At 53.2% G+C, this 69,053-nt stretch overlaps 2 protein-coding genes across 4 annotated transcripts in view; both read left to right on the plus strand.

Annotated features, from left to right (window-relative positions):
• Window positions 1-11,819: 11,819 nt before the first annotated feature.
• On the plus strand, window positions 11,820-33,019 carry HDAC11 (histone deacetylase 11). Of its 3 annotated transcripts, none has more exons than XM_021695077.2 (9): window positions 11,820-11,968; window positions 14,281-14,381; window positions 25,875-25,991; window positions 27,003-27,045; window positions 28,777-28,853; window positions 29,893-29,955; window positions 30,999-31,095; window positions 32,008-32,186; window positions 32,322-33,019. In XM_021695077.2, exons 1-9 carry the CDS (start codon window positions 11,902-11,904, stop codon window positions 32,535-32,537), a joined length of 960 nt encoding a protein of 319 aa, XP_021550752.2. In that variant the 5' UTR covers window positions 11,820-11,901; the 3' UTR covers window positions 32,538-33,019. The 3 variants fall into 3 exon arrangements, with proteins under 3 accessions (XP_021550752.2, XP_044772197.1, XP_044772185.1); XM_044916250.1 differs by having other exon boundaries at window positions 11,902-11,968; window positions 25,944-25,991; XM_044916262.1 differs by lacking the exons at window positions 25,875-25,991; window positions 27,003-27,045; window positions 28,777-28,853.
• A 35,754-nt stretch (window positions 33,020-68,773) lies between these two features.
• FBLN2 (fibulin 2) overlaps window positions 68,774-69,053 on the plus strand; it is an 85,596-nt gene continuing 85,316 nt past the window's right edge. Inside the window, exon 1 of the mRNA XM_021694927.1 lies at window positions 68,774-68,873. The gene's annotated coding sequence lies outside the window, so the exon portion shown is untranslated. The remainder of the gene's footprint in view (window positions 68,874-69,053) is intronic.

Here is a 69,053-nt window from a genome sequence, read left to right on the forward strand (position 1 = left end):
GGGGCGCCTGGGTGGCTCAGTCGTTAAGCGTCTGCCTTCGGCTCAGGTCATGGTCCCAGGGTCCTGGGATCGAGCCCCGCATCGGGCTCCCTGCTCCACGGGAAGCCTGCTTCTCCCTCTCCCACTCCCCCTGCTTGTGTTCCCTCTCTCGCTCTGTCTCTCTCTGTCAAATAAATAAATAAAATCTTTACCAAAAAAAAAAAAAAAAGATTTGGCAGTTGTTGAATGAATGTTCCTAAGATGAGGACCAATGGGCATCATCACTGGTACTGGGGAAGGGCCATTTCCCACCAAAGATTTCCCAGCCCTGTGACCCAATGTGCGAACCTCAATTTTCCTGAAGCCCACATACTTCATGGCCATGCAGAGCATGTTTTAATGACAAAAACTCAGACACTAAAATGGATGAAAGACCTAGGTGTAAGACCTAAAACCATAAAACTCCTAGAATAAAAGATAGGGGGAATTCTTCATGACACTGGATTTGGCAATGATTTTTTGGATATGACACCAAAAGCACCAGCAGCATAAGCAAAAATAGATAAACGGGACCACAGCAAACTTAAAAACTTCTGCACATCAAAGGACACAATCAACAGAGTAAAAAGGCAGCCTACAGAATGGGAAAAAATATTTTCAAATTGTATAGCCGATAAGGGGCTAATATCCAGAATATATAAAGAACTCCTACAGCTCAACAACAACCAATTAAAAAAATGGGCAAAGGACATGATTGACATTTCTCCAAAGACATATACAGATGGCCAACAAGCACATGACAAGATGCTTAACATCACTCATCATTAGAGAAATGTAAATCGAAACCACAATGAGATACCACTTTGTGTCCATTAGGATGGCCACTATTAAAAACACACAAACTGGCAAATAACAAGTGTTAGCGAGGATGTAGAGAAATTAGAACAATTGTGCACTCTTTTGGGGAATGTAAAATGCTGCAGCCCTTATGGAACTTCCTCAAAATATTAAGCATAGAATTACCATATGACCCAGCAAATTTCACTTCTGGGTATATATCCAAAAGAACTGAAAGCAGGATGTAAAAGAGGTATTTTCTTTTTCTTTTTTTTTTTTTTAAAGATTTTACTTATTTATTTGAAAGAGAGAGAATGAGAGAGAGAGAGAGAGCACATGAGAGGGGGGAGGGTCAGAGGGAGAAGCAGACTCCCCGCCGAGCAGGGAGCCTGATGCGGGACTCGATCCCGGGACTCCAGGATCATGACCTGAGCCGAAGGCAGTCGCTTAACCAACTGAGCCACCCAGGCGCCCCAAAAGAGGTATTTTCATAACAGCATTATTTGCAATACCCAAGAGGTGAGCACAACCCAAATGTCCATCAGTGGAAGAATGAATAAAGAAAATAGGGCATATACATAGAATGGAATATTATTGGACTTTTAAAAAGAAGGAAATCCTGGGGTGCCTGGGTGGCTCAGTCGGTTGGGCGGCTGCCTTCGGCTGGGGTCATGATCCCGGAGTCCCAGGATTGAGCCCCCCATCAGGCTCCCTGCTCGGTGGGGAGCCGGCTTCTCCCTCTGCTCCTCACCTTGCTCACTCTCTCTCACTTGCTCTCTCGCACTCTCTCAAATAAATAAATAAATCTTTAAAAAAAAGAAAAAGGAAATCCTATCACATGTTACAACATGGATGAGCCTTGAAGACATTATGCTCAATGAAATAAGCCAGTCACCAAAGGACAAATACCATATTATTCCATTTCCGTCAGTGATCAAATTCATACACACAGAAAGTAGAATGGTGGTTTATCAGGGATATGGGGAGAGGGGGATGGGAAGTTGTTTTTATCTTACAAATCCAAAACTCTCTACCCATCAAAAAAGTTCTGGAGTTCTGTCGTATGACAATGTGAATATATTTAACACTACTGAACTGTAAACTTCAAAATAGTAATGATTAATTTTGTTATTTTTTTAACCACAATTAAAAGAAAAACTGAGCTGCTGGTGGCCAAACCTTGTTAAATTTTAGAATGCTTCCCCTCCCCTCCTCTGTTGCCAAGTCATTCCTACGTTTTTATTGAATTTGCCATGTCAAGGCATGGACACGGATGGGTTATTTCACCAAGTCTCTGGTGTAGGTTGTATCAGTTAAGAATGCTTTTCAGGCAGAAATAACAAAAAGTCCACTTCTTGATGGCTTAAAGACAAGGGTTTATTTTCTTCCTGCTACTAGAGATAAGCAGTTGCTGGCAATGAGTCAGCTCTTCTTATCTTTGAATGCCACTTAATCCTCAGTAATCCTGCAGACTTCAGCGTAGGCCTCCTTGGCCAGAACTGTGTGCAGTAGAGCCTGGGGAAAGGAAGGGGTCACCTAGGCAAGGCTCATTGCTTCCCTAAACAAAGCTCCCCGGGGTGTTGTCAGCAAGGGGCAAGAGAAGGGAATGTTGAGTAGACCACTGCGAGGTCTGCCTCATAGGACCAGAGATATCATATAGGCTAGAGATGACATTTGACCCCACTCACATATTTATTGTCAGTCCCTCCCAATAGTGGTTTAGGTCTTGGAAGGCAGATTCTTATCTGTCTTGTTCACTCCTGTGTCCCCCAGTGCCTGGCATGTAGTAGATGCTCAATAAATATTTGTTGGCTGAAAATAAGATCAGTGTGGCCTAAATTTGAATAACAGGCTTTCTCTCTCTCTCTCTTTTTTTTTTTGGAAATGACAAAATGATAATAAAGTTCATCTGGAAAAATATGTATGTGAAAAATAGCCAAGATCATTCTGAAAAAGAAGAGTAATGATGGGGTGAGCTATGTTAAACCAGGATTTGGGAGAAAATAAGAAATAGCTGGAGAAGTCAGTGGAGAGCTGTAGAGTGGTAGTTCCTGGGCCTGGCTCCACATTAGGACCCTCTAAAGTGCTTCTTAAAAAAAGCAGATGAATAAAACAGAGCAATACTTGGGCCCTACTTCCCTAGAGATTCTGATCCGATGGTTGGGATCTGGATATTGGTGTTTTCTTAAATGCCTCCCGATGATTCCAGTGTGCAAGGAGGATTGAGAACCACAGTGCTGGAGGGTCCCGAAGCAGGTTCGAAGACATTAGAACATGAAAGTTATGGTAAAGTGGTAAGAGGTGAATTTATGGTAAAGAAATTTCAAATGGGTGGTGTCAAGACAGGTTCTTCAATTAAAGATGTTGAGATGATTACTTGACCATCTAGAAAGAACACTGGATCTTTATTCCTGGCACCAGAATAAGCCCCACAAGGATCCAAGTTTCAAACGTTACAAAACAAGAGGGAGGAAGAGCGAAAACCATGAAGTTATGGATAACTTTACAATTGTGGCGGGAAAGCTGGTTATAAGCTTAAAAAGAAAAGGTTAGTAACTTTGAAAACAAAGAAATTTGATGTCTGAATGTCATAAAATACCATAAATGAAGTCAAAAGACAAGTGACAAACTGGAAAAAATGTTTACAACACGCATGCCAGACAATGGACTACATTTTCCTAACAAATCAATAGTATGATTCTGACACCAGTTCTAATTCTGTTCATCAATTACAGCATGTGGGTGTTTTCCCCACACCACTTAGCAATTCTGAGACACCAGCTGCGGGTCCTACAATTCAACTCAATTCTGACACTCTTTACCCAGAGAGAGCCTCAGATCCCACAGATGAAAGGCTCAGTCCCACAAGACTGCCCCCTCTTCAGATGCCAATTCCAAGTCCAGGCTGTCATCTGTCTTCTGATAGACTGGCTAGAAATCAGAGGTTCCCATGACCCCTCCTTGTGTTTGATTGATTTGCTAGAGCAGCTCACAGAACTCAGGAAAAGTTTCCTTACTGGGTTACTCGGTTATTCTAAGAGGACATAACTCAGGAACAACCAGATGGAAGAGATGCACGGGGCAAGGGATGGGGAAGGGGTGAGGAGCTTCCATATCCTCCTCCCCAGGTGCCACTCTCCCCAGATTTCCATGTGTTCACGTGCCCAGAAACCCTACAAACCTCATCCTTTTGGGCTTTTATGGAGGCTTCATTACCTAGGCATGACTGATTAAATCTGTCCATCGGTGACTGAACACAATCTCTGGCCCCTTTTTCCTCCTTAGAGGTCAGGGGTGGGCCTAAAAGTTCCAACCCTCTAATCACCTGGATCCCTTGGCAACCAGCTCCCACTCATAGGTGCTTTCCAAAAGTACCCTCATTAACATAACAAAAGACATCTTTTATGGTTCTCATTGCTTAGAAATTCCAAGGGTTTCAGGAGCTTGGTGCCAGGAAAGGGATGAAGACCAAATATATATTTTGTATTATAAATCACAACATCACAAATAGAAAACATTCAAACAACCTAACAGTAAAATAGGCGATGGATTTGAACAGGCAACTCTTGGAAGATGTTCAACCTCACTTGAAATGAAAAGAAACTCCTGTTAAAACAGCAGAGTCCTAGGTACGTGTCCAAGAGAAGTGAAATCGTACATGCTCACAGAAACGTGTACACTCATGTTCACAGCAGCGTTTTTCCCAAGAGCTAAAAACTGGAAATGACCCCAGTGTCCATCCTCTGATGACGAATGGATAAACAAAATGGGGTCTATCCCAATGGTAGAATATTCTGCCATAAAAAGGAATGAAGTGCTCACAGAGGCTACAACATGGAAAACCCTTGCAAACATTATGCTAAGTGAAGTCAGTCAGACACAGAAGACCATATAGGATATGATTTCATTTTTATGAAATGTATAGGTAAAGCTATTGACACAGAGAGTGGATTGGTGGTTGCTAGGGGCTGGGGGAGGGAGGAAATGGGACAGTGACTGTTAATGGGGTTTCTTTCTGGAATGATGAAAATGCTCTCAAATTGATTATGCTGATAGTTGCTTAACCCTAAATACACTAAAAACTATTCAAGTGTACACTTTCAGTGGGTGAATTGTAGAGCATGGGAATATTTCAATAAAGCTGTTGAAAAACACTGAGATAGGACTTTTCACTCCTCCGTTTGACAAAATTAGTAACAGTGTAGGTGGACAGAACTTTCATATATTGTTGATACACGTGTAAATTGATGCCATCCTTTTGAAGAGCATTTTGGCAATTTCTACCAGAATTAAAAATGCATATATCCTTTGACCACATGCTTCCATGTTAACTGGTCCTACGGAGATATTTATAGTGCATCCAGGTACACCAAGGAGCTGCTGGGGCACTGTAGGAACAAAGAAACTAGAAATTGATATACATCAACAGAGAACACACTCAGACAATGCAAAGAAGCACGGCCATTAAAAAGAAGGCAGTAGCTTAGGCCCTGTTGATGTGGAAAGATCTGCAGAGATGTGTTTTAGGTGGGAAACTGGCAAGGCATGAAAACAGTGGGCAGAGTGATTCTCTTTTTATCAGTCAAAGCCAGTCTACCAAAGTATTCAGGAAAGAAATGCAAAGCATGATCATGTCCAGGGAGAGGGACTGAGATAGAAAAGGAGGTTTTAGTTTTCATTTTGTAATCTTTTGGGACTGTTTGAATTTTCTAAATGTGGGCCTGCATTAACTTTATTTTTGAAACGCCACCGGGATTATCTGTGTGGCCGTATTTTGAGTCATTTTCATTTTCTTTATGCTTTACTGTGTTGAAAATCTTTTATAATCTTCGGCATTCCAGAAATGTGTGTGATGGGTGTGTGCGTGTGTGTGTGTGTGTGTGTGACACACTGCTGTTCCCCCAAGAGGACCCGTACAGAGCTCACAACCTCCCTCTCCAGGCCTCGGGTTCCCATCCTCAGGGAAAGGCAGTAGGACAGGCTGGGGAGGCATGGCGGGGAGGGGGCACTTCACTGAGCACTGGCCAAGCCTCTCTCCAGAGACAGCTCCCACCTCCTCTTCATCCTGCCCCTGTGGTATGAAGCCAGCTCACAGTGGGTGGGGAGGCTCAGGTGAGGAAGCAGGGACAGAGAATAGAGTCCACTCCTCTGAAACAGCAAAGTGCACGCAGGGGAATGGGTCCAACAGGATGCTCAGTTGATGTGGAAGGAGCCGGGCCAGAGCCTAAATTCTAAATGAGGGCAGCAGGGGCCTTGAAGGCTGGTGTCCAGAGGGCCCAGCCCCTGAGAGCCACTGAGGCCTAGAGCTGCACTTGCGCGTGTAGACATGTGCCTACGTGTCTGGGAGGGACGGGTTCTGGGGTCTGTGCTCCTATATGCGTTAGTGGGCTTACCCATCTGCGTTTCATGCATGTGGCAGAAGCAGCCTTACTGTGCAGCTCCGGGGCCCTTGCTTACACAGGCCCCCTCCAAGGCTCTGTCTCGAATTTGTATTTAGAGTTTTGGTCTTCCTTTTTTGAAAACCAGTTCCCCTCCCGCACTGTATAAACATCGGGCCCAACAAAACGTGGATCTGCCCTGGCATATTTATATCGTACTGTCCCATGTTTATCATGACTATGTCTCTGTCTCCCTTCCTTTGTCCCCCCTCCTTCCTGCTTTCCCTCTCTCCTTTCTTCCTTCAATATTTGTGTTCTAGGAACTTGCCCTTTTGGGACAGAGGGACAGCGATGAAGGAGCCCATCCATTCCAGAGTGGTTCAGGGGTCCGTGGGAGCATATTGTGGGCCATCTTCCTTCCTCCTGGGACCATCAGGAAAATGGAGAGTGGAAGAATGGAAGAAATAGCAGGGTGGCCAGACGTGGGCTGGGGCGTGGTGGAAGGCACTGTGAGTCCATGTCTTTCTGTGATCAACTGTGTCTGGACCTGTGTGTGCATTTGTGTGTGATGCCATGGGTGTGTGCCTGTGGCTGTGGGCGGTGTGTCCCTCCATGTGTGCAGCTGAGGGAGAACCTGGGTGCCTGCGTGCTGTTTGTTGTTGGCCTCACATGCCTTCGAGGGACAGAATCCAGGCGGCACTACGGGCTAATGAGTTTTCACGGCTATGGAACTCCCTCAGGGCCAGTCCTCCCTGGCAGAGCAAACCACTCTTAGAAGCCCAGAGATGGGAGTAATGACTTTGTCCTTCCCCGGGGTGTCCAAACATCCCTGCCGGTCTCGAGTGGCCCCGCCAACCTGACCTGGCTGAGCCCGAGGCCAGGGGCTCTAACAGATGCAATGATTTTTCAACCTTTGGGCATCACCTGGTCACCTGGTTGGACCAGCTCCTTGACTTGTGGTTTGAATGGCAGGCACAGGTGGCCAAGCCTGAGTATCAGGTTTCCATGGTGACAGTCCCTATAAAGTGCTCAAGATCAACAAGATGCTTGGGGGCAGTACTGGCAAGAAGGGCACTTTTTAAGCCCAGCCCATTTCTGTTTCAGAGTTGGCTCAGAGAGGGCTGGAGAAATCTTTAAGGTCACCTAGAACACCTGTGGTTATTCTCTGTCTAGCCTCCACCTCCCAGATCTGTTAGCTGCGGTTTTCACCTGCTCTCTGTCCCCCCAACAATGCTGATCCCCGTGGATGCCATCACGTGAGCTTCCTTGGTCTTTGGCTCCCAGTTGGGTTCGGCCAATGGGAGGCACTGATGGGCATCAGAGGGTGGGAGGAGAGAAAAGTTGGGGTATTTCCCCAACCTACTCCCAGTTTTGGCGGTGACTGTGTCTCTCTAGCCACAGCTTTTCTCAGGGGACCCCCTCACCCATCACTGAGGCTCTTGCTGCTTCCAGGAAACCACTCCTCTCTAGTCACTTCATGTAGGGGGTAACCAGCCCAGGTACTGCACCATCCCATTGATTTCCTTACAATACCGCCCCGGCCCCCACCACACACCTGGGGTAAACTACCCCTTTGCTAAACTCTTTTCATTAAACCCTATTGAATGGGTCCTCTCTTTCCTGTTGGGACCCTGACTGGTACACAGTTTCCCATTGTGGTAGGAATAAAACATATACTACCTTCTCCTGCTCCATGTGGCCTCCAGTCTTTGCACTTGCTGTTTCCTCTGCTCATTTAAGAATCACCTCTTCATCAATAAAACAAAAAAATAACAAAACGCATTGCATATGTTTAGCACGCTTGGCACTCTTAAGGGTTTAAAAAAACACTAACCAGTATCATTTTTATTGTTGCCAGGTACTGGAATGCAAATAGAGGTGCTGACTTGTTAAAGGGCCTGGTTTTAATACTGTTGTCAATTTCATATGAACTAATATTGAAATATTGGATCTGTGCCATTTATTATTCATCTTTGGTGCATTTCTGCAGTTAATGTAGTCATTGTATGCCTGTATTTTTTTTTTTTTTAAAGATTTTATTTATTGACAGAGACAGACAGCGAGAGAGGGAACACAAGCAGGGGGAGTGGGAGAGGGAGAAGCAGGCTTCCCAAGGAGCATGGAGCCCGATGCGGGGCTCGATCCCAGGACCCCGGGATCATGACCTGAGCTGAAGGCAGACGCTTAACGACTGAGCCACCCAGGTGCCCCTGTATGCCTGTATTTTTAAAAAGGAGTGTTAATGTTTTGAGGGTTTCTCATTCATTTGAAGATGAAACATATCCTAAGATTGCACAAAAGGGGGAAATCATAAGTATATAATGTTCAATAAATCAGTGTCTTGTTATATCACAATGACATTTTAAAATAAGATTTACAGGGGGCACCTGGGTGGCTCAGTCGTTAAGCGTCTGCCTTCGGCTCAGGTCATGATCCCAGGCTCCTGGGATCGAGCCCCACATCGGGGTCCCTCCTCAGTGGGGGGCCTGCTTCTCCCTCTCCCACTTCCCCAGCTGAGTTCCCTCTCTCGCTGTATCTCTCTCTGTCAATAAATAAAATCTTTAAAAAAAAGATTTACAGGATTGAAAAGTGGAAAACAACAATCTCTTCCAAGGTGCCTTCATGACCACTGTCTAAATCAGGGGGCACCATCACTCTCTCCCACCTCTCAGCCTGTGCCTTTCACAACACTTATATTTTGCAATTTATGATTGCTTCCTACTTTGAGATTTGTCTCTCTCACTTCACTGTGAGCTTGACCAAGTCTCTCAGATCTTGCCTGCTGGGTTCACTCCTGTGTCCCAGTGCAGTGTCTTGGTGAGTGGACATGCTAGGATGCTTTAACAGAGGCCTCCAAACAGTATGAATAACCTAGTTTATTTCTCCCACAGGTGATGGTGGGGGTCAGCGGCCCAGGCTGGCACGGTGGTTTGAAGGTGTTCCCAAGCTCCTGGGGCTCCTCAGACCACCTCGCTCCTCAGCCACACAGGGGACAACTTAAAAAACCCTCTTACCCAGAGCAATCCTACTGTCTTTGGTTGTGGCTTCCCCAGTCCAGCCTGCCCAAGAACCTTGTTCTCCCAACAACAGGCTTATCTTCGTGGCTTTCCAAACCACAGAGCAAGTTCCCTGAGATGAACTTCTCACAATGAAACAGGGTTACTGCACACACGTTCTTGCCTGTTTTATTAAATATTACTTTTTTCCTTCTGTGGCTGTCCACATCCTTGACCTTTGGGCGAGTTATTTCACCATTCTGTGCCTCAGTTTCTTCATCTATAAAATGGGGATAACCATTGTTCACTTCCTAGGGTTGTTACAAGGATTAAATGATCATAAAGCTCTTAGAATTGAACCCAACAGACAGGAGGTGCTCTTTAAATAATAATCAGCATTACTAACTCTTTTGAAGATCTTAACCTCCCCATGAAGTAGGTGAGAAGGCATCACCTCATTTTCAGATGCATAAATGACGGACTAAAGAGCTAAAGCAACTTGCCCAAGGCCATGGTGCTGACAGGTGGCCTAGTCTAGGTTTAATCCAGACCTGCACCTCAGCTCACCTCATGAAAAAACTGGGGTGATGACAGCAACCCCTCCTAGGATTTGGTTGCGAGAATCCAATGCCATCATGCAATCAAGTGACAGGCACTTGGAGGGCACTGTTCAAACGTCTGTGCCCTTCCCCTTCACGGTGGCCCACTCTGTCACGCGCACGGGCGCTCTCACGGAGCCACCAGGGATCCCAGCTACCCTGCTCCTGGCAGCCCTCGGGTCAGCTGCTTGTTTGGCTGCAGGGGACAGCTGGGCCAACAGAGGGGCCCATTGTCTCTGTATTCTGGGGCTCTATTGTTGGAGCTTAGTCCCAGGGTCCAACCCCAAGGCACTCCCAGCTGTCGCTAGGGCGTGTCTTGATCGGGGTGGGAGGGACAGGGAGCAAGCACGGATACCCGGCTGTACCCCTAAGATTGGATCTCCAGCGCGGCTCCACTGACGAGGAAACTGAGGCTCAGAGAGCCCAAATGACGTGTGGGGAGTTTGTCTCACCTTGGGGTCGCCAAAGATGGGGCGGGGAGGGCACGCGTGTGGCCTCAAGTCGGAGAGGTCATGGATTTCTTTAGGTCACAGATTGCAGGGCCAGAGCACCCCCATCCCATTTTACTCGTGGAAACGGAGGCCCCAGAGCGGGGACGCTTGCCCAAGGTCACACAGCGCGTCTGCCGCAGAGTCCGCCGGGAACCCAGGCATCCCTAAGTCCCAGCCTTGGGAGAGAGCAGGAGCGCGGGTCGACTGGGGGCGGGGCGATTCCGCACGTTCCAAACCTCTGTGGCGCGCCTTGATAAAAACTCGCGCGGCCCTCCCCTTAGGGGGCGTGGCTTTCCGAGCCAGGGGATTCCACTGGGCATTTGTCTGCGGAAGGCGGGACTTCGTGCTTGATGGCAGTTGGAGGCGTGGCCTCCTAACCGCGGGCGCGCTCACTGCGGGACTTCATCCCTCTGTGACGCAGGCGCGGGCGCGGGCGGGGCGGAGTCGAGACTGCCGGAGCTCCGCCCCCAGCGGAGGCGGCCGAGGCCGGGGGCGTGTCCTGGGCGGGGCCGTGCCCCGCCCCGCCCCGTCGCGGAGCAGTGGCCAGCGCAGGGAGGGCCCGGCCCCGGGATGTGAGTGAGGCAGGGGTGGGGGCGCGGGGTGGGGCGCCAATCCAAGCCCCCGGGGTTCCCAGGGGTCCCCGTGGGCGGGAGCACTAGTGCGCGGGCTACCCGGCGGGCTCGTCAGGTGCGTGCCCAGGTACCGCGGGCAGGGGCCGCTCAGGCCGAGTGAGCCCAGGCCGGCCCCGCGCCACTTCTCTGCGGTCCGAGGTGCGGTCCACGGGGCTCCGACCTGGGCGAGGGCCGGCGACGTGCGCGGGTCTGACGTCTGTCTTATCCCGGGCTCCCCCAGCTGTGCGGAGGCCCCTCACAGTGGCAGCCGCTGAAGCCAGGTTTCTGGTCCCGATGCGGCGGCGGCTGCAGAGGTGTAATGGGGTGGGGAGGGGGCTCAGCTGCGCGGCAAGGCTGAGGTGATCTCCATCCCTGGCTGCGGGTTGGGCCACAGCCTGCGTGAACCCCGACCTGCTGTTTCTGGGAACCGTCACCCCCACCCCCAGCTCTCAGGGATAGGGAGCTTTCTGTGCTCAGCTGTTTGGACGCATTATCTCAAGATAGCCACATATTTTACAGTTAAGGAAACATACAGCTGTTTAGCGTGATTGTTATAATGTGGAAGTGAGATGCTGAGGCCTTGCAGCCAGATGCACCTTGGTGAACATCGGGTGCTGCACAGATCTGCAGTGTGACCTTGGGCAGGCCTGGTTCCCTCTCCAAGCCTCTGTTGGGATGGTGGTGCCTACTTCCAGGGCTCCGGTGAGGTTTGGGTTGGATAGTGTAGGGAAAGGGCCGATGCTCAGTAAGGAGCTGCTTTCACGACTGTTGTTACTGATATTAAGTGGCCCTTTTCCTGCGGCTGAGGGAGCTAGTGGTACTGTGTCGGGGTTGTGTGGTCAGTCCAAGCGGGGTGGTAGGGAGGAGGAGGCTGCTTTCCACACTGAGACTGCCCCTCCCTGTGTGTCTGTCCCTGGGCACACGGAAGGCCACACGCAACTCAACTGTACCAGCATGTGCCGGAGACACGCTGGCCCATCGTGTATTCACCACGCTACAATATAACCTTCATGGGCCTGGAGAAACTGCACCCCTTTGACGCGGGAAAATGGGGCAAAGTGATCAGCTTCCTAAAAGGTATGGAAGGCCCTATGAGACCCTACATCTGTTTCTTCCAACCCACCTCCCCGACCCCAGCCCCCGGCCCCTGCCTGTGTCTTCCCTGACACAAGCCACAGTCTCCTACCTCCAGGCTCAGCCCTCAGACTGCCTTCCACCATGCTGGCAAAGGGGCTTTGCAACACAGATTTCTGAGCCTGCTATGTCCCAGTCTCAAACCTTCAGTGCTCCCCTTCGCTGTGGGCTTAAGTCCTGTCTCTGTCCATGGAGGCCAGTAGAAGGGGAGCTGATTAAGGATGGACACAGGGAAGCTGAAGTTTAGAGGAATCCAGTGTCCGTCCCCCACAAACTCGGAGAGTCCAAGAGGTAGAGAGCCTTTGCTCCAACCCTACTGATTACAGATGGAGGAAATTGGAGCCCAGAAAGGTTAGGGAATATGCTCAAAGTCACACAGCTACTAAGGGGCAGAGTGGGGTCTGGAACTCAGAGCTCTAGGCTCCCACCTTTCACAGCTGTTCCGCTGAGAACGGTGGTGCTCTGGAGTGTGGTTTCAACTTTGGCTTGTGATCCAGGGGTCTGGTTTAGGTGGGAAATTCAGGCATCACAGTAGGCTAGTGGGAGAATATTCTCCCTTTCCCCTGCATTAGGGGTTCTTTAATTGACAGAAGTAGGGAATATTACCTGGCATAGGATGAGGCATGGTGTATCTTTAAATCACACAATCCTGATGACGCCATGGAGAAAGTTTCACTATGGGGCTAGCCTGTCTTTAATACCGAAGCCCATCTCCCCTTTTAACAAATCTAGAGCAAGCCGCAGGCTCTGCATGTTGCAGAAAATAGAATCAAATTACAGATTAATAACAGTTTGTTTCTATCATATATGTTTTCTATTTTTGGTTAACTTCTATTTGTGGCAACCAATACTGATTTTCCATTTACAATTGTGACCAGAGTGAGTATTGAAAACTATTAAGTAGAAAAGAGTCCAAGCGGGGTGCCAGGACGGTGAGAAACCCAGCGAGGTGGGTGGGGCCAGCCTGCTGGTCACCTTGCAGGTCTCTTGCCTTCTTGACTATGGTCCTTCATGCTCTGTTTCCAGCAGACCTGGCCTGAGTCACTCCCCCCCTTGCCCTTTCTTGGGATCCTGTGTTACCCAGCAGCTCAACATAGGGTTCCTTGTCTCCCTCATCTCTGAGCTGACAGTCTTCCTGAGTTCTCTCCTTTCTCCTCTGAGGATGTGGGTGGAAAGGAGGCAGGGACCACTTGGTGAAGGGCCTTGGGTGCTGCCAAGAAAAGAGCTGGCCCTTTGCCCGAAGGCAGTGGGGAGCCATGGAATGTTATTAGGGGGACAGGGGAGAGTAGAGAGTGCCTTCTGTATGTGGAGCTGTATGTGGGAAATGTATGGGACTTATTGGCTTCTATGGGTTACACATTAACAGTTTTCCTTAGATTCTGACCTTGTCCGTTTGATTTCCCTAGAGCCCAGAGCAGGATGGTCCTGTTCTCACTGTGCCCTAGAGCACTTCCTGCTCTTGGCTTCAGTGTCTTTTTTTGCAAAACAGAGCAAATCTTGTCTGGTGGATGTGAGGGCTGATAAAATACTGCAGTGTTTCCCAAACATCAATTATTTGCAAACTGCTCTTGGGACCTTGCCATACCACCTGCTCCGTTATTTACTTCATATATATATTTTTAATTGACTTAGCCTCTGCTTTAAAAAAAAAACTTAAATAAACTTGTTTTAAAAGGAAACATTATATCATCTAAATGGGAAAAGCCAGTTTCACTTGCCACAAATAGAAGGTCATGGTTAAAAAAATAAATGCAGGAAAACTTAATTCACTTCAGGCTGCTTACTGTTGCCTGGAAGTCTGCGAGACTGCTACTTTTTGGGTTAAAAAAGGGAGATGAGCAAGGGTTTAGGCAGGCCTTAAAGAGAGGCCACACCGTACTGAGCCTCCCATGGTGTCACCAGAAGGTGCAGGGAGAACCCAGAAGAGCTTTTCTCACTTGAGTCAACATTATTGATCTGTGTGCCACCTGCCTCTGAAAGCCATCCCGTCACACCTGAGCTCACCTCTCGGCTGTCAGTGGTTTGGGAAACACAAGGATCACTGCGTGCCCAATGTCTGACGCCCTCGGGCCCTGGGGCCCGGCATTGTCCACCCTGGCCCAGGAGGCGACCTGTTCTCAGAAGCCAGCGGTTGCCCGCCTCCTACTGGGGCAGGGTTAGCAGAGGCTAAGTCTGCAGCCTACTGGAGGATTGGTCTGGAGCTGGGTCTGCCTTTGGGTCATCAGGGAAGCAGGGTGCCCACTTTGTGGTTTCAGAAGAGAAGCTTCTATCAGATGGCATGCTGGTGGAGGCGCGGGAAGCTTCGGATGAGGACCTGCTGGTGGTGCACACAAGACGCTATCTCAACGAGCTGAAGGTACAGGGCTTGGGGCCTGGGGGGCTGCTGACCAGGAGGGGTGCCCAGAGCAGGGGCAGCTCAGCCTGAGGAAACACAGCCTAAAGGGGCTCCATTCCTGCCCCTCGTGCGGCTGGGGGGGGGGCATGAGAGTCTGTGGTCCCCAACAGAAGGAGACAGGTGTCATAAAAAGGCAGATACCAGGGATAGGCTAGGCTGCTCCAGGGGCTAGTGAGCTCCCTGTCCCTGGGTGTATGGAAGCAGGGATGTCCATTTGGTGGGGCTTGAACCTTTCTAGGTGTTTTGGGCCTCTACCTTAGTGCCTTTCAATCTGTGTTCTTTATTTTTATTTTTTTTTAAAAAGATTTTATTTATTCATTTGACAGAGAGGAAGAGAGAGAGAGAGGCAGGCAGAGGGAGAGGGAGAAGAAGACTCCCCACTGAGCAGGGAGCCTGATGCAGGACTCGATCCCAGGACCCCGGGATCATGACCCGAGCCAAAGGCAGACACTTAACCGACTAAGCCACCCAGGTGCCCCTCAATATGTGTTCTATGAACAAGCCTCAGAGACCCTTGCTGACATGCTGGGTGAGGGCCCCCCAGCCCCTTGTCCTATCCAACCAAAGCTATCCCATTTAGGTCTATTTTTATATTTGGCTGAAGTTTAAGATTCTGTATTAAGAACTTCTACTGCTAAAGACGTGTTGAAACTGTTGGGCCAAAACTAGTTTGAAACTCCCCAGGGCCAAGCAAAGAATATAAACAAGTTGTCAGACAGATGTATGGGGGCCAACTGGGGAGCTTCTGCCCCTTCCCAAGTGGGTGGCTTGCTACTCAGCTCCACCGTGGGCCCAGTTTGGCCAGGGGCCTGGCTTTCAAAGAGCAGTTTGAAATTCAGATTAGTAAGTGGCAGTCCCTGGTTTCTTAAAGTGGCAACTCATTTCAAGATTTTCAATCCCACCTGCAGACCAAAGCAGGCCTATAGGCCGCCTGCTTGTGACTTCTTTCTGGAAGAGCTCACAAACACTCATCTGTGCTTGAGGGTCCGAGGCCCCTCTGTGGGGTGCTCCCCTAGAGGGGAAGCTAGGCTGGGGGGGTTGCATCAGAACCTGGTGCTGCCAGCCCACCCTGGTGGGGGCATGGTCATGGATGCCATAGGTTCTCTGCCAACAGTGTGGGAGCCCAGACCGCTGACCCCCAGCTCATCTTAGACTTAGCGCCATGGCAGATGCCAGAGGTCACCAAACCCTCCCCCACCCACTCACCTGTATAGCTGGCAAAGCCTAGGCCCAGAAAGAGGCTGCACCTGCTCAAGGTCACCCAGGAAATCCAACAGCCCTCAGGGAGACCCCAGGCTGGGCATCCAGTCAGTCTTCCCGGTTCCTGGTCACAGCTACCCACCCTCCTCCCGACTCTGGCCCGAGCTGTGAGAATTCTAGATGGAGTTGTGGCATTGTCAGCTCATGAAAGATTACCAGGAAGAGGTTGAAACCTGGTTCCTGGGAGAGAGAGGTGTGCGAGGCCTTGGCAGGAAGCCCAGTCCTTGGCTGCCCTGGTTTCCTGGGGCAGACATGCGTGGTCACAGTCCACAGCCCAGGAGCTGGGCCAGGAAGACATGCCTGCCAGAGTCCAGAGGGTGAGGGTGGGGAGCAGGGACAGATGGCAGAGGGGCAGGGCAGGGAGAGACCAGAACAGAGGGAGGCCAGGGTGGATTGCATGTGAATGTGCCAGGATAAGGCTGGGGGTAGGGTGGAATAGGCTCCAGGACCCCACCTATTTGAGGAGCCTTCAGGAGAACCATGCAGGGCTCACTCTGTGCTTGGCCTTGGGCACTCAAAAGCCTAAAGGCAGCTTACTGTGTGATAAATAATAATAATAAAAAGTGTTAACAGGTAGAGACCCAAGTAGAAAATTGAGGTCAAGGGCAGGAGGAGAATTCAGATATGCCAACTGAGAGGATTAACCAAGATCCTATGATTGAGCTCATGTATTTGGCTTGGAGCTCCCTGGCAGCAAGAGCAAAAGGAGAAACATGATGATTTCCATAGCACCTACTAAGGTGAAGTACTCAGTCATTCAACACATCTATATCAAATACTGACTGTGTACTGGGTACAAAATGAAAAATAAGCAAGTTTCCCTGCTCGCATGGATTTGCATTTTGTTGTGGAAGACTGACAGTAAAGAAGTAACCACACAAGAGCATTTCACAGAGCACAAAGGGCTGTGAAGGAAAGAAAACAGAGGGTAGCTGAGTGAAGGGTGGAGGGTGGCTGGGTGGTCTGGGAGGGCCTCACAGAGGTGAGGTTTGAGCTGAGACAAAAGAATGAGGAGTAGGTGGCACTCTTGTGGAGCTTTGAAGGAAGAATGTTCCAGAACCACATGCCAGGAGGGGGAGGGGACTTTGCCTCCTAAAGGGGAGAAGGGTGCTTGAGGTGGCATGATGTGGTCAGGGAGGCTAGCAGCACCAGCCACGCTGGGTCTTGCAAGCTGTGGGAGGAGTTTGGATTTTGTACCAGGTACCATGGGAGAGTGTCATGGTGTGAGGTGCCCTTGATGATCACGTGGGACCCATGCCCATTTCAGGCATTTTGACATTTAGGGGCTGTGGCTCAGGAACATCCCCCTTGCCCGCACTCATCTGCTCTCTCCGCCCCCCCCCCCCCCCCGCACTGTTCCTTTTCTTTTCTCTCTCTGTTGCGGCACCTGGAACAGTGCCCTGGAGAGTCCCTGCAGGTTTCCTTGGCTGTTGTGTGTGTGCTGTGAGACGTCACCCTCTCCCCTGGCCCGCCTCACTCTGTCCCCCACCCATGTTCCAGGGCTCATGCCTGCCCTGTCCTGGGGCGGCCTTTGATGCTTAATCATTCAAGCATTGACCGAGATGCAGTAGCCTGATGTTTGCCAGGTGATGTCTGTTCAGGGAAAGAAATTTTTATTGAGCACCTACTGTGTGCAAGGCCCAGAGTTGGCCCCATTGAGGGTGGTGGTTGGATTGGGCCAGTGCCAGGTCTGTGCCTTCTGCTAATCCCAGTGATAGTTTGCCTGGGGTGTGGGGTAGCGTGATGCCCATCTGATATCTTGACCTTGTGCAGTGCCTGGGATACGTTTATCCAGCAGGTATTTTTTTTTTAATCCAGTAAGTATTTAATGAACACTGTGCTGTGTTCCAGGGAAGACAGGCTAGAACAAAAGAGATGGAGTCCCTCTCCTTAGGGAGCTGGTATTTAGGTTGGCGGAGTCAGCCAATAGACGTGATAATCCAGTCAATGATATGCTGTGTTACGAGGCACTCAGTGCTGTGGGCAAAAGTACAGGAGGAAAGGGGGGTGGTGGGGACTGCGGTTTGAAATAGGGAGGTTAAGGAGGGGCTTACTGACATGTGATCATGGACTGAGGGTAGTGAGGGAGTGAGCTATGTGGGCATGTAGAGGGAGGGCATTCCAAGTAGAAGGATCAGCAAGTGCAAAGGCCCTGGGGCAGGAGTATCTCCAGTGTATTCTGAAACAGTATTTGCCACTGGATCGGAGGAAATGGGGGTGGGGAGGAGACTGGCAAGAGATGGGGTCAGAAGACGATCAGGGGCCAGACCACACAAGGCCCTTTGTACCGCTGTGGCCTTGCTCTGAGGGAGGTGGGAGCCAAGGAATGTTTTAGGCAGAGGGAGATGATCTGATCTAGGTTTTAGCAGTGTTGCTTGGCAGCTGTAATGAGATGAGGCTGTCAAGACAAAAGCAGGGAGATCAGTGAGGAAGGAGGTTACTACAGTAATCTGGTGAGAGGCCCTGGGCTCTCAGACTAGGCTAGAAGCAGCGGCTATAGATTTTGGTAGGATTTGCAGTTTGTTATGAAATTGAAACAATAGAATTTTCTGTTGTTCACATTGGGTATGAGGCATGCAAGAGAAAGCAAAGCCAAGGACGCCTGAGCCTCAGAAAGTCTGAGCACCTCTTGGGCCTAGTCACTGACCTCACAGCACTCAGAGTAGCACTGGGGAGGGAGACAGACCTTTGGGCGGGGGGTGAAGTCTCAGAGAGTGTCTGGGGAAATGGCCCCCACACCCACCCCCTCTGCCTCTCATTTTTCTCTCTCTAATCTTTTCTTCCCTGAGGGGACTCTTGTCTCCTTTTTTTCTTATTTATGATAAAATTCAGATAGCATAACCAGTAACCATTTTAAAGTGTAAAATTCAGTGGCATTTAGTACATTTGCAATGTGGCGCAAACATCACCTCTATTTAGTGCCCAAACATTTTCCTCACTCCAAAAGGAAACCCTGAACCCACGAAGCAGTTGCTCTCCATTCCGCCCTCTCCTCTGCCTCTGGTGACCAACCACCCGCCTGTGTTCTAACTCTATGGACTTGCCTTTTCTGTGTGTCTCCTATGCATGGAAACATACAGTATGTGACCTTTGGCTTGTGGCTTCTTTCACCAAGCCCAAGCGTGGAGTTTTCAAGAATCATCCATTCTGTGGCATGTACCTGCACTTTATTCCTTATTATGGCTGAATAATATTCCAGGGTGTGGATAGACAACATTTTATTTATTCATTCATCAGTTAATGGGCATTTAAGTTGCTTCTGGCTTTTAGCTTTTGTGTGTAGTGTTGCTATGAATGTGCATATATGAATATTTGTCTGAGTACCTGTTTTCAGTTATTTTGCTTATATATCTAGGCCTGGAATGGCTGGTCATAGGGTAATTCCAGTTAACTTTTTGAGGAAACACTAAAATGATTCCCATAGCAACTGCACATTATATATATCCCTAACAACTGTGCAAAAGTTCCAATTTCTCTACATTCTCACCTACACTTGTTTTCTGGTTTGTTTTTGTTTTTGATCATGGCTAACTTAGTGGTGTGAAATGGTATCTCATTGTGGTTGTAACTTGCATTTTCCCTAATGGTTAATAACACTGAGCATCTTTCCATCTGCTTATTGGCCATCTTTATATCCTCTTTGACGAGGTATCTGCTCAAGTCACTGGCCCTTGTTAAAAATTTGAGTTGTTTATCTTTTTGTTGTGGAGTTTTAAGAGTTCTTCGTATGTTCTCAATATTATATGATTTGCAAATAATATCTTTTCCCATTCTGTAGATCGTATTTTCTTTCTCTTGATACTGTCCTTGGATGCACAAAATTTTTAAATTTTGCTAGACTTCAGTTTATCTATTTCATCTTTTGTTGCTTGTGCTTTTGGTGTCACATGTAAGACTCAATTGCCAAATCCAAGGTCATGAAGATTGACCCATATGTTTTCTTCTAAGAGTTTCAGTTTGTGTTTAGGTCTTCTGTCCATTTTGAGTTAATTCTTGTATATGGTGTGAGGTAAGGGCTCAACTTCGGTCTTTTGCATGTGGCTCTCCAGTTTTCCTAGCACCATTTGTTAAAGATACTGTACTTTCCCCACTGACTAGTCTTTGTAACCTTGTAGAAAATCAACTGACCATAGATGTATGGGTTTATTTCTGGACTCTCTATCCTATTCAGTTGATGCATATGTCTGTCCTATGCCATTGCCACATTGTTTTGATGACCGAAGATTTGTAGTAACTATTGAATTGGGAATTGCAAGTCCTCCAACTTTGTTCTTCTTCAAGTTTTTTTTTTTTTTAGGTCCCTTGAGATTCCCTATGAATTATAGGATCTGCAAAAAGGCCATTGGGATTTTGATAGGGATTGTGTTGGATCTGTAGATGAGTTTAGAGAGTATTGCCATCTTTATAATATTAGGTCTTGCAACTCATGAACATGGATATTTTTTCATTTATTTAGATCTTTAAGTTCTTTGAGCAGTGTTTTGTAGTTTTTAGGGTAACTACACCTTAAATTTAAAGTTAAATTTATTCCCAAGTATTTTGTTATTTTCGATGTTATTGTAAATGGAATTACTTTTTAAAAAAATATTTTATTTATTTATTTGAGAGGGAGATTGAGCACGAGCAGGGGGAAGGGCAGAGGGACAAGCAGACTCCCTGCTGAGTGGGGAGCATGAAGTGGGGCTTGATCCCAGGACCACAGATCATGACCTGAGCTGAAGTCAGATCCTTAACCAACTGACCCATCCAGGCACCCCTAAATGGAATTACTTTTTAAATTTCATTTTTGGATTATTTATTGCTAAGGTATTGAAATACAACTGATTTTTGTGTGTTGATCTTGTATCCTGCCACTTGGCTGAATTCACTTCTTCAGTTTAATAGGTGTGTGTGTGTCGTCTTTAGGATCTTCTGTAGCTAACATCATGTCATCTGTGAATAGAGATAGTTTTACTTCTTGCTTTCCAATTTTTCTTTCCTAATTGCTCTGGCTGGAACTTCTAGTGTGAGGTTGAATAGAAGTGGCAAAAACAGGCATCCCTGTCTTGTTCCTGATCATAGGTGGAAGGTTTTCCATTTTTTAGTACTGTGTATCTTGTTAGCTTTGAGATTGTGTGTGTGTGTGTGTGTGTGTGTGTATGTGCATGTGTGTATGATAAATGCCCTCTACCAGGTTGAGGGAGTTCTTTTCTATTCCTAGTTTGTTGATTGACTTTTCATGAAAGGGTGTTGGATTTTGGCAAAGGCTTCTTCTTCAACAACTGAAACGATCATGTGGATTTTTTCCCTCTTCTCCTTTTGCTCCCACTTTCACTGATGGAAAGTTCTGACCCAAACCAAGCAGTTGGGGCTCCAAATGGGGTAGCAACCATCTCTTCCCCTGAGAGCAATTCTTGGTTTGGATTTCTGAGGGTAGAGGGTCCACCTGAGAAAATCAGGCAGCTAGAGAATAGAGTCTTGCAGAGCTGAGAGTATGGGGTGGGAGTGGGTCCCAGAGGTGTCGCCAACCTCAGGTATGTCCTGCTATCTGTGGGGTCCCCAAAAGGCTGGCTGGGCATGGAGGCCCTGATACCGGGCCAGGCTCTGAGATGGGGAAGCTTGCAGGCCATGCCTTTTGGTGGGCAATGGGCATTAGGCTGGGACAAACCTCCCTTGTTCATGTCATTCATTCATTCATTCATTCATTCGTTCATCACTTCAGGGGTCAAGTTCTCTAGAGCAGTGGTTCTGAAACTTGCTTAAGCATTGGAATCCACTGGAGGGCTTGTCATAACATGGATCACTGGGCCCACTCCCAGAGTTTCTGGTTCAGGTCTGGGGAGGAGCCTGAGAATCTACATTTTTTTAAAAGATTTTATTTATTATTTATTTTAGAGAGAGAAAGTGTGCACAAGCGGGGGGAGTGGCAGAGGGAGAGAGAGAATCTCAAGCAGACTCCCCACTGAGCATAGAGTCTGACATGGGGCTCGATCTCATGACCCTGAGATCATGACCCGAGCTGAAATCTGGAGTCAAACACTTAACCGACTGAGCCACCCAGGCGCCCTGAGAATCTACATTCCTGACAAGTTCTTAAGTGCTGGTGCTGCTGGTTTAGGAACTACACCGGGAGACACACCCCCTAGAAGCCGAGCCCGCTGGGGATGGGGATGCAAGGGATTCCCGGAGGGCAAGCTTTGTTGTGAAACCTGTAAGAGAGGGTGGGATGAAGAGAGGATGGGGGAAGAAGCTGGGCACTCGTGAGGGTTCAGCAGGAGCTTGGCCTCGCCTGACCCCAGGAGGGGCCCTACACTTGTGCTGGCTCAGGAACAGAGGGCTGGGCTGTTCTAGCCCCTTATGGGCCAGTCACTGTTTGGGGCTCTCTTGGGTGGCACAGGTGAGGTGGCCTCCTCCAGGGACTGTGCAGGTAGGGATCTGGGAGAGGATGGACAGCATTTGCTGTGAGCACCTACCACGTGCCAGGCGTCGCTCTCAGCATTGTCTGTATGGCAGGGATGAGCGTGGGCCTACCCTCCTAGCTCTGGCATCCTTCTGGAAGAGACTGATAACGACAGAGACATACTGTAATGTCAGGTAGAGACAGGTGCTGTGCATAAAGATGAGGCAAGGGTGGGGGGTCAGAGGGGGGACCCAGGTGGGGGTACTTCAGATGGGAAGGCGAAGACAGGCCTGGTGGATGGGTCTAAGTCCTCATTTCAGGTCTGGTGGGGAAGACCTCCCGTTTCGTGGATGAGGAGACAGGAGGGAAGTAAAGGGCCGTGCCCAAATTCACCCAGCAGTGGCAGAACCCTGAGTTGGACCAGTTTGACTCTGAGGAGGATTGCTGAGCCCTGTCCCCACCCTACTGGCATCTAGCCCATCCCTCAATGCCCTTGCCTGGGACCAGACTCTCTGAGGGCCTGAGCTGCCGGCAGATCTGGGCCCTCTCATCTCAGCCTGCTGGGCCACATGTCCCAGATAAAGTATCTGCCCTCCCTCTGTTGCCCTTCCCCACCCACCCCATCCTCCAGGGCCCAGCCACCAGCCTGCCCCGCCCCCTCGTTTGTTTTTCACCCTGGTCGCTGGTGGTTTTTCTAGAGCAGCACTGTCTAGTAGAACTTTCTGACATGCCAGAAATGTTCTAGAAGGGCTCTGTCCAGTAGCCACTAGCTACATGTGGCTATTAAGCACTTGAACTCTGGCGAGACTGAGAAACAAAATTCTAATTTTTTATTGAAGTATGGTTGATTTTTTTTAATCGAATTAACAAAATTCTCATTAAACATTTTTAAAATCAATTTAAAGGTATGCCCAAGTTAGCCACATGTGGCTGGTGGCCATTGGACTGAATGGCATGAGCCTAGATCCTCAGGAGGCGGCCCTGCTGCCCCGCACAGAAATCACTGCTGGGCCGGGAGAAGTCTAGTACCATCTCTCTAGGCCGGAAGTGGAGACACATTGGCAGACGTTGCACCTTCTCCCAGGGGAACTGATCCCCTTGGCCAAATCCCAGACGTGCTTCTGGTGACTTTATGCCTGGCCCATGTAAAATTCACCCTCTGGGCTACGAGGTTCCCGGTGTGTCCCAGATGACTGCTGCTCTTCGAAGGTCCGTACGGGTTCTGTAAAAAGTCAAGCCAGCCGACGGAGGTTTGTGGCCAGAAAGTTTGGGAAACGGGGTGAAGCAAAGTTAAACAGGATTCTTCACTGCACAGTTTAGAGCTTTTAACATGCCAGAGTGTGTTGTGAATTTCCAAGGGGTGGACAATAGAAGCAATGTTTCTTAAACTTACTCGACGTGGAACCCTTTCCTGATGGGAGTGCTGAGCTGGACAGGTGCTGTGGAACGTAGTTTAAAAAATGCCCTTCTCATGGTTTAGTGTCTCTAGCGGACCCCTCAGGAGGCCAGGATAAGGTTTCGTTTTCTTTCCATCCTTATTCCCCGCTAGCTTGCTGAGGGAGAGAGAGGGAGGCAGGGACTTAACGTGTCCCCTCAGTGGCTCATTTGTTTTTATAATGTTTATTCATAGAAAACAGTGGCCCCGTGCCTCCCATGCGTCAGGCCTGTGCCGGGCAGTGGGATTGGCACGCTCAGCAGGCAGAGCCGGCCACCCTCCGCTCTCTGGGTCTGTCCCCCACCACACACACACACACACACGCACACACACACACACACGCACACGCACACACACATGTACATGGAGGGGTCTTGGAGCTTTCCAACCTTCCTGGTCTCAGCTCTAGCACCCCACCCTCTCCCAGGCCCTGAGGTGCCTCCACGTTGCAGCCGGAGGCTTGGGGCTTCAGGAAGGCTGGCCGGGCAGCTCTCCTTTCAGACCGCAAGTGGTCTGGGTTCCATGGGCCATGCTCACCAGCTCCTTCACTTGAGCGAGGCAGCAGAGCGAGCTTCCCCGGCCTTCAACTGTCCTCAGCCTTGGTGGCCTGGGAGGGGTGCCCACACAGCTGGTCAGTGCAGTTCAAGGCAGCCTGGGTGCCCAGCACACCTGGACTCTGACAAAACGTCTTCCCTGTTGGCCGGGGTGGCTGCAGTGGCCCCTATGGTGGTTGACATGTGTCCTTTCCTGCCCTGACCTCGATGGCCACCCTCTGGCTAAGGGGCCTGCCAGGACCTTCCCAGGCATGTGCCCTTTCTGTCTCACCCCATCCTTGGCCTCTCCTTTTCCCTCTTTGCTGACTCCTCCCCATCACTGAACATGCTCAGGCATCTCCTGCCCTAAATCTCCTCTCCTGGTGGGAGAACCCAGTGGCCATGCTCCCTGTTCTCAACACCTCTCTTTGCTTATTCTTTCCTGAAACTTCTCTGCCTGGCTTCCTGAGCGCCATACCTCTGCCCACCCCCCAACCTGTCCCAGGACAGCCCTCGATTGACCGAGTGGACTATACTTCTGGGCCTGGCCCTTCAGGATTGGAGTCTTGGGGTTCCAACCTTGCATCCTTGACCCCTCCGTCTGCCCATCCCCCTTGTGCTATCTGCTAACTGTTCCCCTCTCCTGGACCTCATTGTCTCTCGCTTCCTCCCTGGGGCAGCTGCTGCTTCTATTCAAGTTCCCCTAATTGGTCCTCCTGCTGCAGCCAGAACGGCTTGAGAAAGCATCATCTGATGACTCCCCGCTGCTCTGACGAGGCTGTCTGAGAACATTCTCTGGCAGCCCAGGCCCTACTCGACAGGCACAGCCCTGTCACAGCCGCACCCAACCTCTCAGGAGCCTGGACTCACTTTCCGTCTGCCAAGCAGTTGTCTTTTCACCTTTATCCTGACATCTGGGCAACTCCTGTTCATCTTCAGTCTCAGCTTCAAGGTCACTGCTTCCAGAAAGCCTCTCTGTTCCCACCTAGACACAGACCATGTTCTCCTTTGAAGGCTTTGTCGCATATAAGCGCCTCCCCGCTAGGCTGCGCATCCCGTCAGGAGAACAGGACTAGCCCCCACCTTGGAGCCTGCTGCCCAGCAGGCACTTAGTGAATCTTTACAGAGTGCCCTGGGCCCCTCTGAGGCTCTGCCTGGGGTCAGTGGAGAGCAGGGAGTGTGGATCCAGGTATATTCTCAGCCAGGCAGGAGATGGTTCAGGATCTGGGTGCATGGACGTTTGCCCAGGGGCCAGGGGAGGGTCATAGGGAAGGCTGTGTCCTGATCTTGGTGCAAATGCCTTTTGGGTACCCTTAGACCCTCCTGCCTCAGTAGCTGAGCTGAGGGCCTGATACCCCTTTTGAAGGTAGGTCTGATTCCCAGTGCAGGAAGAGGTCATGCTGGGCCAGGGGAGCAGGAGACCTGGGCTTCCTGTCCTGGCTCTGCCAGTGACTCACTGTGTGACCTTGGAAAGAAAGATCTTCCCAGGTCAGGGCCTCAGTGTCCCCCCTTTAGTGCAGTGGTTGGGCTGGGCCTGTGCTGGGTCTGTAGCCTGTCACTGGTAGTCCTCTGCAGCTCTTGTTCTGGGCACAAGAGGGCAGCCAAGGGCTTTGGAGCACTGAGGAATGTGGGCCAACCGCTTTAAGGAATCTGCTCTTTACTGAGCCCAACGCTGGGGGGGGCGGGGGAGGGGGGGCTCTCATTTCTGACCAAAGGAACTGTGCTAGGCTGGAAGCTCACCCAGGGCACCTTGAAACTGGCATGACAAGGAATCTGATTTCCCAACTGCCGCCTCCGAGCTCTGGGCACGGCAGTGGGAGGCCAATGGCCTGCGTCTCTTTCCACAGTGGTCCTTTGCTGTTGCGACCATCACAGAGATCCCCCCTGTCATCTTCCTCCCCAACTTCCTTGTGCAGAGGAAGGTGCTGAAGCCCCTCCGGACCCAGACGGGAGGAACCATCATGGTAGGTGGGGAGGCAGGCGGAAGCAACTGCTGGGCTCCGGACCCCCGCGCCTCTGGGCTTTTGCTCACCCTGGGCTCTCCATCTGGAATACACTCCGCCCACTTTGTAGTTGAACAAAATCCTGAATATTCCTCAAGGCACAGCAACAACGACTCTTTCTCCGGAAGGCTTTCCCACGTGCTCCAGGACATTGAATTCCTTGTTCCTCCCCCCCATTGACCTCCTATTAGAGTTACCGTATTTGCTGGTATATAAGATATATCCCCATTCCCCAGAGAGTATATCCTCAAACTATGGCTTCAGTGTACTCAATTCAAAATGGAAAACCAAACCCCCATGACTTCAGTGATGGGCGATGCTCCCCTCACCCTGCATCATGGGTGGGGCAGTAAAGAACACTTGCAGCAAAATTAGGTTTCGTATCCCATATGTAGTTGTCTTTAAAATTAGCCACAGGCTGCCGAGTTAATTGGAGGTAGAGGCACGTTGCAGTTTTAAATGTAGGATGATCTAATCCAGAGCTGGATCAAGACCTAATGATCCCGATAGTTTTCTTTTTAGCTCTGCAAATTTGTACCTTGTTTTGTTTGTTTGTTTATTGGAATATGACTGCCCACCCCCAAACAATGATTTCCTACAGGATTTTGGTATTCAGTCTGCCATACTTCCATGGGCAAAAAACTGTCTATTTTCCCTTTGAAAGCCCCGTTAAGATCATTGTCAGCTCACCTGTGATCATAACTACTTAACTCTGATTTCTTCCAGTTTCTTGGCAAAATTGCAAAGGGGCTTATGCACTGCACATCTCATATGCCAGCCAATCTGGTACTTGCTTCCAAGACTGAGTCTGAGTTTGCTGGAGGATGGGTGCCTCCTGAACCCTACCTCATAGGTCAGCCCTACCTCAGAGCTGGCTGGACGTGGTGTTTATGGAATGAATGAGTGAAGCTGTGAATGAGTGAGTGAGGGAATCGGTTGCCTGTGCCTCTCACCCTGTGCTTGTCTCCAAAGGCAGGGAAGCTGGCCATGGAGCGAGGCTGGGCCATCAATGTGGGTGAGTGCCCTGGCCAGCCTGGCCTGCTGGGTCCTGGGGGCTGGGAGGGCCAGGAGGAACCTGAGGGCAACCTGAAGAGTTGAGAGGCTCTGGTGCCTTATTAAGTGGGATGGGCGAGGGTATGCAGCCATCTGGTGTCTGGGAGGGACCAACCCGTGCCTCCATCTGGGGTGGGATCCTTATCTAAAGGAGTTCCCCAGTTGGCTCTCCAGCTCTGCCTTTGCATACTTCCAGTGACAAGGAGCTCACTCCCTCTGCAAAAGCCTTCACCATCCCCTGGGCAGCCCTGGGTGGGGCTAAAACCTGCAGCATTTCAGAGTCTTTCCTGAAAAACTCCATCAGCCTCCTGGGGCCCAGGACAGTCTACAGGGCCTTGGTCACGTGATGGACAGACAGGCCCAGGGTCAATACCACGGCCTTCTCAGGGGCCTGAGGGCCAGCACTCTGCAGTCCCCTGACTCTCCTGCAAGATTGGCTCATGGGAGGGCTGCACATATCTTCCTTGTCTCGTCCTCATCTGTCCCTCTTTGAGGTGCAGCACTTCACAGTTAGCAAAGCTCTTTACGGTCTGGCCTCTCATTTGAGCTGGGCATTGTTGTTGTTGGTCCCATTGTATCGATGAAGAAATAGGTGTGGGGAGAGGCCTGGTGGCTTGCTCAGAGTCCCAGAGCAGAGAACCCCTACCTTTGGCTGTGAGCTCGGCAAGGCTAGGGGCTGGGGCTCTTCCATCTTGGTATCGCCAGGTAGCCAGCATTAGGTCTGGCATAACCGTGATGTTATGCTATACTGCTAAGTGGATGATTGAAGGAGACATGCCCTGTGTGTCTACAGCAGGGTCCTCACAAAGACCCAGTGAGGCCCTTCCCACATGGAAGATGTTATGACCTGGTAGAGGTTAAGAGCCCAGGTCCTGATCCAGCCTGGGTTTGAATCTTGGTTCTGCATGGCAGTCAGCTGTGTGATCCCAGGCAAGGTGCTGGTTTTCTGTGTGCCTCAGTTTCTTCATTTGTAAAATGGAGGTGATGATAACAGTGTCCCCATTTGGGGCTGTAGGGAGGTTTCAGTGAGCTCTGTGCCCAGTTAGGAGTTCATGATTGGCTATTATCTCATTGTTAAGATCCATTGACAGCCTGTTGGCATGAAAAGAGGCCAGTCCTTTGTAGCCGTGGGCCCTGGATTCGACCTGCTGGGTGGGGCCCTGAAACTCAGGTCCTTGTAGGGGTTGCAGGGCAGTGGGCTCTCAGAGTGGGGGAGAGGTGGGAGCCAGACCCTGGTGTCCAGGGCCTCCCATTGCCACGGGTGGCCATGACCAGCAGAAGGTGCCCTTCCTGACCATTCCTTTCTACCACCTGCAGAATGTGGGTGGTCCTAGCATAAACGGGTCCCCCACAGCCCCACCACCCCTTCCTGGCATGGGAAGTCACATGGAGGCAGGCCTGGGCCCTATAGAGGCAAGGAACAACTTTTTGCCTTGGGAAAGATGAGCTCCTGGCCCCTGGGGGTTGTGATGGGCACTGGGGGCTGACTTGTCAGGACAGCGGGAGAGGTTTCTTGCTCCGGACAGGGATGGCGGTGATGGCAAAGCTGTCTCCTGACTCGGGGATGGCGACGTGCTCAGGTGCTCGGTTCACTTTGCCAACCTGGAGTTCCAGGAGCCTGTCCCTGGGAGCTGAGCAGGCACAGGGTGTGGGCAGGAGGGGGGGTGACCACACCGCGTCTGCCCTTCCACAGGTGGCGGCTTCCACCACTGCTCCAGTGACCGGGGCGGCGGCTTCTGCGCCTATGCGGACATCACACTGGCCATCAAGGTGTGCCGCGAGCACGTGGGTCCTCGCTCCAGGAGCCCTCCCTGGAACACCCCTGCCACCCCCAATTGGGTGTTCTCCTCCACATTACAGAAAAGGGAACTGGATCCCAGGAGGGGAGGAAGCTGGCAGGTCGCACAGCCAGGCTGGGACTCCAACCCAGACCTGACACTTCCTCTTCTGCATTGTCTCTGCTGCAGGGAGACAGTGTGGCCTCAACAATGGTGGGGACTGGAGAGGGGCAGCCCATTTGTCCACAATATAGGGAGCGCATCGCTCTACCGGAGTGAGGAAGAGATGGGATGGCTGGTTCCGGCAGGCCCAGCCCTGCGCCAGCCTCCATTTGCCCTCCTCACCTCATTTACTCCTCCCCTGTACAGAGGAGGAGACCCCGGCCCAGAGAGGCGAGGGGCAGGGCGGGCACTGGCCTACACCTCTGCTGGGTTGCAGAGTTCCCTTTAAGCACCCTGTGCCTGGCTTGGTTCTGGGCGTCAGGGATGGGCTGTCATGGTCCCTGTTCTCACAGAGCACACAGACCAAATGGGGGGAGCGGGGCAAGCAGGTCAGCAGACCCTGGCCATTCAGAGAGGGGGACACACGGGAGACCTTCCGAGAGGGTGGGGGAGGGGAAGGAAGGCTTCCCAGAGGAGGAGACATGAGAACTTGGCCTTGTAGGATAAGGCAGAGAATGCAGGATGAAATTCCAGGCACAGCCTTGAGGGGAGGTTCCCTCTTTCAACCCCTATATATTCCCTTAGGAATCCTGTGCTGTCTCTGAGGGCTAGCCCGACTACCCTGCTCCTGACCTCCAGCCTGCCAGGGTACAGCACATGCTGCCTCCTCCAGGGAGCCTTCCCTGACCGTGCACACATGCTTCTCTCGAGCTGCACGGGCTTCTCCTGGGTGTGGGAATTCTCCCGGTGGCCTGATTGCCCACAAGTGTGTCCAGCCTCCCACCTGACCCCTCACCAACTAGGAATCCCCCAGGGGCTATGTCCTCTGGCCTGTGTGGGTCCTCACTGCCCCCTCCCTCCCCTGGCAGTTTCTGTTTGAGCGAGTGGAAGGCATCTCCAGAGCCACCATCGTTGATCTCGATGCCCATCAGGTGAGTACCCTGTGGGGGCCGTGGTCTCATGGCCCTGCCTCCCCAGGCCCCCATCAGCTCTGTCACACGGCCCCCCACTGTGGAGCTCCCTTCCCCCTGGGAACATTGCCAAGTGTCAGGCTGGGCCTCTGCCACCCCCACCCTGATCTGCTTCTCTCCTTGCTGCCCATCTTCTGCACCTCGGGCTGGAAGTGGAGGGTCTGTCTTTGTCCCTCTGCCCCGCTCAGCCCATCCTGGGCACTGGGTCGTCCTCATTGCTTCTGTCAAACCCAAGGGTGCTTCCTCCCTTCTGACTGCCCAACACACCAGGCTGAAGACTCTTCCTAAAACCCAGTCTGGCCACACCACTCTCATGTTCTAAAGCCTTCTGTGGCTCCCCAGTGCTTCCTAGTCAGGTTGGGGTGCCACCCCCTGCAGATAGCTGAAAACTATTGTGGACCTGCCCCTCAGACAAATGCTCGCACGCATGATTTCAGGGTTGCTGGGGCCCGAGGCCACTACTTAAGAACTCACTGCCTGGGGGTGAAGCAGCAGAATGCAGGGCCTCCTCCTCAGGACTCCAAATATAGGGCTGGCTCCTCTGGTCAGACAGGGCGGGACATGCAGTGGGCTCTCGAGGACCCCTCCCACACCCCTGCTGTTGTGCTTTGTGCTAGTGGGTGCCTTGCTTGGGGGGGGGTTCCTGTGACACTGAACTCCAGTGCCAAGTCACACCTGCACAGCCCTTCCCAGTTTACCTTTCCCATTCCTGACCCCTGCTGATCCTGCCACAGACCAGAGAGGGTGGCAGGGCTAGAATTCCTTTTTCAGTCCGTGGAGAAGATACTCAGAGGGCTGGGGCTCACTCAAGGTCACACCAGAAGACCATGGGGCTGGGATTTGAGGTTGAATTCCAGCTCTGCCACTTAACAGCCAAGAGACCCTCTGCCTCCAAGGGCCAACTGAGCTGCCCAGGCACGTGGGCCATTTCCTGGGGTGTGTGCGGGGGTCCTGTCCTTGCTGAGGGTGCCCGTGTGCAAGCAGCTTTCATGTCCTCCCCACAGGGCAATGGGCACGAACGGGACTTCATGGGTGACAAGCGCGTGTACATCATGGACGTCTACAACCGCCACATCTACCCCGGGGACCGCTTTGCCAAGCGTAAGCTGCCCCCTCTTCCTCAGCCTTAAGTGCACTCATACTTGGATGGAGCTCTCTCTCCTGAGTGTTCCCTACATGCTGGGTTCTGCAGAAGTCACTTCAGTTATCCTCAGCATCCCTGGGAGGTGGGGATTGCTCCCATTTTATAGACATGCAAACTGAGAATTAACTCACTTGACCCATCCAAGATCACATAAACCTGTCCAATAAACAACACGTGTGGGTCCTTACGTTAGGGAAATCACCAGAAGAAGAAAAATAGAACCCCTCCTGCATATGCATTTGTCTGGTAGAAAACAGGAAATGACAAAAAAGAAGCGAGAGGGAAAATGGGATAAAGAGAAAATTCAAAATAAGATGGCAGAAACCAAGTCAAATATAATGGTTGTTAAAATAAATGCAAGTGGCTTAAACTTACCAATCAAAAGGCAGAGACTCCCAGATGAATTTTGAAAACACAGCACCCTGGCCACTTTGCAAATAGGGGACATTTATGCAGTAAGGGGACATTTATGCCAATGGATCTACTGAGGGTAATTCAGCCCCAGGTGTGGCCCAGGGGCCCGGTTTCTGAATGGAGACTAGAAGGTGCTGGATTTGGGCCTGAGGGCACAGCAGGGTGTCCACATTTCCAGGTGGAGGCTCAAGGAGGCAATGAGATCAGATGTCACCCACATGGGTCTCTAAATCCCTAGGGCAGAGTGTTTTAGCTGCAGTCCTTTCTCTCCCTTGGCCCCCCTTGCAGTTCTTGGTGCTCTTTAGCTTCATTTTGGGTGGAATGAGGCAGAGCGGTGCTGGCATCAGACTGTTTCCAGTCCTGCCTGGGGCACTGACAGGGACCCAGGCAACCTTGACCTTCCTGAGCCTATTTCCCTTCTTTGCACGTCGGGACTCTTCCTGTCTCCCCCGCAGAGGCCATCAGGCGGAAGGTGGAGCTGGAGTGGGGCACGGAGGACGATGAGTACCTGGATAAAGTGGGGCGGAACCTCCAGAAGGCCCTCCAGGAGCACCCACCCGACGTGGTGGTGTACAACGCAGGGACCGACATCCTGGAAGGGGACCGCCTTGGGGGGCTGTCCATCAGCCCACAGGTGCGTCCGGCCCCTGGGGGGGTGTGGGGTCCACGGGCAAGGCAGGCGGCACAGGTGCTTCTCCTGGTGTGGGGGAGGGGCCGGCCGGGACTTCCGAAGCCGCAAGGACCCCGGCCCTCCCCCATCCCTCTACAGGGCATCGTGAAGCGGGACGAACTGGTGTTTCGGGTGGTCCGTGGCCGCCAGGTGCCCATCCTCATGGTGACCTCGGGAGGATACCAGAAGCGCACGGCCCGCATCATTGCTGACTCCATCCTTAATTTGTACAGCCTCGGGCTCATCGGGTCCGAGTGCCCCAGCGTCTTGGCACAGAACTCGGACACACCTCTGCTGCCGCCTGAGGTGTCCTGACCACGCCGCTGCCCTTCTGCTCTTCTGCGCGGCCCCCCGCCTGCCTCGGCCCCGCCCGCCCCTCACTGCTTCTCCTTTTCTAACCACGGGGGCGGCGGGGGGCGCAGCTGCCAGGAGGCGCTAAGGGGCAGGGGCCTGTCCCTGACTGGGCCGGCCTTGGGGGCAGCCCCTCCGCTCTCCCCATTGGGTGTCAGGGGGTCTCCAGGCCCCTCTGTGGGTGGGGGCGGAAGGCAGGGCCTGAGTCCCAGAAGACCTCACATGGGGTCACCGTCTGACCAGGCCCTGCAGAGGCAGGCAGTTTCGCAAGGAGGGAGGACGGCAGGTGAGGCTTTGGGGGCACAAGTCATGGGATTTGTTCCACCCTCTCCTCCTGATGTCAGGGAGGGCCCGAGGGGCCATGGGTGCCCATGTGGGTGGGGCTGAGAGCTGGGTGCTGCAGGTAAGCCTCTGCTGGGGTGGGCTCTGGATTCCCAGCCAGCAGGCAGGAGCCCTGGTCCTGGATGTGAGGGGTGGCAGGGAAGGGGTGCTAGTGGGTTTTCCCATCTGGTATTCCCCTTCAATAAAGCAAGGTCTGGACCTGCTTTCCTGAGGCTCCTCGGTGGCGATAAGGGGAGGGGAAGGCCTGAGGAGCCCCCAGTCCATGCTTCAGCCATGGTCTTGCCTGTTATGGAGAGTAGTAGGTTTTGGGGGAAGAACGCTTGGCTCAGTGATGGGCCTCAGCCCTGGAGGCTTGAGGGGGCCGCCAACCCCAGTGGGGAGGGGACAGAGGAAGGTGAGGCCCAGAAGGGGACCTTGGGGATGGGGGCAGGTGGCCAAGCTGGGACCTGAGGCCCCAAGTAAGGACCGAGGTGCTGGTGGCCAGGCTGGAGTTCCTGGAGGGAGGGCAGAGGTAGGTTGTATGGGTAGGATCTAGGGCAGGGCCTTGAGTTAGGGGGGACTGTAGCCTCCACTGGCCTCACCCAAAGTGCCCAGGCCCTGATTGTGCTTGGAGTCCAAGGTCCCAAGTGGGCCCTGACCTCTGGTCTTTGAAATGCCCCAGACCCTGACCTTGTCCTCAGCTCTAATCTGAAGGGGACTTCCGGGGCCCCCCAGGAGGCTGGGGGGGGGGAGCATCCACCCCTCATTCCCTGGGTGTGTCTTAGACAGTGATCACAGGTTGGGGGGGTGGGGAGGGAAAGTGGGCCAGCTGAGGCATCCCCGTCCCCAATCAACCCCACCTGGAGGACTCATGTTCATTACCATATGGGGGTACTCTCACATTCTCCCACATTCTCCCTTGGTGCTCCCTCTGCTGGGGGGGCGGGAGGAAGCGTTTCAGAATCATGAACTATCAAAAAGACTGACCTCCTGGACTAGACCTCGAGGCACTAACCACACCCTTGGACTCCCTCACCTGCCCCCCGCCCTTGCCGTTGGTTTCTCTGCACCTGACCGAAGGTACCTAACATCCCCTCATTTCCCCCTGGGGCCTGTGACCTCTGGGGGCAGGCAGTGGGCTCGCTTCATCACTGTTGAGCTTCTTTTTGTTGAGAACCATAAAGGCTCTTCTTGATTGGACCGGCTGCTGTGTATTCTTGAGATGAAGCATCCTTACCTCCTAAGGATTAAAGGAAGTAAAGATTTAAAATTCACATAGCACGAGGCCTGACCTCAAGAGCTGCCCAATAAATGCTAGTATTTCATTTTGTTCTCAGAGTCCAATGAAGTAGGTCATTGTTCCCATTTTACAGATGAGACGACTGAGACTCAACAAGGCATTTGCCCCAGGCCACGCATGTGGTAGAGCCAGGTTTGAACCTAGCTCTGCCAGATACCTAAGTATATGTTCGCAGATGCCTCAGATTTGGCAGGAGTGAAGGAATGAGGTGGGGGTTGTTGCTCTCCAGACATAGGGGGGTCCAGGGTCTGGGAATGTGTGGGGAGGGGATGCAGGCGAGGCCGGGCTGTGATGGCGGCTCTGCCCAGGGTGGGAGGCAGCTGGTGGGCCCCGGCAGGGCAGCAGGTGGGGGGGGGGGGGGGGGGGGGGCCCTGGGCTGTGGTTGGAGCATGTGGATGGAGCACGGGGATGGGCTGGGCTGGGGCAGGGGGGTCCAGGCAGGTGGAGAGCAGAGCCTGTCCTCAGCCTGGTAGAGTGACCAGGGCATCCCCAGTGTTAGTGGCACAGCCTGGGTGGGAAGCAGGGTGGCCCCCAAGTGTTCGTGCCAGGGACAAGGACGGCGGGTGAAGATATTGGGCAGGGGTGGGCAGGGGTCCAGTTCAGCCTTGTGCTGGGCGTAAGGAGGGTGATGAAGGCCGACAAGGGCCAGGCCCTGTTCCAGGCTCTCGGCAGGCAGGGATGAACGTCACAGCAGTCTGAGGTAAGAACTATTTTCATCTCCGTTCTATAGATGTAGACACAAGGCATACAGAGGGTTGGTTAGTTGCTTGAGGCCCACGACTGGTGAGCAGAGGAACAGGATTTGAACCAAGGCTCCAGAATTATAAGCTCTTTCCTCATCTGTAGGATGGGGCCTTCGAGGGTCCTTACCTAAAGGCGGTTCCAGGAATAAATGCCGTAATACATGGAATGCATTTAGGGTGCCATGTGGCATCTTCTTAGCCCCCAGTAAATGTCAGTCATGATGATGACCATTCTCCTATAGGTCAGCTTAAGAATCAAGGACAGTTGAGGTGAAGCGTTCAGGATCTGTTCTTAAGATCTGTGTGGTTTGCTGTTTGCACCTAAGTTATAAAAACCCAAGGAACATGCCGGCTCTGTGAGGTGCTGAGGGTCTGGCACAGCAGCCTTGCTGATGGGGGGGGGAGGGTTCTGCAGCCCAGGGTGAGAGTGGGGACAGGCTGGGGACAGACACATGCTACGGGGAGAACTTGGGGAGCAGGCAAGCTTGGGAACACACTGTCCAGTGGGAGCCCACCGTGAGCAGCCCTGATGCCTCGCAGGTGTGAGATTTCTGCAGAAGACTCCATGCAGAGCCTCCTGGAGATCTGGAGCACGAACATCTGACGGGGGGCAGAGCAGCCCTTCCCGCCCCGGTGCACAGGGGCGTGGGCAGACCTTGGAGCCTGAGCCCGCTGCATGGGAGCTCTGCTCTACCTGGGCCTCAGTGTGGGGCCTTGGGCCAGTGACTTAGCCTCTCTGAGCATCCTTCCTCAGCCGTCCTGGTGAGTCACAGTCCTGAGCCCACAGGGCTGGAGCAGATGTGTGTGGGGGTGACACCGGCGGCAGCTCAGAGCCTCAGAGCCTCAGAGCCACCCTCCCCGCTCCTCCCTGGAGACCCTGGTGCCATGCCTGGCTGGTGGGCCAGCTGAGGCCTGGGGAGAAGAGGTTTCATCTGCCCGAGTTACAGCTCTGTTCTCCACTGGGGCTAGCTGGGGGGAGCTCAGACAGGCATCGGAAACAGCAGTGCCCAGCTGCAGCTAACCACCCATGGGGATGCCCGAAGCTAGGCTAACAGAGCCGGTGGGGGAGTGGGGTGGGCAGAGGCAGAAATGAACGTACCAGCCTGCTGTCTTGGGTGTAAACAGAGGTGGGTGTTGGCACAGGGCCCTTCCACCGTAGCGGGACTCCCCAGCAGATTGGAAGGAGACTTAGGACCCTCCCTGGCTCCTCAGCCAAATGCTTGGGGTTTAAGGCCAGGACCTCCTCCAGGGAGGCCCACTCTTGAGTTGGTTTTATTTTGCTCAGCCAACACTGGCAGGGGACACCCCGATCTGGGCTCAGGGCCAACATGGGGAGGCTCAGTGCCCTACCCTGGGAGTGATACTGTCCCGGGATTTTTTCTGAGGCTGCAGGGTACAGTGATTAATGCTTGGGCTCCCATCCCTCACCAGCCTGGCTGAGTCTCACCTCCTCCCTTGCTAGCCCGGTGACTTGTCCTTTCTATGCCTCAGCTCATGTATCTGCAAAATGGGGGCCATAGTACCTACCTCTCGGTTGTCATGAGGATTGAACAAGTTTGTAAGTTGCTTAAAACAGGGTCCAGCATGGAGTTGTTGATCTTAAAAAGAAATCCGTTATTTTACCAGCCAAAAAAAATGGGTTTATTTGGGAATGGCAGACAATTGCAATGTGGGACAAACAAGCTATGGCAAAACCCATAAGCTGGTCCTTAATAAAGGAGAAGAACATTATTTTATGGAGAAGGGGAGGAAATCGGGAGGGGTTGTTCTGAAGGAAAGCCCAGCTGGAGAAAAGCAAGAATTGAGGGCGCTGACGGTTTCCCACAGACTGAGTTGCTGGGGTAGTCAGTCTCTTGTAGGAGATGCAGTGTGCATCTTTTCCTATTGGGAGCTATAAATGAGGATTCTTTCCTGTGGAGGGTTCTTCTGTTGGGGTCTGAATGACCGCTTCCTGTAATTGCCGTCCAGTGGTGTGATGTGAGGGTTCCCCCTGCTGGCCTCCCGGTGCCATGCTAGTGAGGTTTTCCTTTATTGATTTTCAGAGTAAGCACTCAGTACACATTACGCATCATCATGATCACTTTTAAAAATGAGGAGACAGAGACTCAGAGAAGTGAAGATCACACAGTCAGGCAACGGAAAAGCCAGGGAATGGACCCAAGTCCATCTAACTGCAAAACCAGTGCCCTTTCCCCATAACTTTTGGGCAAAGGGTTGGAATGAGACGATCTTGCGGAGCATTGTGTCCTGCAGGCCACCCAGACCTCTCAGCCCCTCCCTGGCGCACACCCTGGCCAGCAATCCTGGGAGAGGCAGCTGTCAGCACCCCAGCGTCCAGATGAGACCGGGAACCTGAAGGGAAAAAGCAGCCTCCTTGGTCCGTGGAGAGTGGTGGCAGGGCCAGGGAGCGGGCAGAGTGGCAGTAAGTGGGTAAGCGGCCATCTGCTCGAGCTGGGGCCTGGAAAGACGAACAGCGTCCATGTCCTGCCCTTGAGATGCTCTTCAGCTGTAGGACGCACATTGGGCTTTCTGCAGCTTGAATTGTGCAAGCACAAAGTGAATTTTTAAAAATAAAACCAAGCAGGCAGCTGAGAAGTGCTTTATGAATTGGCATGTGTGTAGTCAGAGCTCAGGGTCCCTGGGACGAGCTGTCCCACCTGCTCATTGCGCAGATGGCACACGGAGGCCCAGCCTCATGCCACTGCAGCTGGATGGGGCGCGCTGGGGGGGAGGAAGGGGAAGGCTGCCCTTCGCCGGGGGCCTGCTCAGATCCTGGCTCAGTGCGGGCAGTCCCCACCGCTGCTTTGTCTGTAGGAAACATGAGGCCCACGGAGGCCTGTAAAGGAGCCTAACATCCCCGGTGAGCAAATGAACCAGAACCCAGCCTCCTGGATTCCTCCTGTCAGTCTTCTTATAGGGGGTGGCAGGAGGGAGGGACAGAGGGGCCATGTTGAGCGCCGATAGAAAGTGCTTTCAGGAAGAAGACGTGGGGACGCCCTCCCACGACAAGCCACACAGCCTCCGCGCCCCTCTCTTTCCTCTCCCTGTTCATCCTCACAGTGGCCTCCCTGGGCAGGGACCTTGAACCTCATGTAAGGTCTAGGACACCAAAGCTCAGAGAGGCACAGAGCCCTTGTCCAAGGCCACACCTGGCCAAGTGGCAGAGGATGGGCTCTGCCACCTGCCGGGTGTTTTTCTCTGCATTCCCTTGTCACTGTTAGGATTAAGACACTGTTGACGGGACAAGTAGGAGCCATGAGCTCTGCCGAGGGGGTCTCTAGAGAAAGGACGCCGGCTGTGGAATTGGCAGCCTTGGGTTCGAACCTGCCTCTGCTACTGGCCTGCAGAGTGACCCGGGGCCAGTGGCATCCCTTCTCTGAGGCTCACTTCTCCCTCTTCAAGGACTGTGTGACATTATGGAAGTGGGGCTGGCATAGAGTCTCTGGGGCATTCGAGGACGGAATTAGGATCCAGCGAGTGAGTGTGGGAGGGACCCTCCTGAGTCACCGTCCAACCCCTTGTTGCACGGACAGGAAACTGGAGACCTGGGGACGCGGGGGCCTTGCTCCATGCCGGAGCTGGGCCCCTGGGAGGCAGTGTAACACGGTGGCTAGAGCTGGGATTAGCTTCCCAGCTGGGCCACTCCCTGGCCTGGCTGTGCGGGCTTTCCTTAGACAAATCACTGCCCCGAGCCTGAGTCTTTTCCCTCATAAGCTGTGTCGGCATAGGCAAGTGCTCAATTAATATTAGCTAATAATACTATTCCGGTGGGAATGAGGCAGGATGGTCTCACAGCCAGACCTTTCCAAAGGCCACGATAACGGCGGCCAACACAGCGCAGTGCTTCCGGGTTCACGGCTTAGCTCTAGCACCCGGCCGGCACATCCTCGCACAACTGTGTTCGCAGATGAGGAAAGGGGGCGCAGGGAGGGTCTGTCTCCCAGCTGGGGTGTGCTCCCCGGCTCACCCCAGAGCCTGGCGCTGAGCCACTTCATGTGCTCCACCTTTGGGTGCCCCGTGGGGCGTGACCTCCCCCTTCTGGAAGGTGGGGGAGTGGAGGGTTCGCACAACAGGGGCCTTCTGGCTAGGCTGTTTCTGGGACTTCACACCCCTTTTCCGACTCTGAGTGTGCCGTGGCCTTGGAGCTCTGGCGAAGGTGTCACACACAAGGAGGGAGGGGTTCCTGCTGGGCCAGAGGCCCACTGCCTTCTGGGACCCGGGAGCCAGTGCGCGCAGCCTGCTGGTCGTCTCGGTAACCGATACCCAGGCGTCCAGACAAAGTTATGGTGTGTGGCTGGGAGGCTATTTTGTCTAATATGCAAAAAGGCCTTTGGAAATTCCTGGAGCCCATCTGGTCCTAGTTACGCCACAATATTGCTGTCTCTTCAACTCACAGACAAGGGAACACTTTCATTTCTCCTTTCGGAGCTCAGGAATGTGCCTTAAATGCAGCCTGCAGCCGCCCGTTTGGTTCCCAGAGTTCCTTGATCGTGTGTCAGACCCATCATCCCTTTAAATGCCCACCGCTCCTTCCCCTCGGCTCCCCCCACCCCAGACAACCCCTCCGAATCCTGAGGGTACCATGGGGAGGGCTGAGGCCTCAGAGGTGGGCCTGCCTGGCTTTGCGATGTGCCCCTGACGTCTGTGCCTTCTTGTCCATGGAACCAGAGACAGGAACTCCGGAGACGTGAACAAGGGCCTGGCTTGTGCAAGGCACTTGGTAAGTGCAGGTTTTCCAATTAGCTCCATGAATTGGAGAAAGTTCCTTGACCGAATACAGGTGCTGCTAGCCTCTGTAAAATGGGGTCTGTAACTCTAAGGGATGTCGATAAGCTTCCCTTTTCTGCCTGGCACCTCTCCACCCACTGAGGCTGCCCCAAGAACCAGAAGGCAAAACGAAGAGAGACTCTGCATCTACAGCAGCTTTGAGGAGTCCAGGCCGGGCTGCCCAGGCGCGTCTCCCTGAGCTGGACTATGTGTGTGTTTCTTCCCCGGACTTCTGGTCCCCGTGGGTCCCTTGGGGCTCCTGCGGGCTGCAGTGTCCAGAGGCTGGGTGCGGCTGCTCTGTGCACTCTTGCTGACACATGGCCCTCCCATCCTGGGCTGGCTGACCACCGGCTGCTACTCTGGTTTGGGGCAGCCGGCATCCTCCTCCCTTCCTTGGGGAGCTCCCACTCCTCCATCCCAGGCTGTAACAGTCACAGTGCCCTGCCCCAAAGGTGAAATGTGATGAAAATTCAGATCCTCCTCATCCAGCCCCCTCCTTCCAGGCCAGGGCAGGGCTGTATTTCCCCGCCCTCTGAAGTTGGATGTAGCCCTGAACTTGCTTTATGAACTGTGAGCTCAGGGGCTCGTGTATCTCCTGGGTGGAAGCTTTCTGAGCCAGTGGGTGAGTTTCATGACCCTTTGTCATGGTGATGGTGGGAGCATGTTTTGAGCCATAGCATCTCTTAGTCTGGGTCCCTGAAAGCCCAAGGTAAGTAGAGCCTCCACTCAAACAGGGGGTGGACGTTCAGTGTGAGTGAGAAATAAACCTTTGTTCTTTAAGGTTTTGGGTGGCTTGTTAGGAGCATTAACCTTGCCCACTCTGACTGACACATATCCCCTTTCCATGGTCACAGAGGTGGTTTAGTGATGCAATGTTACTCAAACTGGACCAGAATCCTTACCTAGACTTTTTTATTTTGGGGGATGAGTGGGGAAGGGACCTTGTTTCTTGAGTTATAGAGCAGTCATATTTTGACCACAAAGATAGAGCCCATCTAAGGTATGAAAGTGCAAAACGGAGGCAGAGAAAGGTAAAATGCGGTGGAGAAAGAGAATTCTGCCACGAAGAGCTGTACGAGTTGTGCACTACACAATACTACAGAGTGCTATTTACACAGTTGTCACGATATATTTGTTTATTCACCAGGACAATTTCCCAGCAGATGGCAGTCAAGTGTCTCGAGGAAATGGAACCTTTCTCTACTTGGCACAAATGTACTATGCAGGCTAAAAGCCATGCTATGTCGCGACCCCAATCTCAGTCCTTGAGGCCCCAGAGCTTCCTGAACTTGAGTACTTGGTAGAGTTGATTCTCTTGATAAATTCCCTTTGCTGCTAAACTGTGCTCACAACAGAATCATTGACACTCTAGGCACCAACAAGAGGCATCAAGCTCATTTTCCACTTTTCAGAGCAGACCTTAAGTGCTCTTAGCAATAAGGGTCCAACAACGAGAGGACACAGAGCAACCCTTAAAAGCAGGCTCACCGGCACCAACGACGCAGCAGGTGGAGGCCGTTCGTGTAGGTGCAGGTAACCCTTCCCCTCTCAATAAGCACCCGGATTCTTACTCTACCATGCTGCGGCCTGAAAATGGTTTGTAGTGGTAAATTTTTTTTCAGAGACACAGAGAAGACATTGAGTAGACTTCATCTCCTCTTAAATGGTTAAATTATAACTGTGTTGTTGCTTAAAAGGACAGGCCAAAATTATCCAGAGAGTTCACATATGTGTGGCTTAAGCTAGATAAATAATGCATCATTGTAAAAGAAAGGATGGTGTCCAGTGAGGTCCAGGCCCCCTGCTATTCCCAGCGCAGGGGGAGGCTGCCCCTCCAGCCGGGGCCCTGATCCCACGCTGCCCTGCGCACGATAGCTCACTCCCACGACCCTAATGCCAGGAGTTTCCAGGACAGGTTTAGGGGAGGCGGTGGGCTCTGGCGTCAGATGATCTGGGGTGGGGTCCTGGCACTCGCTGCCTTTTCTAGCTGGATGACGCTAGATAAGTGCTCTTCCCTGTGGAGCCTCAGTTGCCACTTCTCGAAAATGGGAATGCTGACACCCACCCGAGGGGCTGCTGGGAGGGTCAGGTGGCATGGGAACCACCAGTGTGTAGTGGGTGCTCAGTGCACAGCGACGCGCCGGGTAGCTTTCTTGTCACAGCTCACCCCGTTGTCTGCGGCCCCTGCCAGACGGTGCAGGGGGCAGGGATCAGGTCTGCTCTCCCAGGGCCTGTGGGCACCCAGTAGGTGCTCCATAAACACTCTGTCATTGTTGCAGTTGTGAGGGAAATTGGCCGGTGCCTTTTGGGGCTGTGGGGGAAACAGGCCAGGAACTGTGTTCGACAGGCCAGGCTAGAGACCCGCTTCCTCATCCCACTTCTGGGAGCGGTGGGGCTCCAGTGTCCCCTCTGACTCCGTGGGGGCCCCATCCCACTCCTGTGTGAGTGCCCCCCTTCCCGACTCCCCTCCAGGCCCGTCTCAGGTCTCCCAGTGAGGCCTCGGCAGGACCTAGAGAAGGGAGCCCCCAGGCCTCGCCAGCAGCCCTGGGCCAACACAATTGTTTTTCCGTCCGGAGCTCCAGGGAGCTGCTGACAGCCAGGCTGGGGGGCTCGGGGTGAGGTGCCAGTGAGTGCAGGAGGAGCCAAATTCACTCTCTCCACCCACGGAGTAGCACTGGGGTAAACTGGACGGCACTTCCCTTTGACCTTGGGTGAATGACTTAGCCCTGGTCTCAGTTTCTTCATCTGTAAAATGGAGATCGTATCAGCACCTCTTTCTCAACCGAGCAGTGAGGAATGAATAAGTGGGCTCATGCAAAGCACTCAGAACAAAGCCTGGCATGTAGCGAACGCTGCAGAAATGAGTTGCCATGATTATTATGATTGTAAGTCATTCCTGCCAGACTTCTAGTCTGAACTCTGGCCCTCAGCTGCAATGACAAGGGTCTGTCTGTCATTTCCTATCTCTGAGCCTCAGTGCCCGTGTGTGCTGGAGGCTATGAGCCTGTGTGAGGTCCCCTGTCCGGGAACTGCACCAACCCCCTCCTCCCCCCCGCCCTGCAGGGCATGGGTCACCTGATCTCTGGGAGGACCTGCCAACCCCATCAGCCCCAGAAACAGTAGACCTTGGGCCCCGGGCTGTTGCCATGTCCGTCCCCCTTTGCATAGGAATGAATATGGAGGCCTGAGAGGGACAGGGCTAGCTGCTGAGCAGATGTCAGGTCCAGCGTAGCTGAGGTGTGGTCAGGCAGGTTCCCTTGGGTCCAGCTACGGGAACAAACCGTCCTAACTCGTCTGGCTGTCGTCCCTTGCAGACAGCAGTCATCAGCCCCAGCCTCACCCGCCCCTTGGCTCCCCTGGCTCCTTGGCCTGCGCAGTCCCTGCTGATGGAGGTCGTGCTAGGTGAGCAGGGGTAGGCCCTGCTGCTCCGAGGCCCTCCATCCCTCACCTCCACCTGAAAACCGGGGGCCGGAGCTCTTGTTCTCTGAGTGCCCTTCCTACCCAAGACCTTGGAGACAGAGGACAGGAGGCATGGCATCACAAGGGGCCAACACTGGGCACCAGGAGTCACTCAGGACTTCACACCCCTGATGGCATGTGGGAGGCAGAAACGGAATGTACATATCCAGCAGTGGGGGCGTCTCCCCTACCATAGCCCCAGCCGTCCCACCTCCTCCACCGCCCCCCTGCCCTGACTCAGAGTGGATCTGGGCTGAGGAGAGCAGTTCCTGGGCTGTGTCGATGGACCACATTCCCCAGCACGGGGCAGGGTTGCAGAGCAAGCCACAGGGGCCCCTGGGAAAGGGAGGGAGATTTATAACATTGGCTCGGGATGCCGGTCCTGGCCAGGCAGATCCTGGGGAGGCAGACCCTAGTCCATGTGGGGCCCCATCACGGTCTGCTAGAACGAGGAGGAGCAACAGGGCCCAGCCTTCTAGGCAGCAAGGGAAATTGAGACAGCAGCCCAGTTATAGGGCCTGATGAACATGATCCACCCAGGAGGTGGCTACTGTGTGGACACTCAGGCCCCACGGTCCTTGTGAATGCAGGGCTCAAGGCCATTGACTTCTAACCCTACCTGCTGGTGGAAAGGAGACTTCTGCCCTCTCCATCCCTGGTCAGGTCAGGCCCAGACCCCAAACAGGGAAAGGCTGCCTTGAGGGGCATTTGAGATTGGGTCCTGGATTTGAATCCTACCTACCCCACTTCTTGGCTTTGTGACCTTGGGCAAGGCCCTTTTCCTCTCTGAGTTCCCATTTCCTCTTCTGCAGATAAGACAGTAATGCCCCCAAGATATGAAAATTGGCCACCGTGTATACCAAAGATCCAGTATGCAGTTGGGGCTCTGTGCCTCTGTCCTCCTCCACCTTCCCTTCTCAAGCTAGGGGGTCTGAGGAAGCAGGCGTGGGTGATGTTTGCTCTGGCACGGGTTCCCAAGTCCCTGGCAACCTCTAGGCCAGGCCTCAGCTGCCTTTCCCAGACGATGCCAGCCCAGGGACAGATTCTCTGCCCATGGGAACTTGGGTCCATCCCAGGAGCATGGGCCAGATGGTGGGAAGGAGAGAGGGCAGGGTGGAGGCTTGGCCAGGGCTCTGCCAAGGTCTCCTGGTCACAGGTTGGAGAACAGACCCTGCCTGCAGAGTCCAGCGCCAGGGGCTGGCAGCCAGGGTCCAGCGCAAACAGTGGTGCTCCCCACCGAGAGCTGGAAATGGGAGCCTGGGGAAGCCTGCAGGCGGTGAACAAATATTTTCCCAAAGGATGCTTGGAACAAAGCTCATTCGGGGAGCTCCCTATGGTGGCTGGACCTGTGGAATGCTGGGTGGGAGGAGGGAGGCGGCATCTGCTGACAGTGAAGAGAGGGTGTCCAGCAGGGGTTGGCAGTCAGACCGCAGAGCCAGGGGGCTGGGACAGGGCATCCGGGCCTAGGGCCAAGGCTCCAGCGGCCCGAGCTCCCTCTCTGGGAGGGCTGGAAAAACTCAGCAGGCCCCAGTGCTACATCTCAGCATGCCTCTGCACACGCTAGAAGAAAGTGTTCCCTCAGCAGACGCTGCCGGCGTGCTCCGGCTTGGGGATCCCGGTATCACTACACACAGCAGCCCTGGGCCGTCCTCAGGGCTGGTGCGACCCTTCCTGAGGCTGGCCCTGGAGTGGCAGCCTCCTCGGTGGGGGGTGGGGGAGGCTGGATCACAGTGCCCCTGAGGATTTGTGCCCCAAGTCCCTTCCTCCCTCACCAGTAACTTTAGGCCTGGCGGTGGGGGTCAGGTGACCTTTCTCTCTTAAACACCCTGGCCCCAGCCTGCTGGAGGTCCTGCCCTGGGGTCCCGTAGCAGCAGGGTTAGACTGTTTACAGAAGCTTGTGGTGACTTAGGACAAGAGGGAAGCGTGCGTGGAGCGTCACCAGAGGGAGACCATGGAGCTCACTGTGCAATGACCTGTAGCGACCCCGCTGTCCCAGATATCTGTGGGCTCAGGCTGAGGCTGCACCCCTCTTGCAAGCATCTTCACCCCATGCTCCCCAGCCTCCCTCCCTCCTTGTAGATTTCCCTGAGCACTGCAGAGACCCCCCCTCCCCTCTTTTCTTCCCCCCCCCCCAGGCTGGGGAGGTCTCTGAGGGGCACCCCCTATCTTTGTAGCTTGAGCTTTGCAGAGATGTGGAGAGTTCCCTGCTCTTCTGGGCCTCTGTTTTCTCAACTCTGGCTCTTTCCAGGCTGTTCCTGGGACTTCTTATTAGATTGTGAGGCGGGCTGCAGGAACAGCTCAGTGGCCCACTGGCCAGGTGGGGACAGAGCTGTGTCCCTCCTCTGGGAGGCCCCTGCCTTCCAAGCATTCCTTCCCACCCGTTAAAGAGCTTTGCAAAAATGCAAAATAGTGCTTCTCTTCTCATTTGCTTTTTCGTTTCAAAAAAGTAGCTGTTTCTCACGAAAATGTGTTGTTTCTTATTTTAAAGAATAAATATCTTAACAATTTTTCCATTTTAGTTTCTAATACAGTAAAGATTGATATTTATAACTCACATAAACTAAAATTCTTTGAATTTCTCAATGATATTTAAGAGTGTAAAGGATAGGGTTGCCAGATAAGTACGTCCTTCACGTATGTGAAGTACGTCCTATCTGATATTTGGGACATACTTATACTAAAAAGATTATTTGTTATTTATCTGAAATCCAAACTGAACTGGGCATTCTGTATTTTTATCTCTGTACCAAACTTGGCAACTCTATTAAAAGATCCTGAGAATGAAATATTTGAGGACCCCTGGTATAATATACCACTAAGTGTTATACCGGGCCATAATTCCGAGATTGAGGGAGAGCACTAGTTCGGTGTGCCTGGGGACACAGTGACATTGGATGAGCCGTGGAGGGGAGAGAGCTCAGACAGAAAGGCTCTGTGAGTACCAGGGCCTGGGGCCTGGACCAGGGTTGGGGTGCTGGAGTCACAGCAAAGGAGGGAGGGGGACATGGTCTCCTGTCACCTTCAGATCTGTTCTGGAAGGTAGAACGTTTCTAGATCCAAGAAGTGGGGCTCAGGGCAGCGCAGGAACTAGCCCAGATTGGTGCAGTTCGTGTGTGGCCATCAGGAGCAAACCCCCTCGGGCGTGACACCAAAGCCCACGCTTGGCCTTTCTAGCATCTTCCCCAGCTGCAGGACAAGGGCAGGCCAGCACAGGGCCTGCTTGGTGGTAGAGGCAGGGCAGGAAACCTCCCTCCTCCCGGGCTTTGGGGAGGCTGTGATTGGGGCCAGGGTTGCGGGGCCTTGGAACAAAGGCCGTTTGTGAGGGGGGGGGAGGGAGGGGCAGATCTCAGGCTGGCCCTGTCTGCAAGTGGGAAGAGGGTCATCAGTCTGGCAGCGCAGGCAGGGGTTAATCCAGGCTGCATGCCTAGCGTGGAATTCCTGCTGGAGTTGGGGCTTGGCTCCTGATCGCATCTCTGCATCCTGCTGGAGTGGGGGCTTGGCTCTGGATCGCATCTCCGCATCTCCGTGGTGGTGTGTTCATGGCCAGCAGGCCCTGGGGGAGTGAGAGAGGGACTCTGAGGAGTATCTTTCTGGGACCACGGGGGGCAGAGCTGGAAACGTTCTCATCCTCAGACACTTACTTCCCACTGGGGCCAACCCTGCCAACTCAGATCAGGGGGCCGGTGGTTGCCCGGGACAGAGTCAGGGGAGGATCCAGTTGATACGATGCCTACCAGGTGGGCTGAGAGAAAGGACCAAGGCTCCAGCCACAGACCTGCCTCGGTGGTCAGAGCGCTAGGTGGGGCCACAGGGGAAACCCTCCCTCGCAGCTGATGACATGCCAGGGCCATGATGGACCAAGGGCAGGAGATGGGACCAGTTTCTCCTGGGGACAGCCCACAGGGGGTGTATCGGCTGTGCATGATTTAAATCCGTCATAAACCCCACCAAAAGGCAGTCTGCTTTTTATTAGCACCAGGCTCTGGAAATTCTAAAAAAGGATCAATGATAAAAATACTCCTCCCTGTTGTGAACAATTGCCGTAGATACTGTTAAGTTTTAATAATACAGATGCGTGCTTCAAATTAGCATGTTTTGCTGATGTACAAACGCCCACTACGTGGTCACCCAGACACGGGGGGCTCAACGATAAGCATGTTTGGAGGGTGAGTTTGTGATGGTTTGGAAGCCTTCGGGCAATTTAAAATGCAGTTAGCATCTCTGACCGCCTGTAGAACCACCTACTCTCGTGTTGGGAAGTGGATTTGAAATAATCAATAATTGCACAGTGATTATAAAGATGGAAGGAGTAGAACTTGACCTACTTCGGTTCTTTCTGCGGGACCACATGGAGTTTTTATGTAGGCTTAAAATTTAATCCAGTGAAAAATATGCAAACTCTGAGTGAAATGCTTTTTGCTTGGAAAGTGCACATTTTTGTTCATTCATAAAATATTACATTTTGTGATTACTACTGGAAATAAGTTTGTCATGGAGAGACAGGGCTCTTCAACACCGATCCTGTCTGAGTGTCCGACACGCTAGGTCAGTCACTGGGTCAAAGCAACCACAGTAAGAGCTGAATTGGGTCTGAGAAATGAAATCCTGCAGAAGGTGACTTTAAACCCCAGGTCAGAGGAGGAGGTGAGGCTGGGCTGGGGAGGGCTGTCCTGAAGGCACAGCTGAAGTAGGAGTAGGTAAGAGGTCCCAAGCTGAGGCTGTGGATGGCCAGGTTCCAGATGGTGCCCAGATAGAGCTGGGGCAGGTGTGACTGGGACGAGTTTACCAGAAACTACTATACTCCCACTTTCTACACATCATATCTCCATTAATATGACCCTTGGGTGCTTCTGCTTGGTGGACAGCCCTACCACTCTGGGGCTAGCAAATGATGACTGTTCTGCCAAGCCCTAACTCCTTCATTCTTTCTCTGCACTAAATTCTGCTAAGGGCAGAACAGGATGGAAGAGGGGGCCTAAGGACAGTGAGCAAGCCCCGACTGAATGCCACCCTCCCCCCCCCCGGGACCCTCTCTGCTACCCTCTGCGGACGGGACTCCTCTGGGGCTTCCTACCCTGCTCTTCTCCAACCCTTTCCCTCTAGTTTCTTCTTGGATGGCTTCACCGTCCTGTCCCCAAGGCTCTGTCTCCATCCGCTCCATTTTCCCACCAAGATCTGGAAATTTCTCTCAATCCTACATGTTCCTTTACCCTCTCTCTCTTAGAAACCCCAAACCTGATTCTGGTCCAGAGCACTCCCCGGAGCTCCAACCCTGCTCCTGGACAGAGCCCTGATGGACAGTTATACTCAGCACGTCCATCCTAGGCTCACCGTTGCTCCCCTCTCTTCTCCTCCTGGATGTCTCCAGTCACCATGCTTAGCCAGTTTTGCCTCTGTCATGGCTGTCCAGTGTCTCACCTCTCCAGCCTCCAGCCCCCGCCCCTGCCCTGGGCCTGGTCACTATTATCATTCCTGCCTGCTCCATGCACTCTACCCACTGGCCCCCATTCCTCACCCTAAGCACCACTTCCAACACAATCCTATTGGGCTCACTGGCGATTTACTGAGTTCTTGCTGCATACTCATCTCTGGGCTGGACTCCATGAAGAATCCACAGGGCAAATAAAAACCCCATCCCCTCCCTGAGGGTCTCACCAACAGTCGAGTAAGGAGAGCCAGCCCAGCCCACCCTCTCTCCACCCATCCCTCCTCCTTCCTTCCCTCCTTCTGTCCCTCCAGCCACCTCTCCCTTGCTCCATCCCCCTTCCCATGCCTTTACCTCCCTCCATCCACCTCCCTCCATCTTTCTACCTATTCCGCTCTCAATCCTCCCTTCCATCCTTCCATCTCTCCTTCCATCTACCCCTCTAGTCACTTTTTTATTCATTTTGCCCCATTTTGTGCCAGGCCCAAAGCTGGTCATGGGGGCTCACACATGACTCAGGTGTGGTCTCAGGGAGAAGGGACAGTAAGAAAACATGGTGGTCAGAGCTTTGAGAAAGGACACACGGGGCCAGGGGACCGATGTCTGAGCTGGGTTCTGGAGGCTGAGTAGGAGTTTACCAGGGAAAAAGGTGAGGGAATGGCATCAAAGCAGAGGAAACAGTATTTGCAAAGGCAAAAGGTATGAATGGTGTGGTGTGCCCCATCTGCACAGTCTAGCCAAAGGGACAGATGTGTGGGGGATGAGGCAGAGGGGTAAGGGGGGGTGCTGAGCCAGCTCACGGGGGCCTTGAAGGCCAACCTGATGCAGTCAGACTCCATCCTCAAGGCTGCGGCTGAGGCCGATTTCTAGGCAGGGAAATTCTGCGGGCAGGTGCATGTTTCCAGAAGAGCCTTCTTATGGTCAGTGTCTGGGCAGATCAGAGGGGTGCCAGGCAGGGGCAAGACAAAGTGAGGGTGGGCACAGGTTCCAGGTAAACTGGGGAGAGACGGTAGAGCAGGAGAATGGGGACACAAGCAAAAGGGCCACACTCATCCTGTCTGCGAAGGACTAGATGTAGGGCTGGGCAGATGGTAGTGGGGACCCAGGAGCGAAGGGGGATGAGGGTGGGGTGCACAGGTTAGTCACCGTGTCTCTCTCCGAGCATCCAGTCACCACGTACACAGTTAAGTTTTCATTCAGTGTCTGTGATGCAGCCCGGGTTCAAGTCCTGGTTCAGCCACTTAACCTCTGCCTTACTTTCCTCAGCTGTATAGTGGGAAGACAGCTCCCCAGCCAAGGGCTCACCAGCTCACCAGGTGTTTAGGGGCCCCAGGGAGGGAGGGAGGGGCTTTGGAGAACCATGCAGACCCTGAGGGCACAGGCGCCGGCTAAGGGGGCAGCTGCTCGGCTCCAGCTATGGGAGCCCAGACCAGACCAGACCCTCTGACTTTCCAAGAGAAGCCAGAAATACAGATCTTGCAATGTCCTGCTTTTCAAAATATCCTCTCAGACAGCAAAAAATGTATCTGTGGCCCAAATCTGGGTTGTTGTGAAGATTAGCTGGCTCATGCCGATGAGTGCCTCTTCTCTCCCTCTTCTGCCCTCCCTCCGTCCTTCCTCTTCTCGAACACAAGCCTCAGCTCTTCTGTGCTACGTCTCCTCCCCCCGTCCCAGCGTCTGAGCTGGGTGCTGGGGGGCCCAGAATACCAGGGGTGGAGGCAGTGTGTCTTTGTGCAGAAAGGAGCAAAACTGTATAGACCCCAAACAATCGAAAGCAGGGTCTCCAATGGATCTTCATACACTCATTTTCACGGCGCCATTATTCACAACAGCTAAACGGTGGAAGCGACTCGAGTGTCCATCGACAGATGAGCGAATCAACAAAGCAGACATACAATAGAATGTTCTTCTGCCTTTAAAAAGAAGGAAATTGTGAACCATGCTACAACATGGATGGACCTTGGGGACATCATGCTCAGTACAAGTAATCAATCGCAAAAGGACAAATCCTGAGTGATTCCATTTATATGAGGCTCCCTAGAGTTGTCCAATTTGTAGAGACAGAAAGCAAGCCGGTAGCTGCCAGGGGCTGGGGGGAGGAGGGAACGGGGTGTTAGTGTTTCATGGGGACAGAGTTTCAGTTTAGGAAGATGAAAAAGTCTGGAGACCGATGGTGGGGACGGTCGTACAACAGTGTGAATGTACTTGGCACTCAACTGCATGCTCAAACATGGGTAATATGGTCAATTTTGTGTTATGGGTATTTTACTGCAATTATTTTAAAGAAGTGGCAGTGATATTCATGTGGGGGAGGGCAAGGCAGCCCAGGTAGGCTGGCGTGGTGTCGCTGGGGCCCTTCCTGCCTGTTCCCAAACCTCTGGGGCATCTCTCTCTGCAGCAAGATGAGGGCTCTGCACAGCCAACGAGCACATTTAGTCCCCCTGGGACAGGGACCAGGTGCCATCCTGCGACCGCCGCACACGGTCCTGGGCCTGGCATGGGAGGTGCTGAGGGATGCTTGTTGCCTGGAGGAGTGAATTGGTATCACAATGAGGCAGGCACGTTCAGCTCAGGCTCATCTGGTTCCACCTTCAATTTTCTGCAGAAATTGAATTTCTGTATCATATATCGAAATTGATGTGTATATATGTATGCTCTATCAGATTAAGGAAGCTCCTTTCCACTCCTAGTTTTTGAGATGTCGATTTTATGAAATACTTTTTTTTCCTGTACCTATTGAGACGATCATATGATTTTTCTCCTTTCACTTACTTACGTGATGAACGAAATGACTTGCTCTTTCAGAGTTAAGCCAAACTCGTGGTGCGGGATAAATCATACTTGCATGCAATGCGTTATCTTTCTAGAGATGGCTAGATTTGGTTTATTTAGGTTTGTTCAGGATTTTTGCCTCTGTGTCTCTGGATGAGACTGGCCTGTGCTTTACCTTTCTCATCCTTGGGGGAAATCTATTTCGCAGCACACCCCTGCCCCGGGCCATGCTCACCAGCTCAGGCCTTGAAGTTGGACAGGACCCCGAGACTGAGTGCCCTGGGTGGGGCCCAGGGAGGGCATGAGCCCATCTGTGCAGCCTCGAGGGCTCTGGAGGTGGGACTTTTGTGATGTGTGAGGTTGGTGGCCACTGGCAAAGTCACTGAGGGGGTAGAGAGACACACACCCACCCCTCCTAGTCTGCACAGTGGGCCGGGGTCTGGGGTGGTAGATGGGGACAGGGTTTGGGGGCAGAACCTAGAGTGCTCAGACAGGAAAAGTCAAGTTCAGGCCACTGTGGACTTAAAATCTCCTCCCCTCCCCATCTCTTCCCTCCAGATCTGGATGAGGCCTGTGGCCCTGGACAGGGTGGGGAGGGTGTGGTCTGTCTTCCCTGCTCTCCCCGCCCTCTTTTGCAATCCAGCCCAGGGAGGCTGGAGGTTGCAGGGAGGACGGCCAGCCTCTCTGAGTCCATCCCTGTTGCCTCTTGGGCTGCATTGGCAGGCCCTCAATGCCAGCAGCATCCTTCGTGGGGCTTCCTTCCCCACTAGCACGTTCCTGGGCATATGTGATCCTTCCTGAAGCACAAGGGGAGCCTTCTCAGGGGGAGCCCCATCCGCAAAGAGCCCCTGGCCCCAGTTGGATTCCTTCCCACCTGCTCATTTCCTGCCCCCAGCAGGGTGCCCTGCTGCTGTGCTACCCCCATAGCCAGGCATCCCCTTAGGGCAAGGAACTGGCAAGGCCGTCCACACCTGGCCCCCTATCGTGGTGACCATCAGTGGGCCCTGGCACGCTGTCCCCATGGCTGCCCTCTGCCCTGCCCCATGTCACCCATTCTCTTTTCCCCTGCACACACAGCCCAGGTCTCAGGGCTCCTGGTCCACTGTAAGACATGACATCCAAACTGAGTGTGAGGTGCCCATCTCCCCTCCTTGCAGATCTATTCAATCCCTTAGCGATTTGGCTTTTGAAGGGGCTTTACTTTGTTTTTTGGGGAGAAGTGAAGCTTGGCTCTTGCCCCATGAGCAACAGTTCACCCCCCTCCTCCTGGTGGGGGTGCATATATGTAGATCTGCAATCTGCATATATGCAGATTGATGGGGTGGGGCACAAGGGTTGCTGGGGTGATGGCTGGAGCTGCAGGCTGAATCTGTCCCCCACTGGCTTCTGGTTTTCTTTAAAAGGTGGGCTTTGGGGTCTTCTTTGTTTTCAGCTCTGGGTCCTGGTCACTAGTTCCTGCTAATGCAAAAGTCTCAGCACCCAGGGCTACTGACGGGCTCAGATAAGCGGGTGACTTGCCCACGGTCACATGCGGTGTTCTCATCAGATCTGAGACTGGCTTCCCTCCTCTGGGTTCCCAGACAGGGACAATGCCTCCATCATTCCCTCTTGTCCTGACATTTAGGGATACAAAAGATGACCCGGGGCAAGGATTTGAGTACAAGTGGTTTATTTGCGAGATGCTTCCAGGAAACAGAGTGACCATGTGAGGCAGGGGAAGGAAAAGGAAGAAAGCCCACAAAGGGTATGTTCATGAAAGAGTCACTGTTGGTGGCAATTGGGGCTCAAGCCAACAGGGGACTCTGTCGGGACTGTGCAGGGCACACCTCAGAATTGCCCGGCACGGGCCGAGGAAGCTGGGCTGTCCTGCCCCTTATTGGCTGAGGCTGCTGCTGGAGGCATTCACAGCATGGTGACTCGGGGCTGTCCCGAAGGCCAGGTGCCCTCCTGCCAACAGAGGCCACCCGCGTGTGCAGCGTGACCGCGGAGGCTTCAGTGACCTCCTGCAGGGGCTGACAGGTGACGGGCAGGGCACGGCTATGCCTGCCACGGGACCGCTCTCTAGCCATCCTTTTAGAGTCTTAATAAAAACAAAACCAGACCGGGGGTGGGGACTTCATAGCTTTTACCACAGAGCTCTGTCTTTTATTAACTCCTTATGCCTCGATCCTAAGTGTGTGCACGTTGGATTTTCACAAATCAAACATAGTCATGAAGCTGGCGCTCAGATCAAGAAGCAGAACCCAGCCGGCCGCCTGAAAATCGCCTCGGTGCCCCGCTTCTGGTCACAACCTCCCTGAGGGGACCTGCTCCTAACTTCTAACAGCAAGAGATTAGTTTTGCCTGTTTAATTTTTTTTGTTTTTTAAAAAGATTTTATTTATTTATTCATGAGAGACAGAGAGGGAGAGAGGCAGAGGGAGAAGCAGGCTCCCTGCTGAGCAGGGAGCCCAATGTGGGGATCGATCCCAGGACCCCGGGATCATGACCTGAGCCGAAGGCAGACGCTTAACCGACTGAGCCACCCAGGCGCCCTAGTTTTCCCTGTTTTAGAACTTCCTAAAAAATGGACTCCTACGTGTGTAATCTTTTGTGCCCGACTTCAGAGCTGTGTTGGTGAGCTCCATCCACGTTGTTGTGTGTGGCCAGAGATGGTTTGTTTGCACTGCTGTGCGGGACTCAGCTGTGTGAACGCACCTTGGCGAGTGTACCCATCCCGCTGCTGCCGGACACCCCAGTGGTTTCCAGTGGGAATTACGAACAGTGCTGCTAGGAGCTGTCCTGTCCGGACGTCTGGAGGACACATGCTCTCCTTCTCTTGAGGCAAAACTCAAGAGTGGAATTTCTGGGTCATGGTACATGCATGTGCTCTGCTTTCGTCAATCCCACCAAATAGTTTCCTAAAATGATGGGACCATGTGAAACTCCCACCAGCAGCGGACAAGAATTCCAGTTGCTTCACTTCCTTGCCCACACTTGATCTTTCTATTGTTTTCCTTCTAGACTCCAGTGGGCGAGTGGCCACGGCTTTTTCACACTCTCTGTGGGGGGCCATCCCCCCTCCAGCCCTCACCCACATTTCAAAGATGAGAAAACTAGAGGCTCAGAGAGGGGCGTCCCTCGCCCCACATCACACAGCTTGCGGGTGGCAGGCTGGGAACTTGAGTCAGAGCTCTCTGCAGGAGGCCTTCTGCTGGCTGGCACACAGGCTGGGTGGAGGGAGCCGGGGGTGGAGACTCAGCAGATTTCCAGATGTGAAGTGTGAGTGGGTTGGGGCCTCCTCCTCCCCTGAAGCTGTCCCACAGGCCGGGGATGACATCCTGTCCCTGTCCGTTCTCTGACTTGTTGAGGGGAAGCCGTACTGCGCTGTGTGTTCTTGCAGGAAGACGCCCCGCCGGCCCACCTTGACTGCCCACCCGGAGAGGCAGAGGGCTGACAAGCGTGTGGAGAGTGCGCTGTGGTGTCCCTCAGGGCAGTGAGCGGTGCAGTCAGGCTGCCCACGTGTGCTCCAGTCTCTGCCTGTCCTGGCGCAGCCCAGGGCTCGTGACCGTGACCTCCAAGCCTCCCGAGTTCCTCATGTGTTCAAAGGGCCTGGTGGCGATGCCTGCCTGGAGGGTTGCCGTGAGCCTTGCATGAGATGAGAAAGGGGCACACTTCCATGGCTCCCTCGGCCCCCACGGGAGACTCCGACGAGTGCAGCGAGCAGGGAGGGGGGCGGTGGGAGGGGAGCTCTCCTCAGAGCCTGTGGCATCCGGCACTCTGGGCAGGGCCTGAAGTTGAGAGGGGCGCTGGGATGCTGCCGGCACGCCCACCCCCTCCTCCCACGTGTTGGCATGTGGTTTTGTTCAGCTGGAGCCAAGCTGTTGGGGGGGGAGTTTCTGTGAAAGAGCCTGGGAACAAGGCCCCTTTGTCTGGCCTGGGGTCTGCCAGCTCCCTGGGCCTGAAATTGTAGGTCAGACCTCAGGCTGGCCATCCAGGGGCACTATCTGTGATGGGAAGAAGGCCGGGGCTCCCCTCTTTTAGATGGGAAAACTGAGACAGAGAAGATAAGAGACTTGTCTAGGAAGCTCAGTCTGTCAGCTAGAAGCCAGCTCCCCTCCTCCACCCTAACCTTGGATCCTAGGGGTCCCTGGGTCCCCTCCAGGGTCTGTGTTGGTGCAGCCACTTCTCTTCAAGTCCCATGCTGCCCCTGACATCCCTCCCTCCTTCTCCCTCTTCTAGAGTTTTAGAGAGCTGGCTGACGGCTGCCACATTCCCAGTTACCAGGAATGTGAGCCTGCAAAAGTCGCTGTCTTGGCCCTCAGGGAGTTTGTTGTCCAGTTTACAGCACAGGAGTGCTGACCCTGAGACAGAGTGAGCAGGCACTGTGGCCCTACAGTCTGGGTGGGGGTGGGGAGAAACCAGGAGGGCTCCCAGGAGGAAGTGATGTTTTAGCTGAGACTTGAAGGCTGAGAAAGAAGCAGCCGGGCAAGGAAAGGGGGGTCAGTGGGGAGAGGGAGGGGCTTTCTGGCAGGGCCCCAGCAGGAGTAGGAGCAGAAGCTGCCAGGTTGCAGAGGCAGAGTTCAGGCAAGCAAGTGGAAGAGGGGAGGGGAGAATGTGAGAAGAGAGTGTCAGGAAACACCTCCTATCAAGAATGGAGATGCAGATGGGAGCCAAACCACTGTAGGGCCTCGCTGGCCAGGCTGCTGGGCGTGAGCTTTACTCCGAGGCCCGCTGGGAGTCACAGAAGGGCTTAAAGGCGGGGAGTCACATGGCCAGACTGTGCTTTAGAAATCAGTGATTTCCAAGAAGAAAGCAATGTTTTCAGGGGCAAAAGCCATAAGCAGAACTTTCATGAAAGAGGAGAGGCAGACGGCCGACCAGCGTAGGTCAAGATGCCCATCCCGGTTAGTGACAAGGGGCACGGAAATTCAAACCTCCCGGAGATACCATTTCACACCTACTGTGGGGCAAACGTCAACAAACATTTTCGGGGAGGTGCAGAGTCAGCTGCAGCCGGTAGGACGGCTACAAACACCGAAACAAGGGTTTGGCACAAGCCGGGGGACTTGAACATGTGCACACCCTATGACTCAGCACTCCCTCTCCCGGCCGCTGGGCCTGGAGGACTAAAACAGATGCCACAGGAAGACTGGTGCAAGGAGAGTTAGAGCAGTACTCTTTGCCATAGGAAAGAAAACCCAGAAAAACAACCTGAATGGCCGGAGACAAGACGGTCCCCGGTGTGAGTCAGCCTGTGGGGTACTATACAGCGCTCAAGAGAAATGAAGGCCAGCTGCAGCACCTTCAGGGCGCTCTAATCCGCCCGACTAGGAACATTGACAGTTGGTCCGCTGACATCCAGTTCAAAAACAGCCCAAACTCAGTAACGATTTGGGGATGCATAAACCGGGGAGACCTTGCAGCTGGGGAGGGGCACAGGAGAGGATTTCTAGGTCCGGTGGTCCCTGTCTTTCAGAGTCCCCAGTTTCTGGTATTTTCACATAACCCGAATCAGACTCTGGGCTCTTATCGCATTCTCTCCTGCTGGCTTTGCATTTTTGCAATGGGTGTACCCTGCTTGTTTTATTATTAGTCACCAACCGCAGGCGACGACTTTCCTATCAGACCCATGATGCTTCCACGGTGGCGCTGCGCCTGGCCTCTGGTACCCAGCCTAGTGTGAGTCGATGACGTGTGAGATCCAGGCCTCTCTGGGCTCTCATTGGTCGGACTGCCCGGGGGCTCCCTTGGCCGAGAGCCAACCACTGACAAGCTTGATGAAGTCCCCTTGTGACTGTTGGGGCTTTCACAGAGAACATGTTTTAAAAATATGTGCTATTATCTGACAGCGTCTGAATCGAATGTAGACAAATCAACGTTAAGTCCAAGGCTGCAAATTCACCCACCCTGTCGGGGCCATTCATGGATTCCTCTCCAGCATCTGGCAACAGCCCTCCGTTTCCATTTAGAAGTTCATCCTACCCCCTCAGGCTTTTAGGGGAGAGCACAGGACCTGGGCTGAGCCAATCAGCATAGCCCATTCCTCTGGCTGCAGTGATTGGTACAGGCCTGGGCACCTGACTTAAGCCCCTCCAATCTGAGAGAACTTTCAGATGAAAGGACTTTAAGGGTTGTAAGCTGGAGCTCCTGGGATGTTTGGTCACCAGAAGAGTGCTTTTGGTGGAAAATGGAGGAGAGGGGAGGAGAGTTGAGGGACAAGGCGAGAGAAACTTGTTCCTGGAGACATTTGAGCACCTGGATCCAGCTATGCTTGAAGTCCATACCTCTACTCTTTTACGGAATTTGCTATCTACCTTTTCTGGTGTAAGCCTGTTTGAGTCAATGTACTGTGATTTGCAGCAGAAAGTCCAGACCAGCACCCCTCTCCAGCTAATCTGTGGCACCTCCTGAGCCAGAAGCTGGGGAGTCATCCCTGCCCCTCCCTTTCCTGGCTCCCAACATCACATACTCTCCCAGGCCCCTCCGCAGTTGCAAGGCCTCACCAAGTTCATATATCCTCAAATTGTTATTGAGTCCGGGCTGTTTTTCAACCTGATGTAAACAGACATACTGTGAAAGTTCCTATTTGCGTTGGTGAGATACCCACATGAGCGCATAGTCTCTCCTCTCGGTATCTCCCCCATCCTACCACTTCCCCGTGCCTCCACGCCCATCTGAACCCCATCATCTCCCACCTGGACTCTACCACCTGCCTCCTCGGGGGCTCCCTTTAAAATCCTCCAGTGGCTCCGCTTGCTCTCAGAATACACACCAAACTCTTCTAGCAGCCCACAACCTGCCGCATCCTCCCCCACAGCCCTTCCTTCAAAGGGCCCCTCAGCTTCCACATCCCCCCCCCCCCCACCAGGAGCACGTTCCTTGAGCACTTACTATGTGCCTGGCCCTGCCAAAGTCCTGCCAGCCTATGAACTCATGTAACCCTCATGAAAATTGATGGCACCATTGTCCCCATTTATGGAGAAAGAAATGAGGCCCAGAGAGGTTCGAGCCTCCCCCAGTCATCATACAGCTAGGACCCCCTAGGACCCCCAGCCTCTGTGGGCTAACCACCACCCCAACACCGCCTCCCCAGCACTGCCTCCTCAGGGTGCTTCTTGCTGTGTGTTGGTGAGGCTGCTGAATTTATATCTGTCTCCTACAAGAGTGTGGGCTCCCTGAGGGCAAGGGGAGTCTACCTTCCTGCTGGACCCCGGTGCCTGGCACAGAGTGGGTGCTCAGGGAAGATCTGTTGAGTGAGTAATATTAGCCAATGCTCCCTGAGCACTTGCCATGTGTAAGCCACTTCCTAGGCACTTGCCATGCATTAGCTCATTTAGTCCTCACGATAGCATGTGGCGGTTGGAGGTTATTTTATAGCTAGGAACACCTAGACATAGAGAGGGAACATCCCCAGGTCACACAGCTAGTAAGTGACAGAGTTGGGATTCGAACCCAGGCAGCGTGGCTCCAGAATCTGTGTTTGTATCCCTGACTGGGGGGATAGATGGATGGACAGACACTGAGAACAGATTCTGATGGGTGGGGGAGCTGGATGAACAGAGATCAGGGGTGTGGAGCCAAGACTGGGCCCTTATCCCTAGCATGTCAGGAGGCCAGGGCTGGACAGATGGAGATGCAGGATTAAGACACACCTCACTGGGGACCTTCTCTGCTTCCTAGGGTCAGAGCCAGCTGGCTGGTGTGTTGCAGAGAGTGTGGGCCCTCCGCCTGCTGCCTTATCTGGGCCTCAGTGAGGCGGATGGAGGGAAGAAGAGGCCTGGCAGGTTCCAGGGAGAACTGCATGGGCTGGAAAGAGACCAGAGGGCAGCTCAGTGTAGATGCCCAGGACAGATGGGCTGGCCTGCTCACAGTTTCCTGAGCCCTATTGGGTTAGCACAAAGTCAAGGAGTGGGAAGTGGAGAGACTTGGGGGTCTGTATGTGTTGGCACTTTAATAAGTCACTCCAAATAAATATCTCTACTTCGGGTCACATTACCTGAAGTCTAAAGGTTGGAATGTGGAAGGTGAACCATCTCTCTGGGCTGTGCAGAGCGCCCCCGAGTCCGGTGCTCAGCCCCAGGCCCAGCCCTGGGAGAGGGACATGCTGCGTTGGCCACAGCGTAGCAGAGGAGCTGGGGTGGCTCTGTGTGGAGAACAGCAGCTTCAGGGGGAGGGGGTGGGGAAGCCCTGAATGAGGAGGATCAGGCAAGTCTGGAGCGCCAGGGAGCGTGAGTGGAACGGAAGAACGGAGTCACCTCTCAGTGTGCGGAAGACTTTGCTGTCAACACCTAAATTTGCCTGAGGATAGATGCACTGCCCTGCCATCCCATAGCTGAGTTCCTGGCTCCTTTGTCTGGGTTCAGCTGGGGCGGGGGAGCCTGGGCTCCTTCCACCCAGGGAAGGGGGTTCTGGGCCCTGTCCCTCTAACATTCCTATGGCCTAGAGGGGCCCACGGGTTTCAGAGTTGGAGGAGGAAACACAGAGCCTGTGGGGCTGGGGCTCCAGGGGAAAAGCTATGGACTGGGATGCCCAGACTGAAGAGCTTGGTACTCCTGGGGGCCATGGGGCTCTCCCCAGCTTCCTGGTGGGAAGGAGAGAGCCTGGATTTGGGTCGAAGCTCAGCTGTCTCTGAGCCTCAGTTTTCTCATTTGTAAAGTGGGCACAGAGTTTAACCTCCAGCATGATGGAGAGGGATGCAAGAGAGATGGATGTAGCCGGGCTTCGTAAACATGTAACACAGTGGTGACTTCAGTTACTATCTTTATCATTGCATGAGTTTAGGCCTGTCAAGGGGTCCAAACTAATTTTGCCAAGACAGGATAGATGTGCAAGGACATTTCTGGGGGAGGGAGCAGGAGAAGGCAGGAGAAACTCAGGCCAGTGCAGCTCAAGCACTTGCTACCAGAGATGGGGAAGTCAGGAGGGTGGGGACGAAGAATCTCAGAATGGGAACAACTCCTGAGAGCATCAGGCAGGATGAGGGGGAGCCCTCAGCCAGCCTCCTGCTGGCGGAAGCCTGGGCAGGTCTTGCTGGAATGATCCTGCTTTAGTAGCCACTGTGGGGAGCAGCTCACTGCGGCCTCAGCAGAAATGCAATGGTAGATCTAGAGGGACGGGCAGCCACTTGTGCTGCCTGAAGCAGGAGATCTGAGTGGTGCATCTTCATGGCAGCCATAATCATCGTTATTCTAAACCTTTTGATACAAGGACTGGTTGGGCAAGCCCTGTCAGGTAACCAGAGATTATTTGGAGCCTCAGAGGCCAAGATTCGTTATTGAAGCAGAGGTGTTTTCCCTCCACACATTCCTAGAAGGAGAGGCTTCTAGGAATTACTGGAGATTTCTGCCCCACGGCAAGGCTGTGTGCTGGAGGAGCCAGCCCCCAGCTGCGTGGTGGGATGGGATGGCCAGGGGCCTTGGGGTTAGATGCGAGGGTGATGATGAACAAAGATGGATGGATGAGTGAATGAAAAAGGAGCTGTAAGGGTCCACCTTAGAATGGGGGAAAGCCTTTCTAAGCACAAGGAAATGCTGATAGGTTTTTCTACATCACATCTCGCAAGTTCCATATGTAAGAAAATACATCACTAAAGTTAAAACATAAGTGTCTGCTGCACGGACTTGGAAGACAAAGGGCCAACACTCCTACTGTATGAAGAATTGTTAAAAATTGTTGAGCTAAAGGGGCGCCTGGGTGGCTCAGTCCATTGAGCGTCTGACTCTTGGTTTCAGTTCAGGTCATGGTCTCCAGGTCGTGAGATCGAGCCCCGTGTTGGCTGGTGCTCAGTGCGAGTCTGCTTGAGATTCTTTCCCCTCCTCTTCTCCCCTGATTTCCAAATAAATAAATAAATAAATAAAATCTTTAAAAAAATTGTTGAGCTTAAGACGAACACTTCACGAGTGAAAATGAATGAAGAGTATGTACAGGAGTTCTCAGAAGAAACCCAAGCGGCTAGTATCCATTTAAAAAGACGGTCAACTTCAAATAACAGAATACCATCTTCACCTAACACACTAGCTAAACATCCCTGAGACTGAGGCCACCTGGGGGTGGTGAGCATGTGAAGAACAAGCCCTCTGACACATGACTGGTGCGAGGAAACTTGAACACGTCTCTGGGTGTCCTTGGGCAGTTATATATCAAAAGCACTTAAAAACGTACATGCCCTTTGCCCTTGCAACTTCTTGGAGGTGGACGAGCATCTGAATATATAGATTCAGGGATGTCCTTCAAATCAGTTTTTATAATAAAGGAAACTAGGAATGATCAGTGGGGGATCAGGTAAATCATAGTGATGGTAGACAGTGGAATACTCTGTTGACAATGATTGTGTGGGTCCGTTATTGATGTAGAAAAATGGCTACAATATATCACACTAAAATGGAGCAGAAAAAGTGTTCATTAGAATTTGACTGTGTGCATTTGCACAGACATACATCCATTCACACACATATACATACGTATGTCTAGAATGAAAGTGGTTGGAAAAGGTTCTCTTGTGAAGGTAGATTTGCTAGTGTTCAATGTTCTATGTCTATTTTCCCCAACTTATGTATTAAGATCAGAGTCAGCCTCTCCCATTTCACAAATGGGAAAACTGAGGCTCAGAGTGGGCGGGAGCCGTGCTGGGACCAGGCCTCTTGTCCCTGGGCTGCTTTTGCTGTCCTAGGGGCCCCTTTCAACCCCTTAGGGCTTCATTGTGTGGCCTCAGGCAAATCCCTTCCCTCTCTAGGCTGCTCCAGTAGGGAAGGGGCTCTGAGACCCCTCAGCCTAGCTTTCTAGCCCACTGGGGAGATCCCAGCCTCTGAGCTCAGCGCCCCTGGCCCCCTCGCCCTTGCCCCTTGCCAGGAGAGCTGGCTTGAATGGCAAGGCTGAGCCAAGTCTTGTCTAGGGTGACCAGAACTTTTCAGAATTGCCAGAAATTTCATCACACCAGGCAGAGAAATGGGCGGGGGTGAGTCACAAATGAGCAGAGTGAGCCGGGCCTCAGGAGGTAGGGGCTGACCATTCCCAGATGGGAAGCGTCAGGCTGGGCAGCTTTCCTGCAATCAGCAGACAGCTTGGGAAAGTGTGGAGAAGCCCCAGAGTGGAAGAAAACTTGTAATGGTTTTCCCACCTCTTCTCTCCACACACCCCGTTCCATGTGCTTCATTCAGCCCCTCCAAACGCTCTGCCAAGGGGTCACCTAGTGCTGGCTCACATACCCGAGGAAGGGGAACAGTGGCCTCACTGCAACGTGCCCCACTCCTTCCTCTGCAAGGGGCAGGGAGAAGCAGGCAGCCTCTGGAGCCGGACTGCTCTGGGCAGGAGCCCTGGCTATGCCGCTGAGCCCGTTTCTTTGTAAAATGGGGGTAATAATATCCAGCATCTCTAGGATTGTTTCAAGTATTAAATGAATGAATGAATGGATATAAGGTGCCTATTCAGACGCTTGGCGCAAGGTGGATGGTTAACAGATATGACTATTTTTCATTCCAATCATTGTCCCCTTTATTTAAGACAAAGCGCCTTTGGAGAGAGTCTGGACATCATAAAATCTGATCCCCAACGGCTAACTGACTCCCAGTATCTGAAGCAAGCCTCGGAAGTGCAGGCGCCAGACTACGTAGGTAACATGGCCTCGATGAGACAAATTCCACTGGCCAAGAGTCTTGGGTGCAAGTAATAGAACCCCAACTTAAATTGGCTGAAGCCCCAAAGGGAATGTATTGGCCTTTGTAACTGACAACTCCAGAGGTGGGTTGCCAGGCCAAGCTATAATCAGGTGCTTAAATGTTGTCATCAGAAGGCTGTGTGTCTCTCTCTCCTCTCTGCCCGCTTTCCTCTGAGCTGGTTTCCTTCTCAGCGGGTTTTTCCTAAGAGGGGCTTCCATGCCACAGGCTCATACCCACAGCTGAGGCACGCAGCAGAAGAGGGCCTCTGCCCCAGACTCCGATACAGACAGCCTGCCTTAAAGAAAGATGTTCCTCCCTTCCGTTCCTTCCCTGGATGGATCACTTTAGTGGGGCACACCTGGGCCAGGTGACCGCCCCTGGCCCCCCGCACCCCCAGGAAGGGAGGATCAGCTCCATCAGAACAAAACACATGGACTCAGAATGGAGAGAAGAGGCTTGTGCTCAGGAGGCTCAGGAGGCTGGTAGCTGGTAGCTGGTACAAATGGCAGATACGGATGCAGACGGCACAGGAGTTCACGGAGGGCTCCGGACCATGAGCTCCCGTGGAAGACTGGTGCACACAACGTGTCTACGACTTGCTTACAGAGCATTTGAACCAGCTATTGAAGTGGGATGCTAGTTATTAGTTAGGTGTAGGTTAGGCTGCTGTAAACGAGAGATCCTAAAAGACTATGGCTTAGGCATTTGAGAGTGTATTTCTCTTTCATGGGATGATCCAGGCCAGGTATGGTGCCGCCTCCGTGCTGCTCAGGGGCTCCTTCCTGGAGTGCAAGGGGGCTGCTCCAGCTCAGTGTCCACCACCCGGTCCTCATTCAGCCAGCAGGAAGGGGAAAGGGAAGGGGGAAGGCCACGCCACTTCTGCTCCCATTCAATGGGCTCACACTTCCTACCTGGCTGCCAGCGAGGCTGGGTCTGTGTAAAACGTCTATGGTTGGGGCGCCTGGGTGGCTCAGTCGTTAAGCGTCTGCCTTCGGCTCAGGTCATGATCTCAGGGTCCTGGGATCGAACCCCACATCGGGCTTTCTGCTCGGCAGGAAGCCTGCTTTTCCCTCTCCCACTCCCCCTGCTTGTGTTCCCTCTCTCTCTGTCTCTCTCTGTTAAATAAATAAAAATAAAAAATCTTAAAAAAAAACCCCACAAAACGTCTATAGTTATGTTTCTTACATGAAGAGTGGGGCATGACTAGTAGTTTGTGCTCCACATGGAGCAGTTTTCATGGTGGATGGAAAGGCAAGGAGGTGGGGAAATTCCTGGTGTATAATCAGCTTTTTGCTGGTTGAAGAATAAAGACAGGGATGGAGAACCAGGTGGGGTGCAGACCAGACAGGGCCTGACCTGGGTTCCAAGGACTGATTGCGTGCCCACTGATTGCACACTCCATTCACATCATCTGCTAGCAGCTTTAGGCCACCCCTTGGGCCTGGAGTGTGTCTGCTGGTGATGTGGCCCACTCCTGGGGGAAGGGATGAGTGGAAGGAGCCAGCATAAACACTGGGGCTCCGGGCCACTCGAGTGGGGAATTCCAAGGACTGGCGTGAAGCATGATGGGCTCCAGGTGGGCACATCTCCTTGGTCTCTTCTTGGTCTTCTTCAGAAGGGCACAGCTGGAAGGAGAAAGACAGAGGGAAGTCCTTGGCAGTACCTTCCAGTCGACTGGGGATGGAAAATATACTGATGTCCCCCCTGCATCCTCTGGAGACTCAGATTTAATCATTCCAGAGTAGAATGTAGACATCAGTATTTCAAAAAAAGTCCCTAGGTGATTCTAAAGGACTACCTTGTTTTTTTATTTTTGTGTGTTTAACTTAAGTAATCTCTACACCCAACGTGGGGCTTGAACTAATGACCCCACGATCAAGAGTCGCCCGTTCCTCCGACTGAGCCAGCCAGGCGCCCCGAGGACTGCCATGTTCTAAAGGTTGAGTCTGGGCGCTGCTGCCCTGGATCTTCATTGGACAGCAGGATGGCAGCTGGAGCCTCCCCCGGGTGAGGAGAGCCTCTGTCTGAAAATCACTACCCATCATCTGCGAATCTCTTTTCTGTATTTGTGGAATTCTCCCTTTTGGCAGTCTGGCTGGGCCCAGACGCCCACTTTCCTAGCTGTCTTTGTGGCCAGTCACGATGGCTGCAGAGGATGCTGAAGGGGAGGCAGGTGCAATGAGTAAGTGGGCCCAGTGCAGAGGAAGGCGTGTCACCTCAGCCCTCAGAAGCAGCAGCAGGAGAAGTCCTGGTGGGGAGTTCCGGGCCCATCATTCACGGAGAGGGCAGCTCCATGCTGTTTGCACCCAGGAGGGCGGGAAGATTTGGGGCACTGCTGCGGGCTCACTTTAGTTTAGACTGTGTGCAATCAACAACAACAAACATTTAATTGAGGGCTCATCTCATGCCGAACTCTGCTCGAAGCATCTTAACTTCAAAACAATCCTGTGAGGCAGGAATTGTTTTATAGATGAGGCCACTGAGGCCAGGGGGTTGAAGCCACTTGCTGAATGTCACCCAGGAGAATGTGGCTTTAAATCAAGTCCATTTGGGGGCATCTGGGTGGCTCAGTTGGTTAAGTGTCTGCCTTTGGCTCAGGTCATGATCTCAGGGTCCTGGGATGGAGCCCCGTGTCGGGCTCTCTGCTCAACAGGGAGTCTGTTTCTCCCTCCCACTGCTCTTGCTCTCTCTCTCTCAAATAAATAAATAAAATCTTTAAAAAAATAAATAAATCAAGGCCATTTGGCTCCAGAGCCACTGCTCCTAGACCCTACGCTATTGTTATATGGGAGTGTTATTATTATTGTCATTCCCACTTCTCAGATGCCGGGAGAGATGCGGTGACCTTCTGGAGGCCCCCGAGGGAGGACACAGACTTGGGAAACGCAGCGAGCCTCCTCCTCCCCAGCCCGGCTGGCCAGGCGGTTCAGGTGTGTTCCGTGCCCGCCAGCCCTGGCGCCTTGGTGCCCGGGGGTTGGTGAGATTGTCACTGATGGGAATAACTCCGCTGCCCACTCTGAGCACTGTCTGTGCCTTATCGGCCTGGAACTTCCCCCAACTGTGTCTCGGCCAGGCCCCGGGCCCCAAATTCCTGGTGGGTGATGTGCGCTCTCTCTGTGATAACAGCCCTGGCAGGACTCCGAGGAGTCAGCCGCCTTGGCCACATCTGCAGCTCAGATAACAGGGGACGGGCGAAGTGTCTCCACTTAATTTTGTGAAAGCTGGCCAGACCTTGGGGTCCCCCAGGCTTCAAGGTGAGGCCGAATCTTGGCTCACTATCTCTCCTCCTGGCTTGGGGCTTGTGGGGGGTGGGGGGCAAGAGCCTCATCGGGGGGCAGTGGGTTACCTAGGCACAAGGGAGGCAAGGCCCAGTGCCTACGACACCCCAGGGCTTCTCCATTGCTGACAGAAGGAAGGATTCAATCTGTCACTCACTCATCAGACATTTACCGAGTACTCCCCTCCCACTAAGCCCTGTTAAAAGTACTTTTATACTTTGATTCACTTAATCTTCCCAACAACCCCATGAGATAGGACCTGATGTCATTATGCTCATTTTACAGTTGAGGAATTCAAAGCCCAGAGAGGTGAAGTAACTTGCCCAAAGTCACACAGCTGGTGAGTGGTGGGAGTTCTTAACCACAGGCTCTACTACCTACAGTCATTTATAAATGAAGAAAAAAGGTCAGCTGGTGACAAGGACTCCGGAGAATAGAGAGGGTAGAAAGTAAGAGAGGGAAAGTTGCTACCTGTGCTGGGGTCTTAGGGAGGGCTTCTCTGGGGGGGGTCACATTTCAGCTATATCTCAATGCAAGGATGAGCCAGTCATGAAGATTGGGGGGTGTGCAAGAAGAAAAACAAGCTCCAGTGGGGAATAGGGCCCAGGGAGCCCAGGGTTAGACAGAAAGCTGGGGTAGCCTGGACCTAGGTTCTCAGTCTAGGCTTTGGCCCTCCATCCCCTCCTGGCTCTTCTGTGGTCAGTCCTATCTTAGCTACTGGGCACTTCCTGGCTTTACCTCCTCCCAGCTGTGTGACCTTGAGCAAGTGGCTTCCCTTCTCTCTGCCTTTGCTCTTGGCTGCCTTATCCTTGTCCTAGGCTATGGCGAGGCCTCTGGGTGGGGGTGGGGGATGGCCTGGGCCCATGGCTGCTGCTCAGATGTGAGGTGGCAAGTGTTAAGCTCCATGTCTCTGGGCAGGGGTGGAAGATGGTCCTGGAGGTCCTGGTCTAGGCTTCGGGTCCTAGAGATGCGGCCCCGGTACTGAGAAACACACAGAACCCAAGGGATAGAGTCCGAGGAAGACAGAATAAGACAGAGAGACAGATGGGCCACAAAACAGAGATAGAGATACAGAGAGAGACACAGAAAGGGAGAGACAAAGTGGCGGAAGAGTGAGAGATACCCTGAGAAAGAGAGACCAGACCATCTGAATGAGACACCAAGAGATACAGATAGAGGTGGATTCCAACTAAGAGAGACAGAGAGAGAGACAGACAGACAGATAGACAGACAAAGATGGCATGGCCAAGAGAGGACAAGAGAGAAAGTTGTGAATGGTCTAAATGCCACTGAAGTGGACACTTTAAAATGGTTAAAATGGTGAACTTTATGCTATCGTGACTTTTACCACAATAAAAAGAGAAACAGAGACAGAAGATGGCAAAGAGAGAGACAGACAGAGAGGAATTCCCGGACTGTGACTTTCTCAGGGGCTGACTGGCTGGCTTTGGGATGCTAAGATAGTGGTGGGGAGGTGACTGTGGGCTTGGGGTCCCTGTGCTAGGGTCCAGGCCTGCAGGGCCCCTGGATTGAGGGCCAGTCCCCCTTTCCCTGGGCTGCTCTGGGGCTAAAGGTTTGCCCTGGGCTGGCAGTGCCGGAGTGTGCTTGTGTGTTTCAGGGATGGGCTTTTGAGCCCTCGGCCAGGACCTGGGAGGTAGCCCCTTGCCAACTGCCTGCTCTGAGAAGGGCCTCTTACTAGTCCTAGGCTCCTAGTCAGACCATGGGATACCCCATTCTGCCTCAACTGTGGCGATGACAGTCGCAGTAATTAATGGTTCAGTTTACATTTGGCAGAGTGTTCACCACCTGTTGGCGCCTGTGCTGTGGGTATGACACCGGGTTCTCCTTGGCTCCCCATCACCGGTTGGGGTTAACCCATTAAAAAATGAGCAAGCTGGACTCACAGAGTTCAAGGGTTTTGGCTGAGGTCATATAGGGGTCACAGGCAGCTAGCTGTATGAGCTGAGGAAAAGGACAAACTTAGATTGCCCCAAAGCGGGGGGCTAGGAACCATCTGCCCAGGGACCTGTAGTAGCCCTGGGGGGCGCCAGCAGGTCAGGTGGGATGGGGGAGCCCCCCAGGTAAGAAGCAAGGGGGATGGAGAGGCCTGCCCTCTGATCCTGTCACACCGCCTGTCCCTCGGCAGTGTGGTACACAGACCCCTCAGGCCCTCCCAACGTGCCCAGGGTTGTTGAGCCCATTTTCCAGGTGGGGCACTGAGGCCCAGGCTGGCCGAGGTGGCGGGCTCACAGGCCCTGAGGCTGAAGACAGCCGCGCGGGACCTGGAACTGAGTTTAGACTGGGCGGGGCACGAGGGGCGCTGGACGGGTGGGGTGCTCGGGGCTCCGCAGCGGACGCACTGGGCGTCGGTTCGCACAGCTCTGCTTGCAGCGAGAGCCGTCCCCGGCCCGCGGCGAAACCCCGCCCCGGAGGCGGAGGCAGGGGAGGGGGCCCGGGGTGGGCTGGGGCCGCCCCTCCGCGCCTCCGCCCCGCCCCGCGCCGCGCACAGCCAGGGCTCGGGGCTCGCGGCTCGCGGCTCTCGACGCGCGACGGCCCGGCGGACTGACGGACAGGCGGCCGGACGTGCGGAGCGCCCCGCGGTGAGTGCGCGCCGACTCCCTTCCCGCGCGGGGTCCCCATTTCCCCTCCCGCGCCGCGCCCCTCCCGGGCCGCCGTCGCCAAGCTCGGCTTGGGGGCCCTCGGACGCCCCGACGGTTCGGCGGCCCCGCGGATGCGCGCCCCGAGCTGCGGGGTGCCCACACCCCCGCCCCGCCGCGGGC

Source organism: Neomonachus schauinslandi, chromosome 1, assembly GCF_002201575.2.
Source record: "Neomonachus schauinslandi chromosome 1, ASM220157v2, whole genome shotgun sequence".
Taxonomy (NCBI): Eukaryota; Metazoa; Chordata; class Mammalia; order Carnivora; family Phocidae; genus Neomonachus; species Neomonachus schauinslandi.

Excerpts from the sequence above, each read along its gene's own strand:
- HDAC11 (XM_021695077.2), top strand. The coding sequence starts at position 11,902 with ATGGGCCTGGAGAAACTGCACCCCTTTGACGCGGGAAAATGGGGCAAA. Across the intron at positions 27,046-28,776 it reads AGGCTGGGCCATCAATGTGG|GTGGCGGCTTCCACCACTGC; the intron begins GTGAGTGCCCTG and ends GCCCTTCCACAG. Across the intron at positions 32,187-32,321 it reads GGCTGTCCATCAGCCCACAG|GGCATCGTGAAGCGGGACGA; the intron begins GTGCGTCCGGCC and ends ATCCCTCTACAG.